The 72,089-nt window shown below is 46.1% G+C and overlaps 1 protein-coding gene across 1 annotated transcript; it reads right to left on the reverse strand.

Moving 5' to 3' along the window:
- Positions 1-17,409: 17,409 nt before the first annotated feature.
- Positions 17,410-46,553, reverse strand: LOC119374894 (uncharacterized). The gene is made up of 2 exons (XM_049411072.1): positions 46,258-46,553; positions 17,410-18,355 (listed from the first exon to the last, which is right to left on the reverse strand). The coding sequence occupies exons 1-2, from the start codon at positions 46,551-46,553 to the stop codon at positions 17,410-17,412; spliced, it is 1,242 nt and encodes a 413-aa protein (XP_049267029.1).
- Between the last annotated feature and the right edge of the window lie 25,536 nt (positions 46,554-72,089).

Below are 72,089 nucleotides of genomic sequence, written 5' to 3' on the forward strand. Positions count from 1 at the left end.
CCCTCAACGAGATCGCCCATGACGCAGCGCGCGCGCTTACCGACCGCGTCGCCACAGGGAAACCTCATCTCGCCGCGTTAGAGGCCAACCGCGATACAGCCATTACGTATAACGACATCACAAAACACTTTTACCTTGAACGCCGCAATTTTCCGCCTCCGCATCCGAAACTTAACAGGCCGCAGGCGCTAACCCTACGCTTACTGCAAACGCACACGTATCCAAACCTCGCCAAGCTTCACGTTTTCTATCCCGACGCGTACCCCAGGGACACGTGCCCCTCGTGCGGACACACGGCGACACTCGCACACATGCTCTGGGAGTGTAGAAAGGCTCATCCCGGCTCTACCTCAGATAAGTGGGAGACGTCCCTCAGAAGCTCGTTTCTCGCCCACCAGCAATGGGCTGCCAAGCAGGCTCATGAAGCGGCCGCCAGGCATCCTCTGTCGGTCCCAACGTGGGAGACGCCCGCACCGCGCTAAGCGCGTCCTGCAGGACGTAAATAAAGTTTTTACAAGCCAATCTAAACACACTTGCTGGACACCGGAGGAATATGGCGACGACCGCTACTTATGATATTCATATCACCGCTCCCTTGGGTGCACTTCGTTTCGGTAAAACGTACGTGTGTGCTCTAACGTGAGTGCCAATGTTACGACGGCCCATAAACTACCCATTAAGCGCCAGTGTAGTCGACGTAATAAATAATATGCACAAAACTGCACAAATTATGCAGACTTTGGACACCTCGTAACGCTTGGCTCGAGGCAAAAAATAGTAATAATTTTACGGCGTAAGATATTCACTGACTGCCCCGCATGACATCGACTACCATAATGCATGGAATCTGCGGGAATATTTCCTAACGTGCCTTATTTGGCCCTTTTGGCCAGTGCTATTGCTCAAGGACATAACGGTACCAACACCCGTGTGAATGTCAAAAATTAAAATAAGAAAATTTACGTGGAAAAACCACTGGATAACTACGAGGAACACCATCGGGCGGCGCTTCCGAATTTTTCGGTTTCTTCATTTCGCCCCATCTAAACTACATTCACGTGGACAACAATCAAACCCGCGTCCTCGCGCTTAGCTGAGTGACAGGCGCTGAGTTACTACAGGACGTAAACTTCTATCTTGTTGACGCTATTGTTTAGCCGTTAAAGCTAGCGCTAATACTGCTGTCACACTCACTATAGATACACCTCGCTTCACGTGTTGACATTTGAGAAGGTTTTTACATTTATTTGAAGACCTATTAGTTATCTTCGTATTTCCTCTATTACACTTTCGAAAAAAATATAATGATACAAAAACCTGCAAGAACAAAATACTGAAATCTCTTCGAAATACGAATAGACCATAATTATCGCGAGGCCTGTTCCAAAGTAAAATAAGATCGTTGCCTTCCACGAGCTTGTGTTCTCTTAATTACAGAACGCTGCCTTCCACGAGTTTGTGCTCTCTTAAGCATTCTAGCGTTCTGCTCCTTTGTGTTCGCTGCGCCCGCGCCCTAATGAACCATTACAAACGATCCTAGTGCATGTTAACTATTATAGAAAGCTTAGTTACTTTAAGCATTGTGGGAATTAGGTCTGGTCTCTCAACCCAGGATGCTATGAGGCTCATCAAGGCTCAGTACTCGACAGTAACTCCCGGGACGCGAGAGCCGTTCTCGGTCTCGACCTGGAGAAGGTTTTTGCTATCATACGCCACTCGTTCATTCTCGATGCAATACCGAACCTCGGCCTGGGAGCGCCCTTTCACTTCTTCATAAGATATTTCCTGGAGGGACGCAGCGCCCTGCTCAAGGCAGGCGAGATGGAAACGACACGGTGGAACTGAGTAATAGGGGCAACCCCCAAGGGTCCCGTCACTTCTCCGCTCCTCTTCAGCATCGCCATGTTCGAGCTATTGGAGGGTCTGGGCAAGATTCAAGACAACGAACTTACGGTTTACGCGTACGACATAATGACCTGGTGTGCAGGAGCAGCGACAGGCATGTTGAATCTGCCTTCCAGGAATCAACTGACTACACTGAGTCCTTTCACAGGACATGGGGCTCAAGTGTTCACCGAGTAAATCCGAGATTGTCATGTGTAGACCCTGCAGGCGAGGATGTAAGTCAAGAGACTGGAAACCCCAGGCAGAGAAAGACATCAACCATTCTCACAAAGAGGGGACATCATTCCTAAGGCCATGTCGATTCGCATCCTCGCTATGATCGTGTAGTCGTTGGGCACCAATCACCATACGATCCTCCGACTAGCGAAAAATACGAAAAGCACCATCGACCTCATCAGGAGGGTCGCCGACAGGCGCAGTGGTCTGGGGGAAAACAACCGGGTCAGGCTGACCCACGCGTTGCTACTATGTCAGTTTACGTACGTCGCTGCCACGCATATGTCTGGCAGTGATGTGAGCGGGATAAACTAAACGTCATGATCCGGAGGGGTATCAAGAGCAATCTCGGGCTCCCAAAGTACACACAAACAGAACGACTCCTCCAGCTGGGAATACGCAATACGCTCGAGCAAATTGCGGAAGCACAGGAGAGGGCACAGGTCATCAGACTCTCGGGCACAAATGCTGGGAGGCGACCCCTTACGGACATGGGTCTCCCGTCGACCATGGTTTACCACAATCACCGGGGCCTTTCAAAAAGCCTACGCGAGCAGATCACCGTTTGCCCCATTCCAGAAAATATGCGCCCGCAGCGAAACGTGGAAATAAGAAAGGCCAGGGCGGCGGCCATCCTCCGCAGGGCAGCAGAGATCCCTCGGGACAGCTGCTTTGTCGACGTGGCCCGGTACGGGAACAGCATGTTGCTGCTCCCGTACCGGGCCACGTCGACAAAGCCAGCTTGGTCAACAGCTTGGTCAACCGATACGCGGTCTCGGTTGACCAAGCTGGTTCGGTCATCAACGGGTGTAGGAAAAAACGTCCCCGGAATACACGTCCCCGGAATAAACGTCCCCTCTGGCATTGCTCTCTAGATAAAAAGTCTCCAAGTGAAAAATTAACCGAAAAACCAACCTTGTGCGAACTCACTTGACAAAACACTGCATTCTTTATTCGACACTTCTCAAACTTACGGCCACATTTTGCTCAAAAACAAGTGAAATTAAAATCGAATCGTATGTCCGATAGCCGTCAGGAAATCTTCAACTTTTGTCTTCCCGGCAGTATAGTCCTCACACAGGTTATGAACACGCTGCTGCATGGCCATGACCGCTGATTTGCTCCTCTTCTTTGGGGGTGCACCGACTCGAGACTGGGCCATCTTCATCGTCACTGTGACTTCTTCTGAGCGCAAGGCGTCAATGGCCCTCCACCCTGTTGGGCGGCTGTGGCCCACGAAGCTTCCCAGCCTTCTGTTCCAGGCCTCCACATGATTGTCCTGTGCCCTCCATCAAGAGTGGCCGCGTAGACGTTCCACATAGCAGGCGGGTAAGTGGGAGGTGTTCGCCGCAGACGAACTATGTTGTCAGCTCTCTGTACCCGCCTGTAAGTACCCGAAACATACGTTTCGTCAAAATACTCTAGTACTTCTCGGCCAGCTTCTGGCAAATGAAGAATTGCGACTGGAAGGCGCAACGTTCGATGGTCCCGTCTGGGGACGTTTTTTCCGACAACGCAAACGGGGACATTTTTTCCAGGGACATTTTTTTCCGGGGACGTTTACTCAGGGGACGTATCTTCCGGGGACATTTTTTCCGGGGACGTTTTTTCCGGGGACGTTTTTTCCGGAACCCGTCATCAACACCGCATCGATCGAATGTTCCTCGGCGAGCGCTGCTGAGCAAGTGGCCATCACCATCGCTCTCTTCGACGCGAAGCGTGCGAACGTATTCAGTGACTCCCAGGCCGTCGTCTAGCCCTTTGTCGTCGGCGACATCTCTAAGATACCACGCCGCATTCACAGTGACAAATACATTTCTAATCACATCTCAACGTGTTTCCCTGCTCACATGGCCCATTTTGAAGGTGACCCCCCCTCCGAACCTCAACGATTCTCCCCAGCCTTGGACATTGGAGAACGGAGATCAACCCACCACATACAATGAGCTTTCGCAGCACTCCTACTTAGGCAGGAGGGTGTTGTACCCCCTCCCCGCAGCAAATTACACAGAATCCAGGCAATGACACTTAGAGTCTTACAGACGGGTTCTAACCCAAATTTGGCTTTATTTCACAAAATTTATCCGGATACTTACGCTAGCAGCTCGTGCCCTCGTTGCGGTGAAGTAGCTGATTTAGAGCACATGCTCTGGCGATGCCCTTCTTTACTAGGCAGCGATCAAGCTAAAGAAGTCACGTGGTGCTCTGCCATCAGAACCCTCAATAACGGGGATCAGCTTAGGGATTTTCAGAGAGCCCACGATACGGCGGTAGGGTTTAGCCTGCCCGTCCCAACCTGGGAGGAGCCCACTGCTCGCTAGTTGCGTCTCTCAGGACTATTAATAATGTTTGGCCAACCAACCTGCCATAATTCTTCATCGTCTTGAGCTACAGCCTCAACAAAGTGCACCTACTGCCTTACAGATGTGCAAAGGGTACCTTTCACGTTGTTTCTCAATGTGCTGGAGCGCCACATTCCGTCTTTATGCACGCCCTGTTGTGTAGCACTGATTCAAAGGGATGACGAGCGAGCAAGTTATTCTTGTTCGGAGAAGCGCAGCATCGAGCTAGATGATACCTCCGCGAATTCAAAGTATTTGTCTAAGAAAAGTTATTCACAGTCAAGCACTCAATCCTTCTTTAAAAGACAACGGTCGCAATTTTGTGCCGTATGATATTACCGTATACTGTATCTACTATACTAAATACTACAATATAGTAAACTGTGTGTACTACAGTATAAATACTATGTATACTACATTATTACAAGGGTATGGAAAAGGGGAGTGAGGGTAGGAGGAGGGGAAGGCCTCCTGCTCTGCTGTTCGCTGTCTTTGCATGAGTAGTGCATAGTTGCTCTAAATATTTGCCTAAAAGAGCCGAGTTCACTATGAGCGTAAGTGAGAAAAACGCTGTTGTTTGCTAGTAACAATATGGTCTAGCCTGCTGCAACAATTTTGTTTTGTCAATGGGCTCGTGTCACCGAAATGGCCTAAACCACTATTGCAATTTTAAATGCGTACACTGAGCTTTCGTCAATATTCGTGAGTAAACAAAAACAATCTTGGCGCAGCTATGCACTAGTGGTGCCCTAGTGAGCTCTAGTGGTGCACTAGTGAGCTCATAGCCTTGCCCTTCCCACCTGTCCTCATTCTCACGCCCCGTGCCTATTCCCTCGCTATACTGCAGTACACATAGCTAGGTTATGCTTCACTCTCTTTCGTCCTCATTCCCCTCCTGCTCACCGTCACTTTCCTTCCCCACGCCCTTGCTATAGTCTCTTCTTTCTCTATACGTCTTGCTTGCTCCTTGCTTTCTCTCGCTCTCTCTATTAATTGTTCTCTCTTTCTTCCTATATGTTTCTTCTCTCTCACTCGTAGCAACGCAATCACACGGTTCCCATTAGTGGATTAAAATAAAAACTGTAATTAAAATGAAAGGCACACACATTTTAAAAAGACGTTTCGGCTCCCGCGCGGGAGCCTTGTTCACAGAGACAGCAAACGGCGCAGTGCGCTCTTCTTAAGTACGTCTTATCACGTGTCGCAGCCATCGAGCATACAAAGGGGGGAGTGTTCCGATGTTTCTGTTTAGTGAGTGTGCGGTAGTCCGAATAGCCAAAGATTCCAACTGTAAATGAAACGTCAGGTCGTATGTGCGGCATTACTGCCACGAGCTCAAAGAAAATAAACAGGAGCCTGTCGATGGCACCCCGACACGTAGATGGCTCCGTGCGGTCATGTCAGAAGTTTCTTTCACTGTTTTCTTCGCAAACTAAGCTTAAACAAGTAAATGATGTGTCAAAGTTAATCTGACGGGCTCTCATTCAGTCACGCCGGTGCGGTTATCCTTTAAATCCTTATTAACGGAGAATGCAGTAGCCTTCATATTAAGATCCTAATCCTCCACTGCATAAACTTTAATATGTTTCTCTAAGGAACGAAAGGTAAATAAAAAAAAGAAAGGAAAGGACATAAAAGCGCATGCACAACATGAATACCACAGCTGCGGTGCAACTGAAGTTACAAAAAAATCTTCCTATGTGCTTTTGTCCCAATAATCTGCAAGTCATAACAGTTGATGTGCTTATATTTGTGGTTCAAGATGCATATCTAAGACCTCGAAACTTTACGCAAAACTTGTAGCAGTGCCTCTGGAACGATGGAGCATAGTCCGAGGGATAGCTGGCAAATTATTCATGAATACTAATTTCTCGACAAATCGCCCTCAACTTAGTTGCATCTTATTACGTGTTGCAAAGGCACGCTTTCCCAGTGGTTTAAAACTGGGCGACAATTCTGTAAAACGTTTGCGAGCACGAAAAGCGTGAGAAGCAGGTTGATGTTATTTTTTCCTTGTGCTAGTGTTGTTTCCACATGGCCACGCTTATCAGTGCAGCGCGCAAGTGTTTTGTAAGCAATGAAATATTCAGTTTCGACGACGCTGATCCGCCGCTTAAAAAAAATACGTATACGCGTAAATTTTTAATGTGTAAAGTTTCGTAGTGATCCTCTTTAACTAAACCGTGCTCTCGCTCGCCCAAGTGAATATATTAGCTAAGTGCACATGGAAGGTTTATGTGGCCATGAGTGATGGGCGCGCCAAGTCTGCTTTAAAAAGAGCGCTAACAAGATGACGCGAGAGAAACGGCTGTACAGCAGTTTTTCGTTCGTCCTTTGCCCTTTTGTCCTGCCCGCAACAGCTTTCCAAGCAATTGACGAAGCAGCTAGACGCCCTGAATGCGCATGTGTCTAGTGTAACGCTGTTTAGTGTAAACTGGTTATGTGGTCGGCCTAAAATGTAATATAGCACGCTTGCATAAATTTACCGGGTCGCATTTCATACTAATTACGCCCATGTCTCGTAATATCGATGTGTGTAAGTGGTTGTATATTTCGGTAATTATGTATGTCAAAAGACGAAAAGAATAGCAAATTACAGTGCTCAGCACGGTGTAACTGTATAGCGTGAGTACTTGCCGCCTGAATGAAGGTAAATGTTTGTGTGGGAGGAGAATATTAAGGAGAGAGGGAGAGACTAGAGGGGCCACTTGCATGTGTACATCACTCCGACGATCATGCAAGGCGAGCCGCAATAGAAGTAAACAGAAGGCAGGGCTTCCAGAAGCACCAAGCTCTGAATTTCCTTGCATGCTCTTTGTGTCAGGTCCTTTCCCTGGAGTGAAACCAGCAGAGCACTTGGGCTTTCAACGATGGCGAGCCTGCAAACTGGGGTAAAGCTTCAAACTAGCGGTTCAACGCTTATTAGGCCGCAGGAGCAGTGTGTTAGACTCCAGCCTCACAATTCTAATTTGAAAAGCAGAGTTGAGGTAGAAGAAACTACATACCAGATGCAGGAATTCTCGTTCCGCGACAAGTAACCGCTCTTTTTAACCCACGGTCTTTGCCGTTGTCATGCTACTTCAAGGCGTTTCTGGTGATTGTCGCAAGTGTGAAGGTGACCTAACATATGACGCTTAGGCATAAAAAGAGGACGTGATACTCAGAGACATGCGCTATGCAAACGAGACAGTCCTTCACTATAAAATGGAGACTGAATGTAGTGATTGTTTCCATTTCAGATCATGACTTGTTTTGTTCAACCTAACACATTTATTTGCTTGATTACGCGTGAAGTGTATACTCTACATTTCACTGCGATATCAATTATATGAACACTCTTGGAGGATCTTTGCCGTTGCCGTCGCTGTCATGCCCCGGATATGTATATGTATGTATATATAATAAAAAAGGCAAAAAGAAAAATCCTTCTGAAGAAAAATAAGGCAGAAGAAAAAAATCACAGCATTTCCACGGGGTGAATGATAATGAGTGGGGCGAAGCTCCGGAGGAAAATTATCGGTATACCGTGAAACTCGTCCGTGAAATTCGCCCAGTACATCATATAAAGAGTGTGAAACACCGTGTATATATTAAACACCAAACTTTTATTGTACTGTTTGTTTACGTGGTCCCCTCATTATCACCGCTTTGTGATCGGGGAAATGAAGGGAAAATGTCCGCTCCCGAGCGAAAGAGAAAGCGCGCCAAGAGCGAGCCCCTTGTCTGCCTCCATCCGGCGACTCCGAACGAAAGAGAAAGCGAGACCGGCGGAGACCAACGCGACCGGCGGGGACGCCATCCAGCCCGAACACGCGGTTTTTCGCGAAGCGCCGAAGCAGAACAAACGTCCGCACTCAACGAGTACTCTCCACACACTCTTTTATTTACACGTCACATGGGTAAAACAGGAATGCCAGAGCGGCGCCCCATCGCATTCGTACAGTGCAATACTGAACCGAAACCGAAACACAACAATGAGCTCGTGCAGAGGGCACGGAGGCACGGCAAATTTCAGCGCAGTCGCATTTTCAGCGCAGCTTAAGAATCTAGGGTCTCTAGATTTACGTATCTGTGTATTTTCTATTAAAGGAACACACCACCTAGTCCTTACCTAGTGATGTTGCGCCTCAGGTATGCGTAATGTTTGCTTTTTGATCAACAGTGTACACAAGTATGAAGCTAGTCAGCCGTTCAAGATGGCTGGCCCTTGGGCAAGTGGTTCAACTTTGGCCGGCTGGCTGAATCGAGTGACGTGCCGACAAACAGAAAGACAGACAGAAAGACAGACCAAAATTTCTGCGTTTAAGCTTCCCAAGAAAAAGACTATCGTCTTTAAAAGAAATGTCTAAGAGCGTCTGATTCTCCATTGACGACACTTGCAGCGCGATGCACAAGCACAAAGACGTAACAACTGTGACAGTCGTTAGTTCACGCTTGTCCTGTGCGTACCTGTCCGTTCTTTTCAGGCGTCCTTCTTTGTGCTTCAGCGGCGCGCTGCAAGTATCGAGCTGCTTGTCGTTCTTCGTGTAACATTCCAATGTCATTGGAATGCTGTCGCATTCATTGTGTCGCCTTTGTGGCGAAATTGTGACTTTTTTATTTTGTATCATCTACATTTCTCGTCTCACGTGCATTTGCATTCAGTTGTACTAGCCTAACGTCTTATCTTTATATGTATTGTAGTTTTATTGTACTTTTTTTTGTTTTTGTTCATTCTTTTATGCACCCCACTCCCCCGTGTAGAGCTTTGTGCAACTGAGGGTAAAATAAATAAAATTAAATGAGAGTAGGTGGTGTTATAAGCAGTATTTGAGTGTTATTCATGGAAAGCCTCACTGCAATATGCCAAGAGAAGCCCCTGCTTCTAGACTTCGAAAAGACTTTCGATAAGGTTTCGTACTGGTGTTTTCTAAAAGCAGTCCCTCCAGATTTTCCAGTCTTTTATCTCAGAGGATGGAGTGTTTAAGCAATCCTTAGGAGTTTGTTCCTTCGAAGTGCTATACGTCGGAAGTTACCGCCATTCAGTATGTTGTTACTCGTGACACTGTTTTCCATAAGTAATATATTTATTCTATGTGATTATTATATACAAACACATTATATGTAGAAGCGAAGCGCGGGCAGGTTACCGAGAAAGCGCGCGCAGCGTGACGCGTTAATCGACATGCCGATGGTCTATGAGCTATCCCGTGTACGCTGCTATGCCGGGCCCCCATATCAGCAAAATTTTATGCTCTCCGAAGACAGGACGAAAACAGGAATACATACGCACACACGAAGCGCTCACACAAAACGCATTTACACTTCGTGTGTGCGTATGAATTCCTCTTTTCGTCCTGTCTTCTTCGCTCAGTTCAAAACCTTGGCGAATCTCTGAACCGACCAGCCGAATATCCCCAAAGCAAGGCCCAATGTCAGTGTAACTCATCATCAGTCACATGCGAGGTCTGCAGCGTTTAAAAACTTCAAGAGCAGTCGCTAAATCTCCTTCCCGAATCTCCAATGTCCACGCGGAAGCATCATGTCATTCACTCTTCGTGTGCATAGCGTGAGCCTTGATGTGCTTCAAAGATACATTGTCGAGCTTGATCAAGGTCAGTGCACTGCTGCAAATAATGTTTAACATCACCGTCTTACAAGGAGGACACAATGACGTCGCGGTATGTCTCATAAGGTAGAGCGATGCTGATGTACGCGCTGACCCAGTGTGGACGCGATGCGGAGTTAGCAGTTCCGCTTATAATAAGCGGATTCGGGCTTGTTTCTTCGCCGAGTCGCTTGTAGAAGTTTCCTGTCGCCTGTCGCGTTTTATGAGCTTCTTTGCATTTTCAAGCAAACATTGCTATTTTAGTCATCGTCACAATCGCCAATAGCTCGTTTGTCGATGCCTTTGGGTAGTTTAGTGTTGAAGTCAAACATACGTTGGAGGAATCAGCAAGTAACGTTCATCATGCATTGGGAATCGTACAGTCAACGAAATAGAGACTAGAGAATGCTAGAAAGTAAATATGTGCTTTCGTTCTTGGTTGCTCATATTTTCCCAGTACAATATAATTGAAGTGATTTTTTCGACTCCCCTTCATAATTGAATGACATTTTTATTATAATGACAAATATTTTCAAGAATGGGAAAATTCATTAAATTTTCGCTTCTTTTGGGCTTCATTTGTGATAATTATTTGCTTGATAGCTCGGAGTATCTGGCAACACTGACGCGATGTAGCAGAAAGGCTTCTGCTCTGGTTAGCCTTTTGGTTACACATGGAAGGTGTGGTGTCAAGTATAAAGAACTTGAAATACCTGGTGACAGCGTGTCTAGAAAGACTTCGAGTTTCTCGAAGACCGCTTCGTTGGCCTAAGTTCCAAGGCATTCCAAGCACGTCTGTCAGCCGCCTCATTAGCCGTTATACCCTCATGCCATCGAATCCATCGGAAAGTCGAACGGTGAACAGTTATTCGAAAACATGCAGTGAGCTCTGAGTGCATTTCTCCAAAACAAATGCATGCTGCAAATTTAAAGAGTGGGCTTGCTGTTCGAAAGTAGCGCCACTCGTTGCTCCCTACAAGACTTTATTTTTTAGGGCTGCTTGAATTGCCACGCTTTCACACGCTATCGGCGAAACGACGCAGTGTAGTCCCGCCGCCCAGGACACCTTATGGGCGGAATCACGAACACTGCAGCGCTCGCTGCCCGCTCTATATCAACCAACCCGTCGACGAAAACTTACAGATGGTAGGCGTAATTTTCTTCTAGTTATTCAAGCACCATAAAAACGTGCTTCTGCCATGGGCGTGGACCGCTTGGCGTGCATCGGAGGAATTGTCAGCTGGCAGTCTACATTATCATGTGACCAAGGTGGGCCTTGCCGATGTCGCTGTCTTCGTCTGGAAAATTTCCTGCCAAGATTGCGAATAGTGTTGAGGGCCATGGGAGCTCGCGATTCCTTGCGTCGCCGAAAAAGACTTAGGAGCCCTCGGCCTGGACTTGATTCACATAGGCGGCGAAGCAGCGCCAGCAGACGTTGACAGGAGAAAAGACGCAGCAATGGAAGCCATGATTCATGAAGCAGCTTTACACTCCCCGCTGACTATGGCGCTCCTAGGGCAATTCTTAGGCCTTCTAAAAGGATAGATACGTTCTTTGTGTGCAAAACGTTTCAGAAAAGAAGTCAGTTAGGACAGAGTGCACACTTACCAGTTTATTGCTCAGATGGCGCGAAAATATATACAGTCATGAGGGCGAGGAGATGACACACAGAGAAAGGGAAAGTGGTCGATGCTACATCGGTCAGACTGGGCTGTCGTGGAAGACGCGCCAAGCAGGTGTGAGCGTGGGAACGCAAGCATGGGCATGCGCGCCGCACCAACAAATCGTAAGTAACACGGTGTAAGAAAAAAAATCATAGCATATCCACGGGGTGAATGATGATGAGTGGGGGGAAGCACGGAGGTAATCATCGGTAAACCGTAAAACTCTTCCGTGAAATTCACCCAGTACTTCATATAAAGAGTGTGAAACACCGTGTATATATTAAACATCAAACTTTTATTGTACTGTTGGTTTACGTGGTCCCTTCATTATCACCGCTTTGGGATCGGTGAAATGCAGGGAAAGTGTCCGCTCGCGAGCGAAAGAGAAAGCGCGCCAAGAGCGAGCGCGACTCTGAGCGAAAGAGAAAGCACGCCAAGAGCGACCGCGTTCCCCGCTCACCCTGTGAGAATTAACGGCAAGGCTAGAGGGAAGACACGACGCGTATAGCGTTCCTCTTCGCGTTCGACGACGCGAGGCCGGTAGCATGCCCAACGAACGCCAACGAAACGCGATCGAGCAAGTGCTCCGGGCACTCTGGCTTCACGAACAATGCACGGCGTTTACTGCATATTAAGTGTCCCAAAACCAAACATCTTGCTCAAGGTGTGCTTTGCGTTTTTCGTACAAATAATTTCTTTATCATGTACATTAGGACGAAAAGTTGAAAGCTCACTGGAGCATATCGCCCGCAAAGTATGTGTTTTAGTGTGATTAAGTCAAGGAACACTACGATGTCTTGTAAATTATGATATCTAGTGAATTGCTCATCTAGTGAGCAATTCATTAAATTAGAGCTGGCTACATACTACTACTACTACAGAGGAGGGAACGACCCACACCCTTAGGAGCTTCGCCCCTAAAACACTTTTCTTACGGTCAGAATAAACCTTCAGAGACGCGTCACGGCCTCCGAGATTGTGTGCGAGAATCTTTGAGGCTCTTATGTGCCTCCGTGTGCCTTCGCGTTTAGATTACAGAGGGCATTAGCGCCAAGCTTTTTTTTTCTAACGCGTCGACGCGGGCTACTGTCGTTGTACTGTGTTTACACGTGCCTCCCTCGTGCATCGGACATCCTATGAATGGTGGACGAGGACCGAACGAAAGCGTGGACGGTCTTGGCGAAGGAGTCAGGCCTCACAACTTCAACATGCGTGACCGTTGAGGTCGCACCTGCGCGGGCACGGCCGTCGATATCCCAAAAACACACCCCGAACACCTCCGCGATAAGAAAATCATAACGCAGGACCGTAGGTCTGTAAATTTGTGGCTTTGATCCATCGCGTAAAGCGCTTCTTCTGTTACCTTTGCTGCAGTACTCCAGTGTCATGCAAAAAAGCATACTACCATTTGGAAGGGGCTACTGCTGTCGCGAGTCACAACGCACCTGGTTCATTAATTGTATACGTGCGTACGGGCTTTATATTTACGAGTGCTGGTATGATTGCCAACATCCAAAAACTTAACTGAGAATCATTGAGGGTTCTTCCTAATGTTGCTGCTGCCCTGAAAAACAGCTTTAAGCTTTCTTTTGTCGCATGCTAATTTTACATGCTTTCTGGTGATACGAATTTCGGATGATACGAATATTTTTGGTGGTCCCGTGATATCCGTATCACCGAAGTTTCACTGTATATACTTTCGCGCTATCTGAGCAATACACTGGTTGTAAGTGTGCGCTCTGTTGTATCTGACTTCTTTTCTGAAACGTTTTGCGCACAAAGAACGTATTTATCATTTTAGAATGCAGTACCAACCAGGCCAAGCAGCCATCCTGTTGCTCTTAGGCCTTGACGATGAAATATTTTGAGCCGTTGGTACTGAGGCTCACATAGAGAGGTCAGGGGCAAGTGGAAGAGCACGTGATTGACAATTATTGCCACATGCAACTTTGTCATTGATGACGAATGGTTTTCCCAGCTTGTACCTGCCATCCTTCGAAGGATGTTTAAACGCGAAGAAAGGGCTGAGATTATCGTGTATGCAGCACGTCGCCCATTCATCTTGGAGCCTAGTGCACCCCGAGGAATGGCATTTATTATGATTGCAGCTGAAAGGATATCTTGTTGCTTGTTTCTCGTCGTCGCGTACTGAGCAATAACATAAAACGAAGCTTTTGTGCAGATATCGCTAATAGAATTGATGTGAGATAGGTGTGTGCGGAGAGTATAACCATTCATTCATTTGCTTATGCTGATATCCAGACAGCCAGATGCGTCGGCGCATATCGACATTTCAACTACCTTGCTGACTTTCTTCAGGCATCCGGAAAGCCAGCCATAGACACGTTGAATAACATTGGAGACAGGACACTGCGCTGCGGCACTCCTTTGGTGATTTTCTTTGACCCACTCAGCACTATCGCGAACTTCACTTGCATGGAACGGCCACTAAGAAACGCCTGAACAAAGCGGAGAAGGTGGCCTGTTATTCCAATAGCCGCAAAACGACACATTGTCGCACACGTATTCATACGCTTTTGAAACGTCCAGAAACATCGTCAATGTTGAAAATCCGTATGCGCGCTGGTATTCTACGTGGCTTAACAAATCTGACATGTATTGTGCGCTCAATTGCTGCCGAAATATAGTCATACATGTTTGAAGAGCCTTGGAATTCGCAATCCACATGTCAGCGGAACACATGCAAGGAACACAGGCAAGAACACAGGTAAGAGCACAGGCAAACACAGGCATCATAGGTCATATATTTTTGTGCTTTAAAACCTCTGCAGTGGCAGTAGATTACCGTTGAATGTTTCGCGACTTCTTGCGTGCACAGCAGATTTCTTTTTACCAGCAAAGATGTTTAAGCTCGCTGTAATTTGTCTGTCGGAAATCAGCGAAACTGAACTCTTTCTTTTTATTTAACTTATGCCGTAGGGCATACTGGCGCCAATAAAAAAAAACAGTAATATTCATCATCATGAACCGGCACGCGCTCTCTACATCCTCTTCTTCATCTTCGTCCTCTTATGCTTCGCTCCCAGAAGACGTGCGCCGATTTCTCCGGCGTGGCTTGTAGTAACCCTAATGGGTCCGAGGACGAGCACAGACAAAGAGAAAGAAATGAATAAATCTAATGAAAGAGAACGAGATAAATTTTTGGGAAAAGAATTTTCACGGGGCAGGATTCGAAGTCTCGTAACCTTGATCCGAAGGCCTGTCCTAGCCACTCGGCAATCCAGGCACGCTTGCAGAGCAGAGCATAGCATTGTAGAGTATAGTGTAGTAAGGGGGTGGGAAAGGCAAGTGAGCGTGAGGAGGAGAGATGTGATGGGGAGGAGGAGGGAAATGAGGTGGGGAGATAGTAAAGCGTAGCACAGAAAGAATGGGAAAGAGAGACAAAGAAATGCAGAAAGAGAAAAGTAAAGAGAGAATCAAAGACAGAGAAAGAAAGAAATAGAGTGAGAAACAGAGAAATAGATAGAAAGAAGGAGGAAGCTAACGAGAAATAGACAGAGATAAATATATCAAAATAACCCTAGAAAAAACGACATAGAATAAACAGAGAGAAGAGATAAGAAGAAAGACGTAGGTGAAGAGAGACAGAGAGAATTTCCCAAACTAACTCGATTATTGATCAGCCGGCAATTGCCCATTACAAGGTATTACCCTTGGATTTCAAGCTAGGGTGAGCTCAACCAAGCTTTTTTCTAGAATTCATTGATTATTGATTGGCTATCGATTAGCTTTCGCATGATATCTGTTGCTAGACTAAACTTAAGTTGTCTCAGTCATGTTCATGTACAATTAGCTTGGCTTAACTAATGATGACTTAGACTATCTAGGCTATGCAAAGCCAGGACGAGCTTTTGCGAAAGCAACACGAACCAACTGCGAGCTTAAACAGCTCCTCTAGTAAAAGACGCTATACAGGGGTCACGCCGTGTCATTGTCCTTTTTGCCCAAGACGGCTACAGACTGGATTGAGCTTCCTGGGTCAATAACAAGCATCCATGACCCCTTACGTTTTAAAAATGCCTTAATAACTAATTAATCACAGTTGATGATGAGAGACCTGGTTCTCTCAGCAGATTCATTGCAGGAAACACTGACCCCGGTTTTGCGTAATCCACGTTGTCCACGTTGCGGACCATGTGGACGAGTGGGTGGTAGTTGAGCATCTTCCAGGGGTGTTCTGTCTTCAACTTCATCACTTTTCTTGCGTCCGCCGCGGTGGTGTAGCGGTTAAGGTGCTCGGCTGCTGACCCGAAGGTCGCGGGTTCGATCCCGGCCGCGGCGGTCGCATTTCGATGGAGGCAAAATGCTAGATGCCCGTGTTCTGTGCGATCTCGGTACACGTTAAAGAATACCCGATGGTCAAATTTTCCGGAGGCCCTTCGCTAAGGCGTCCCTCATAATCATATCGTGGTAATGGCGCATAAAACCCCAACAATTAATATTATTATCACTTTCCTTGCATGTCAACGTGTGTGTTCGCGGTTGCTGTGTTGGCTGCGACTCTGTATCACCTGTGGCACATACCCGCATAACATTAACTCTAGTTTACTGGTATGCGCCACACGTGACTGAGAGAAAGGGTTTCATGACGTAGGCGACTGGTATTTCGCGTTATTCGTGTCATGACCAGTGAATCGTGTTCAACATACACTGATCCCCTGCTATGCCAATTTTGGTATATTACAAGTTATGGAGACGACCAGGAGAGCGCCCAGACGTAGGCGGCTAGATAGATAGAGAGATACGTAGATAGAAACGGCCAAAGTGCCTGAGTTTCGCTAAGAAATGCTTCGCATTAGAGAAAAAAAAACCCAGGGCTGCGCTGGAACCGCAGCACAGTCATAGCGAAAGCTGGAAGAGCGGCGTTTCTAAAGCACCGTTGTAACCTCTCTTGGGGCTACTAATACAAGTACACTAGCAAGGTACCCACTATGCCACAAATCACAATTTTTGTGAAGTTCGAAAGCACCTACTAAGCCATTAATCGTCATTCTGCGGCGAAGCGAGGCACCAGCTACACGTTTGTAAGCATTATGTGCACTTTGTTGACGCGACGACTGATGACGATGAAGAATTATGGCTCAACCCTTTGTAATGGGTTGGAAGCTTGAAACGGCCCACCAGTTATGTAATTTGCATTAGGTGACGCCCGGTCGCTATGTCCCTCTCCCGCCATACTGTATAACATACGTTGACGTGGGAGAGAGAGGGCGGGGGCGAAGAACTTTACTGAGACCCCGAGGAAATGGATCATGCGATTATGGGCTTCCTTGGCAACTAATACAAGTGCACTTGCGAGGAACCCACTATGCTAAAAATAATTGCAATTTTTGAGAATTAGGAAAGCAGGCATTATGCCATTTTTCGTCACTCTACGGAGAGCCGTTTTACCTGCTAAATGCATATAACGCAATATGCGCACTTTGTTGATGCTGTGCCTGATGACGATGAAGAATTATGGCGGAGCCCTCTGTAATGGGTTGTAAGCATTCAACAACCTTCTCGTTGCGCAGTTCGCATTGTGTGACGCCTGGTTACAGGATTCGCGTTGTGCGACGCTTGGTGCTTATTTTACTCGTCTACCACGCTACATAGCATATGTTAATGTGGTTCCTTCCCGATATGAAGCCTGTATAGGACCTTTTTGCAAAGCAGTTTCAAGCACCGGCATGGCTCAGAGGCTTTCCTTTTGTGTCAATACTGACTCATGTGCAGGTACTGCTTCCTTCTCTCCGCTGTCTGTCACATCTACGGTGTTTGACGCTTGTTTAGAGTTCTCCGCTCCAGCACAGTCACTAGCTGCGTCCTTGTCAACAGCACAGGGCTCAGCGACGGCAGCATGTGGAAGGTCTCCCGTTGCATCGAGGACTTCCGTAGCGTCCATGATATGTTCTGGAAACGAATCTTCAGGTGGTCGCATGCGATGTCGTAATTTATTGGCATACGTCGCCACACATTCTTCAGCCGTGTGTCCAAACCGCCGACAATCTTCGCAGCGTGGTGTCCTGCAGTGTCGACGAATATGTCCTACTTTGTTGCAACGAAGGCATAAAGGTGGCCTGCCGGGAATCAGCACTAGGCTTTGTAGACCACAAACTGAGAGCAGATGTGGGATGTCGGAGACACAGACTCCGTCACCAAGTGCCAGTACAACGTCTCGGTTAAGGGTCCTCATCTGTTCCATTTCTGACACCCTCCAAGTTTCCGCTGAAATCGACTTGATCTTTCCGAAAGGCTGAAAGGCTTCGTGCACATAAATATCTTCCAGGCGTTCAGGGAGCCATAACAGCTTCATTTTAACTTCCGTGGGTTCAGGGTCTATAACGACGCATCTTCGTCCTCGAACAAATAATTCACCACAGGTTACTATCTTCACTTTAGATAGCGCAGTCCTGCAAGTCACCATCCAGACATGTGACATTTGAAATTGCCCGATCGAGGTTATATCAGCAAGGTCTATGATATTCCGGAGGGCATCTCGAAAGTCCTGCGCTCGGTATGGGCGGCCAGCAAGGTCTGCATGCAGGAAAACGGAGTCAGCGACGAGCTTACCAGTTGGAAGACGGGGCAGGACGATACGGTAGTCATTACTGCTGGTAGAAACCTGGGCAGTACCTCGGCTTGAAGCCGATTGATGGAAAGCCCCAGCAGTAATGCTGATGTAGAAACGCCACGTGAGAAGCTAACTAGTGCCGATGTGCGAGAATCCGTCGATGTTTCTATAAGTAAGCGCCCTGCATCGTCAAACCCTGAGACGAGTGAGGAAAGTGACTCGGCGGTTGGCCCAAGACAACCACGACGTCGGAGATCATCAAAGCATGCAGGAAAGTGCAGACGTTCAAGATCAAGGAGGCCTGGCGGCGGTAACGGGGAGCATTCGCGCGCCCCTTCCCCACCAGACCGGCGTATGCAGCTCTGATAAAAGTGTAGACACCATGGCGCTGCCTCAGAAAGTCACTTTTGCAACGATCAACGTATGTGGACTTCGATCCAAGCAGAAGCAGGTGCAGCTCCGCCGGTTGCTGTTCAGCCATCACCTTGACTTCGTCGCCGTTCAAGAAACGAAGATCGAGAGTGAAGTGGACACGGAGAGGGCCTTGCGGCCATATCTCTCCGTATTTGATGTAATTGTTTCGCACGCTGTAGGCCTATCGGCGGGCTGCCTTTTGTTTCTTAGGAAGAGTTTACCGTATTCTTCTGTTGCCTATAATGTTGACGCAGAGGGGCGGCTTATACAATGCGACTTTATGTTGTATGGGTTGCCGTGGCGCCTAATCAATGTATATGCCTTCAATGATGCACCGCGGCGCACTAATTTCTTTGAAAGCTTGGCCACTTTGCTAGATCCTGACCGTAACATTCTGCTCATGGGTGATTTCAACTGTGTTTGCAGTCCGTGTGATCGTACTGGGTTTAGCCGCAGCGATAAGAGTGCTCAAGTGCTATCTCTGATAGTTCAAAATGCGGGACTTGTTGACATAAGAGCACTGAATAGATTACCCTCATATACACATGCACAGGGTAGTACTCACACTAGAATTGATCGCATTTATGTTTCAGCGCCTCTTATTTCTCGCGACCTGTCATGCAAAACGGAGCCTATTTCGTTCTCAGATCACTGCATTGTTGTGGGGCAGATTGGTCATAACACTCGATCATATTTCAGACCGCAGTGGGCACTCTGGAAACTCAACTCTTCAATTGTGAGTGACCAGGAATTTACTGCTCGCGTGCACGTAGCCCTGAGGAGTTGCTTGTCGGCTGACATGCCTTTGTTTGCCTCTTGGGAATTTTTCAAACAAGAAGTTCGGACAGTAGCTATCGAAATCGGATCAGTGCGGGGTTTTTACAGAAGGTTAGAACAAAAGATGTTGCTAAAGAATCTTCAAAACTTATATGAATTTGAATGTGAGGCGCCTGGTTGTTACACAGACGAAATCGCTAATGCCAAATGCGCACTCCAGAGGTACGACACCTTACGCTACAGAGGTGCCCGTGTTCGATCACGCAATACTCGTACCTTGCATTCAGAGGAACCCACACGTCAAGCCTTACTCGATGAATACCGCAACGCAAAAAGCAAATTTATACCAGATTTATATTCGCAAGGGTCATTGGTAACTAATACAAGTGAAATCATGACAGAATTTGAAGCTTATTACACAGCATTGTTCAGCGATGCCTATGAAAAACAGAATGAAGATCTAGTAACGCAGTTTCTGTCATTTGTGACTCCTTTATCGGACGAAGAGTGTGAGTCTATTAGTGGGCCTATCACTTTGAAAGAAATAGAACTCGCCGTTGACCAGTTACCGATGTCGAAAACGCCAGGACCCGACGGGATGTCGGGCGAGTTTTACAAAACCTTTAAATCCTTACTGTGCCCGGTACTGCTGGACATTTTCACGCAGAGTTTGAATCTGGGGACCCTTCCTCAATCTTTTACAAGAAGCCACACCGTCCTAATTCCGAAATACTCAGATAGAGAAAAGCTTCGTCATGTTGACGGCTACAGACCGATTACACTGTGTAACGTTGACTATAAAATTTTTGCAAAAATACTATCAAACAGACTACAATTTTCAATGTCAATTCTTATTGGCGCCCACCAGACTTGCGGCCTGAAAGGTCGTTCAATACAAACCAACATACACATTGCCCGCACAGTATTGGAACATTCTTCCCACTCGTATGACCAACTGGCAATATTACAAGTGGATTTAGCGAAGGCGTTTGATCGGGTTCGTCATTCCTTTCTATTTTCTCTTCTAGAACATGCTAACATTGGTTCCACTATATTCAAAGGTATAAAACTATGCTACAGGGATTGTTCAACTAGTTTGATTGTTAATGGCCACCTGTCAAAACCTGTGTCGATTCACTCTTCTGTGAAGCAAGGCTGTCCGTTGTCGCCACTGCTTTTTGCCCTCTATTTGGAACCACTGTGCTTAAGCGTGATTCGATCTTGCAATGTTCGTGGTTTCAGTGTTTACGGAATTGAGGTGAAAGTATCAGCGTATGCGGATGACCTGGCGTTCTTTTGTACAGACATTTCCAGTATAAAAACAGTGGTGTCCACTATTCGGGAATTCGGAACCATTTCTGGTGCACGAATGAACTTTGCTAAAAGTTTAGGACTGTGGTTTGGCCCCTGGGCTTATAAATCAACGAATTTCGAGGGTATTGCATGGTCTTGTGTGCCACCGAAATACCTTGGCGTTCCATTGGATGCATATAAGTCAAGCGCACATTATTGGAAAGAACGTGTACCCAGCCTAAAGCGTTACGCCCAGACGTTTATTCCCCATAACCTCTCAATTTTTGGCAGAGCTAAAGCATGCAATCTATTCCTGGCAACAAAATTATTCTACGTACTACAAATACTACATTGTTCCAGGGTTTACATTCAGAAGTTTCACCGAACCTTTGCTACCTTTATTTGGTCATCAAGTTACGAGCCGATGAGGCGTGACAATGTTTTTAGACCAGTTTGCGCAGGTGGTCTTGGGTTGGTGCATCTCTTTATTAAACAATTGGTATCCCGTTTTTTCTACTTTCGGGACTGCGATCATCCGCTACTTCGAACATTTTTACAAGTGAATCTCGTCGATGTTTTACCAAGTTTAGTGGTATCTGCTAATTGTGCCTCGCCTCCCTATTTGCACGGATTCATGCGTGAAGTGTATGAATCAGTGCGGTTTTTGACAGTAAGATTCTCTAACGACTATTTATTCTCTAGTTCACGAAAAGATCTATATAATGCCGTATTAGATATGTTGTTTCCTGCACCTTTGTACCGCTCACTATATGCTGGATTGCCTGGACACGACGTGCTCGTGCGTGTGAAGAAAATGCCTATTTCACCAACATCCAAGACATTCTTCTACAAAGTGCATACACAGACGCTGCCTGTGAAGACCTGGTTAAGCAGCAAAGGCATCTTTGTATCTTCAGTTAACTGTCGCCTCTGTGAAGTTCCGGAAACTATAGAACATTGCTTCATCAGCTGTAAAGACGCCATACTCTTCTGGGACGTTCTACAAAGGGCTTTTAAAAAACAACTCGATTTAAATTCGTATAGCATACGTTATCTCATGCCACCCAAAAGCCATTCTATGCCTGTTGACATGCTATTACTAATGGGTATGCACAGTTTATGGAAAACTCGCATGTTAGACAGGCATGCGGAACCCATGGTATCATCGCGGTTGCATCTCATTCAAATGGTTCTTCAGCTAAAAGACTTTTACGAACAATTCGAGTTTCAACCGGACTGGTATCCACTCTTCATGAAATGTATAGCTTTAATACCATTTTAGGACTTCTGTGTAACGCTTGTACGCTGGTAGAGGCCGCCTTGAGTATTTTGTTCGCTATGTATGCTAATTACACACATTTGTAATAAATACCATGAAAGAAAAAAAAACGGCATGGCTCAGAGGTTGAATACTGGGCTCCCACGCAGAGGGCCCAGGTTCGAACCTCGTTCCATCCTGGAATTTTTTTCTTATTTCGTTTTTTTTCCTTATTTCGAGCAATAGTGGTTACGGACACCGGCGGCGGCGGCGGCGGCGACGGCGGACAACTACGGCGCCAAAAACGGCCGGTGAAATGATCTCATAACAGCTTTCGCTGTAAAAGAAAGCAGTAGATATATAGCTTGCTGGAGATGGTCGCATATGAGCCTCAGTATGCCTCAGCCATGGTAGCTGAGTCCGCCACCGGCCACGCCCAACTCTAGCCACAGCCAGCAGGGTCCGGGCCGCGCCCAGCCCCGAGCATCAACCACGGCACGCATTACGAACCATCACACGCGCACCTCGTCGTCGTCTCTTCGTTGCTGTGTCCCTCTGATGGCACTCCCATAAGCTGTATACAGAACGGTAAAAAGGGAGGAAAGCTAAGGGCACCAAAGTGTAGTGATGAATGTGAAAGTTGTGTACCCACAGGTATCGTGGGCGAGAAACGACTGCGGCATTCCGCAGGAAGCTCGCTCGATTTCGAATTCTAGTCGCCACGTGTCGACAGATGAGCGGCTGGGAATGACAAATGCGTGAGAGTGGAACACGGCCTGACGAACGCGATGCCCTGGCGAACGCACACTGGCGGACGCGACTCTTTGAGCGTAAATATCGCGACATTTTTCATCGGCTGAAGGCCAGATGTAGAAGGCAGAGGGAATGAAGAGGAATGGAATCTGGACAGAATGACGAATAGGGTTGCGATCGCAGCACTTCTGTGGTGGTGGTACATAGTGGTGTTGTTCCATAGCCTTTAAATGGCTCTAAACAGCTAGTAACAATTTCATTGTTTTTTTTTTTCTCTACCGTAACACAGAGGAACCTTTGCATGTCGCTCCTCCGGGCCTTGACAGTCATTTTACTGAAATCACACACACAAAGAAACACCGTTGGCGTGCAGTACGCCAAGCCCGCATCTGTGTTTTAATTCATCAATCATCTCTTATATATTACAAACTGCTCTAAATTCAAAACTGAAGGCACATCACAAGCAGTAATAAAAAAAAACTTTGACAAAGCCATTATTCACATGTCGTTGATTCTCAGCCGCGTGACAATTCTAATTTGTTAAGGCACGGCACAACTCGAGACCACTGAACAGAAAAAAAAGTGTAGGAACATAGAGGGAAATTCAGCCATAGTTATTTAAAAAAGGCAATGGCCATATAATTTTTTTAAAACTTTTTGACAGTGGCTTGTACACAGGAGTTTATTCCACAGGCAAGAATTACCTTGCTGACGAGCTTACATGTTTTGCTTTTTCATGGCGGCTAGGTTTCATCGTCCGAAACTCTTACACGCGTTATCGCTCGCCAGAAGCCGTGCCTGAATGTCCGGGAACCTTCTCGTATGTTTCCGTGTGTTCTGCTCACATTGCATATAGAAGTTCTTAGTTGAGTCCATTCTGGAACTTACGCGAGCGCTGGCGTTAAAGGTGAACTGTACTATAACGCATGTCGACGCACAACGTTGTGTTCGCCGCTATCGTCTTACTGTGAGTGTTACTTTTACTGCTCGACAGAGGTTTCCCCGCGGCAGTATTCAGTCTTTACGGATTTGACTGCTGCGGTCTTCATCGCTACAACCACGTGACATCTGTGAAGGTGCCTGTCTGTTCACCTACCGGATGCCTCCTACAAGCTGTGGACAAAGCCCACGCTGTGATGAAGACACCCGGGCCATCATGGATAACAGCGCTAGCCTCAGGCTACAGGGATTGCTTTTGCGCTACTAACACCTACACGGTGAGACAAGAGCCTCAATGTAGGACGAAGCGTAGTCGGCAACGGTAGTGATGGAGCTGCCCAGCTCACAGCCGAACTTCTGCGGGTCGTCTTTGAAGACCCGTAAGGTGGCTCGAAACAAAGCATTGTGTCGCCACCTTCGAAAATTGAGACCCGGAAGAGAAGCTACGTCACGCCTATTTCCACCTAGAAGACGCACCAAGGACCTTGCTAGGGACCTTAGTGTACACCACGAAACGGGGATTGTTTTCGTCCCCTGTTCCTAGACACATTCACAACCGCCGTCCCCAATGAAAGGGCGACAGTTTTGCTAGAGACACAGGTACAGCTGCCTAACGACAACGTGGCTATCTTCACTGAAGAGATCACCCATATTTTTCAAATCGCCGACGCCGCCACGTCTGAAGAAAACAGAACTGTGTTTCCTTATGCTAGGAGTGAAACGGGAACCTTTCGCTGGACGAATACATAGCCCGACCAAGACAATCGGCGAATTTTTCGCGAAGCCTCAACGATTGAGTACACACTTGAGATGGTAATATGCTTCGAACACCTTTAAAAAGATTCGCCGAAAAGGTAACAAGGGTGATTATTTTACGATGAAGGGCTACAAGTGAATAATTAACGCATTGAATTCACGCTAGACTCAGATGCTATGAAGAGTGACTGTGAACGCCTCAATAGTTTTGTTTAGACTGTAGATTGTTTGTTCGCCGCGCGAAAGTCAGGTTCCCTTTAATACTGCCGTGTTTATAATCGTCATTGCAATGCCACACACATTCGCCTAGCTACTGCTCAGCGCACAAACCCTGAACTTCCAACACTCCGAACTGCGAACTCCCTGCGCTTCCAAGAGGTCTTACTACCTGGCTGCGACTACACCCTCATTTACGACGTGCATACAGGTCAGCCTCGACCGTATGTCCCATAACAATCCCGACGGCAAGTTTTCGACGCTCTCTACTCCTTATCGCACCCAGGAGTACGAGCAACACAACGTCTCGTCACCTCCCGTTACCTGAGGCGGCGTATGAATGCCGACGTCCGTTGCTGGACGCGGTCGTGTATCCAGTGCCAGCGCGCCAAGGTCAAGAGACACCCCATGAGCTTGCCTGGTCATTTTCCACCACCAGGTGTCCGTTTTGGCCACGTTCACATCGACATTGTGGGTCCACTACCACCGTCCGCGAACCAGCGATACATACTCACGTGTATCGACCGATTTACACGCTAGCGGGAAGCAATGCCGCTAACCAGCATCACTGCAGAATCTGTTGCACAGGCTTTCGTGCACACCTGCCTTGCTCGTTACGGCGTGCCACTACGGCATTCTACTAGGCGCTCACAAAGAGGTAAAATTAAACAGGCAGTGCTCGTCAGCAGAGCTAGTTTGCGGCACGACATTTCGCGTACCCGGCGAGTTCTTTGCCTCAGAAGCCACATCTACTGAGGTACACTCTTACGCCGACCGCCTGCGAACTTCTGTGGCTACTGTTGTATCACCGCCGCTGCGTCATGAATGCAAGACCATTTATGCGAGCCCATCATGACTTCATACTAGCCACGTCTTCATCCGTCACGTTGCTACTCCTGCTTTAATACAAGCGCCTTACGGCAGTAGCATAACAGTCTTCAATCGCGATCCTAAGTACTTTAAAGTCTGGACGCGAAGAGACGACTTCTATAGAACGTTTGAATACAGTTCATATATACGCTGGCAACGCCATCAAAACACGATAAACCACTCGACGGCAATGCCATCATCGCTAGAAGGGGAGCCATGTAATGGACAGTGTGCTTTGGTTCCGCTAAAGGACGAAGACACCAAAAAGTTCGGACATCATGACATGATATCAGCTTAGTCACCCAGCTAATATAATTTAGAAGAACTCTTTCAAATGCGAAGCATTTCTTAGCTAATACAAAGCACTTTGAGCGTTTCTATCTATCTTTGAGCGTTTCTACCTAGTTTATATCTTACCAGGAATGGCGAGAACAGACATTGGTCATTTAAATGCGAGAGCGTAAAGAAAAAACCAACATAGACAGCGTTGGCGCGATGAATGCAAAGAACAAACAAATCAGGATTCCAACAAGAATTGAGCCGAAGTATTCTGCGTGGCATTCAGGTATTCTACCACAAAGCCCCGCCACATCTTGAGAATGCTTTGGAAAAATACCTCATGTAGGCATAGCGCAGCGTCAGTTGTGGTTGCAGTGCTGGCTATGGAACTTTAATGAAAAGCAATGAACATTACATATGTAATCCTATGAAACAGTTGCCCCGCCATGGTGGTCTATTGGTTATGGCGCTCGACAGCTGAAGCGAAGGTCGCGGGATCGAATATCGGCCGTGGCGGCTGCATTTTCGGTGGAGGCGAAAATGTTTGAGGCCCGTGTACTTAGATTTAGGTGCACGTTAAAGAACCCAAGGTGGTCGAAATTTCCGGAACCCTCAACTACGGCGTCTCTCATAATCATACCATGGTTTTCGGGCGTTAAGCCCCATATATCTTTATTTTTATCCTATGGCACAGTTGTCATGCCGGGTTAACTTCAATTGTGGTTCCACTGTTGGCTCCGCTTTCATAGTCTAATAAACATCATATTTGTGTTCCTATGATTCAGCAAGCTATATTCAAGTGTTGCTCGTCCCCTGAGGAATACGATAACGAAAGTTACGTAGGATATTCCCATCATCGCACAGTAAAGTGCACTTCGTTCTGATAATACTCCGGTCTGTGCTCTAAAGCGAGTGTGTGACGTTACGTCAGACTCTTTAAGTTACCCTTTAAACGCCAGCGTAATCGACGTTTCTGGTAAGGCTACGATGGGCACACAACCACTACGCTTAAAAAAACACATCGATCCACCTCGTAACGCTTGTCTCAAAGGCAAAAAATGCAGAGCAGATAACTGCGCTGACTGCTTCGCATGAAGCCAATTCCCACAAGGCGTGGCATCAGGGAAATTTTTTTCGTCAAGCCGTTTCTTCACACGGGAAGCACGTCTACAAAAATCTGAAATGTACAACAATCTATTTAGTTAGAGCAGTTTTTATGCATAACGATAGAGAGAGAGATAACAACTTTTCATGATGTTCCTGCAGACGTTAGCCTGGTTTATCGCCTGGCATGCTACTCGAGGTGTCGGCTGATGACAATTATATATACAATGACCCCATACACAAAGAAATAATACGTATAGTAACAAACACACATATATACACGAGAGTCATTCATAAAGTTTCGTTAAGGCAAGCAATCCTCAGAAACCCCAACAGTGATTGTGTATTGCGCATCGCACAAACGCTGCGTTGAAGCATATTTGCAGTAATTACACTTGCATCGTTGTTTTACAGAAGCGTGTTCAGTCAGAGTATAGCAACTAACCAACCGTGCTTCCAAACAATATGCATTGCGCACAATTTAGTGATTTGCACGTGCCTATAGAGGCAATATTCGGCACCATATTGGCAAGACTGGACAAAAAATTACCGTACCTAAAATTCGGAAGTTTCTGATAATATATATGGTTTCTACTGGAGCAACAGCAAGTTATGGCAAAAAAGCGCCAAGACCCTCAAGGCGTTTACTTTCCAGATTATGTTCCTTTCACCTACACGCCCTAGAGCGGGAATATCGCACATTCCTAAGTAATTCAAGAACAGAAGGCTAAAAATGATGAAGTTTGAAAACAAAAAGCCAGGAAGCAAACGTGGCAGCCATAGTCGTGGGATCTGTGAGGAGAAGATTTTTACTTTTTGTGCAAACTGAGCAAAATATGAAAAACGAAGAATGCTGCGAGGCATTTGAGTTCAGAGAATAGGAAACTAATCTCCCCACAAAACACCGAGTCTTTTGAAACGGCGCTCGAAGTTCTTGTGTCGCTGGCTTTATTTTTTGCGAAATCTCCCCTTTCGGAGAGTTAACTTTCCCGAGAACTTTTCAGCTGCGACGAAGCTCCGCTCAATGCCTCTTTCTTGGCTATACAGCGGGCACTCCGAACTCGAACACACGTCGACCGACTCTTCCAAATATAGCGCACAGTATACAGCAGAGCAGCGAGGGAGTACTTGAGTGCTCTGTGATTGCTCGGTCTCCCAAGCGGACACCAATTCGCTTTCCAGTGTTTGTCGCATTTGTCACAAAAACGCTTGCCCGAACGACTTTGGATCAGAAATACGAAGTGGAGGAAATCGAGCCCGCTTCATATCCGCAAACCAATGTTGTGGCATCTACGAATGAAGTGTAATGATATATGTCCCGTTCAACTATTTCTGAAGTGCAGCTGATTGAACGCGGAAGTGCTTTGTACGCATATGCCTGTGCTATCACGGACTGCAAGTGGCAGAGGTTTGTTAAATTAAGCCTATAAACTTATTTGCGTGTTTTGGAACTTGTTGCACGCTTTATACAATGGGACGGTCGCTATAACGGCGTTCTCTACATCCGCAGTTTGCATCACAGCCCCCCTTCCTTCACTCAGTGATAAATGGTTCAGACACGCGACACTCTGCGCGTAATGAGTGGGCCGTGTCTTGCGATGCGAAAATTGCTACAGACGCACTGTACCATTTTGGAATGTATATATGCGACGGCGCTCCTTCCCAACTTCCAGATTTAACCCGCGACGATTTAGACGACAGCGTGCAGGTCTGCGCCATGACGTGCCTTACGGTGCATGCCTCCAATTGCTACCATGTCACTGACTTCTTCTGATTGAAGATGTCATTGACGCTGTCGTTAGTCAGACTGAATAACAAGATTGAAGAGATTCCAAGGGGAAACTAGAAGCTGAAGACCGCAAGTGGAAACTGCAGTGACCAAAAGCAACGGGAGCAAGTACAGCAAGTGTAAGCAAGATCTGAAGTTGAGTTTGCTAGACAGCAAGAGTCCTCGGCAGCAGCAGCAGATGCAGCCACGGTTTACAAAACTTGGTTAGGTTCACAGGAAAGCTTCCCTTAACTTTTGTGACGTAGTTGTACGTACGCAAGGTACGTAAAGAAAACAGCGCTGATGGCAGTCACGTTGAAAAGCTTCAATAGACGCTTCAATAGCTTCAGTAGAGATGAAGAGCATCATTTTCTTCCGTAGCCTTTCGCGCTGTTTTTCTTGCAAACTTCTATCTACTCGCCTACCCACCTTCACATTCTATTGCGTGACCTACACTTACATCTCCCTTCCACGTATGCAAGGCAAAATCTATTCTTTGTCTTTGAAACATGAAACTGAAGCTTTATTCATTCCAACGTTCCATAATTTGGGATGCTGAGAGCGGGGGTCGAACAGCCTCTTCACGTGCTTGACAAGGACCACGACGACGTACAAAATGGCAGGGATAGGCAAGCGTACAGGGCAATAAAATCATAAAACAACGTACGGAGGAAAAAAATAACATATCTAGTTCAAATTGCATGGAATATAAACAGAAAATAGCGCAATAGCTTTTTTAAAAAAGAAAATACGCAAACCATCACCGCATTTAGAATTTCCAAAACCTGAGTGTCGTTTGTAATTACATAACAGAAATCTGGCAGCACAATATATATATATATATATATATATATATATATATATATATATATATATATATATATATATATATATATATATATATATATATAAAATATATATATATGTATATATATATATTTACACCAAAAGCAATTTATTTAAAATCGAGCAAAATAAATCGGCAAGACAATGTGCCAACTTTAATTCGATAATCACATAAAATTCAATGAAACCGTCAAAATGAAAACACAAATTATTCAACGACATATAAGCCAAAAACTATCTTTAGCAATATTTTCATATTGTTAGTTGACTGAGGTAAAACGGCAAGAGAAAGCGTAGCATTTCTTTGCCGTTTGAACATGTGTGAACATGTAATAATACCTGGTTCGCGCCATTGAATACATCTTTGCAGTGTTGCGCATTGAGAAATAATGGTGCAAGATATATATATATATATATATATATATATATATATATATATATATATATATATATATATATACACGCAGAATAAAAGGAGTCCCAGGATACCACCTTGGGGCACACCTGCTGAACTTCCTTGAAGTTGGAGGTGTGATTGTTGATCACCACCACCTGCTGTCGATATTTAAGTAAGATTCAAATAATGTTAGAAAGACGCCTCGGAAGCCGTAGTGCTTGCATTTCTGTTAAAGTGTAACATGATTTACGGAGTCGAAAGCCTTTGAGTAATTTATCAAGATACCAGTTGTGCCTAGTTCGCGTTCTAACGCATCTAATATGAATTGTTTCTGCTCTAGGAGTGCATGCTCGGTTGTGCGACCTTTCGTGAAACCGAATATCGAAGACGTGATGATATGGTGCTTATCTAAAATAGAAACCACACGTTTCTGAGTAAGTTTTTCAATACATTTTGATATATCACTGCTATTATATGTATAGGCCTGTAATTGTCTACCCTATTGAAAATTTATCCACCATGTGGGATGGTGGATTCCACCATCCACCATTATGGTGGATTATGGTGCTGTAAGATGGTGGCACATGGTGTATGCTGGATGCTGGCGTATGATGGATGCTGGGAATAGCGGAGCGTAAAACGGCTCTACAGCGTCGGGACCATCGTGATTAGCTGTTACACATAAGTAATTGTATAGAAGGCGATGTCAAAAGCATTAGTACAAAAAAAGAAAAAAGCCGTATAAAAAAAAAAAAAACTGCCGCCACCGAGAATTGAACGTGCGACCTTTGGATCTCTTGCCGAGTACTCTACCACTACGCCACGCTGACAGTTGCTTTGAGTTCTGCAAAATGACTACTCAACATACGAATACACCGTTTGGCTTCAGCTTTGTATGTCTCATACTGAACACAGACGCGATCTTCACATCCTACTAAACTTTGCATAGTTATTAAACGCGAAAAAACTGCTGCCGGTAACGAATGGCACGTCGATAATGGCAACAGCGCTAACTTTCTTGCAGAATTCACAGCGTAACACCAAAAAAAGTGTCAAGGGGACCGAGGAGCGGGTATAGTGAACCGAATGTTACAGCTAAGTTTAATTGCCGTTTCTCGCTTTTTCTAAAGGGCGACATGTGCAGAGGCTTTATGTCGACTCAAATCTCATTCGATAAATACGCGCGTACAGTTGATTGAGTATTGTGATGCTTTTTTTCGCGCAACCTACAGCGCAGCCGTGCCAGCGCACTGATCTGACGCTGTATCATTAGCTACAACTGCAGAACAGCTCGATCAAACGCAAGTGCAGTGCGCGGGAAAAATATGTCATCATATTGGTTCAGTAAGGCGTTCGAATTGACAAGTCTATGTTCTCGCATACGTGTCAGAGAAGCGCCGGCAAGTGCGACCGGTGGCGGTTGGTGAGCGGAGTCGTTTGCTGGAAGCGCGTCGCATCTATGCTGATCGCTTCTTGTGCGGACACCGTACACAAGAAAAAATGCTTCATTTAGGTTAGCCGATGCCACACCTGTGCTGTAAAGTCATTCGTACTCATCGGAATCGTGTTTCCTGAAACCCAGAAGTGCCGATATAACACGTAGACGGACTCGGTCGGTAAGCTATGCCTAACCTTTGGTGGCAATCATGGTGGTAGAATATGATGGTGGAAATGATACTTGGTCGGGCTTATCTCGACGCAGGCCGAAGGTAAAAGTTTGTGCATTTTAGCGTCGCACGCATTTTCACTGTTACCTTAAAGTGCCGCTGAGGTAAGTGAGTGTGCAAGAATTGCCAGAGTTGCGTTTCTAGCGTGACGGTATCAAGCGGCGGCTCTTTTCTGGTCTACCCGCTGGAAGGGCTCATTTACTTCTCGGCAACTGCGCGCCGATGTAACACAGATACTGTCGCTGTTCACACCGACACTTCTAGACTTGTAAGCATCACAATGGAGCAGCACATCGCGGATGTAAACCTGATAAGTACGTGCGTAAAATATAAACATTCACGGCTGCTGTGCTCCACAAATCTTGAGGCGGTTACGCCGCATGAATAAAAAAAAGCGTGCTGAAAAGCTTAATGATCGGCGTTGGCTTCTTTGAACTGTAAACATATTTTTCTACACATTGAACAGCGAAACATTAGAAGTGACAGTGATTTCACATCATGCCACCGTCATCCAGCTTTTTCACCAAGCCATCCACCAAAACACGTTTTGCTCGCCACCATCAGCCAGCATTTTCCACTAAACACCAAAAAAAGCTCGCCACCACCACCACCATCTGCCACCATTTTTCCACTCTCGCCACCATCAGCCAGCATTTTCCACTTAACACCAAAAGAAGCTCGCCACCACCACCACCATCTGCCAACATTTTTTCCACTCTCGCCATCATCAGCCATTATGACCACCACAGTTTCCACCACATCCACTATTGTTTCCACCTTGTCCACCAAGAATTCCAGCATCCACCAACCCACGATTTTCAATAGGGTAGTGAATTCTTATCTCCTGTCTTCTACAACACTATTACTTTCGCCACTTGTAATTCCTGTGGAAGGATTCCAGTTGAAAAAAATGAGGTTGAAGATATATTCCAATAAACCAGCAATGAGATGTAGGACGTGTTTATTGGGTCTAATCTGGATGTCGCATGCGTCACAACATGTGCTGTCTTTTATAGATGAGAAAGCGTGAGCACTTTCGCTGGCTGCTGTCGGTGCCCAAAACGCACTCTCTGGGGTACTGTCCAATACATATACAGTACAAGCTGGATTGTGCGCTTGCTTTGTTAAGGACACAAAATAATCATCGAACACGTTCGCTAAATCAGCACTGCGAATAGTGTCACAATCTACCACAAGCTCAGTGGGTCTGAAGTTGTTATCGTCACGGCCAAGAAATTCATTTAGTATTGACCAAGCTAGCTCCGATTTGTTCATTACATCACTGTTGTACGTGCTGTTTAGGTACTTTCGCTTTTCATGACGCAGCATTCTGTCAACTATGTTTCTTTGCTCTTTGAAACGTCTTAGCGTGTCTTCATCTTTATTTGAAAAAAAAAAGTTCGAATAATTTATTTTTGCATTTTATTTCCTTGATGGAAGATTTAGTCGCCCAAGGTTTCTTAGCTCTGCGCTTAGCCATCAGTTCTTTGTACGGAAAGCATTTCTTTTAAACTCTGTTCTCTCTTCGCCCTTGAGTTATAGAGCCCGTGTCGTGTAAAATGTAGTTTCAGCCTCGACGTCATGGTCTGTGAGCGATAAATCCCGAGGGATGTAGAGAAAAAAGAAGTGCAGTGTTTGAGCTGGAATCAGGCCCACGCATTTTGCTTGACAGTTAAGTATCCCACGCCTTCGTGTCCAATGCATCAACTTTACGAATTGTTACACGACATGATAATTTCTTTCACGGTAATGGCGCTCGCCAACCTGAGTATACGCGATAAGCAAACCTTCAGTTCAAAACATTGCAAGAAAGCAAAGAATACATCACTTATTTGATTTACCTGCTTACTTGAAGACCGTTAAGAGTTTTTTTATGCCTGCCCATCCAGGAACACACAGCTTCTATACTGTAGAGGAAACTCTGAGTGATTTACGGCATCTTTCCGCGACAAAACTTTACTGCGCGCTTTGCAGCAAAGCGCAAAGTTAGGGGATGTTTTATTAGCATTGCCTGTCGCTAACTTCCAGACGCCCCCATGGTACGTTCGTTCAAATCCCAGCGGCAAGCAGGCGCTTAGCGCACCCCAGGAGGACAAAAAACACGACAATATATTGGCAAGGTGCCCCAGAGACGAGATTTTTTACGACGACCATAGGAAAAAAGTTCTTCCGCGTCATGGAAGGCGTCATGGCACTTTACCGTACGCAGGAAGCCATGCGCCACGCCACTTTTGGTTGGTGCGAGCTCTCAGAACACTTAATGATTTTGCTGTTCCAGCTTGGAATCCGGACGCGCCCGGAAGTCATGCGGAAACGTTCTCGTACTCTGGGGAGTGCTAAAAATGCGAAGGCCCCGGCAATGCTGCCTTAGGCGTAGCAGAGCTTTGATGCACGTGGTTCCCGCGGCACTACGACCGTTCCTGTTCGTAAATATGTGCGGCAGAAACAGCGAAAATAATGAGAGGTACCTCTTCACCTTTTTCTGAAGTACAATTGTTTCGCTGTCAGGTGTCTTCAAAGTTATTTAAGCGTGTTGTCGACACGTTCCCATTGGAGGAAACGATATCCATGCAACATGCGTGCTGCTCATGATGCTCGACATTGGTATTCCAAGTTTGAAGTGAACGACAGCGCATAAAAGAAGCACGAAGAAAAAACGAACGGCGACACCAGCGCTGGTGTCGTCTTGCGTTCTCTCTTCGTCCGCGTTTTACGAGCTGTTGTACACATAAAACTACGCCCCACCAACTAGCCCAACGTCGTACCCTTTTGTTGTATAATGGGACAAATCCAGAAGGCTATCTGATTCCTGAATATTGTCTCCCATTGAATGGTCGCCTAGTAATATGTCCGCGATCACAATTCAAGCGCACGTTTTTTGTCGGAATGCGACCGCATTCAATGTACGTTATTACTGTCTCACATCACGTGGCGCAGCGCAGAGAGGCGAGTTCAAGCGACAACGCAGGCCCAGCAGAGTTGGAGTCATGCATAACCCAGTGAGCAGAGATACGACACATTTGTCGTATCTTTGCTGTAAGATGTGACGTGGGAGTGCGCAGCAAGACAACAAGAGGCAAACTCTACAATGGTATGCATTTACACTAGGGAGCCGTGGGAGATCATCCTCGCTGGGCCAGGGCAGGAGGCCCAAAGAGTATTGATGCACAACTATCGGTAAGTTGACTATCGATAGTGTAAAGAAACTATCGATAGTGCCACTATCGATCAACTATCGATAGTATTATCGATAGTGCCATCGACAGTATTATTACAAATAATACTATCGAGGGTGCCATCACTGATTATGCTGCTGCTGGCCGTTGATAGTGTCGAAACATTTGCGATACCTAACTATCAGCAATATTGAGTTCTCTTAATCTATCAGCAATTGTTTGGCGAAAGAAATAAAAATATTTCCGCCGGGAAAATACCGGGATATGTACATCGATAAAGTGACATTCAAAAGTGACCAGTTACAACTTACGGTTAACAAACTTAGTTCTTCATATTTTAACAGTGAATCTGTTCAGCAGATCGATCCTTGCGAGTCGATCGCAGAGACCTATCATCTTAACGGGTATGTGCCACTGTGCGGCTACCTGGGAATGAGTACAGAGAGACGGAAAGAAACAGAGAGACGGAAAGAAATACAAAAGAAAAGAGGAACAGAAAAATTCTTGCAAAAAAAATTCTTCACGAGCCGGATTTGAACCCGCGTACCCTCGCTCCGAAGGCCAGCGTCCTGACCACTCGGCTATCCAGGCACGCTAGCAGAGCAGAGCATTGGACTGTGTAATATAACGTAGCAACGGGGTGGGAAAGGGAAGTGAGTGTGAGGTGGAGAGATGTGATGGTGATGAGGGGGAAAGGAGGAGGGGAGAGAGTAATGCGTGGCACAGAAAGAATGAGAAAGAAATAAAAAGAGGGAAAGAAATTCAGAAGAAGAGGGACGGAGAGAACATCAACGTAAGAGAGAGAAATAAGCAGAGTGAGAAAAAAGATAGAAAGAAAGGGCAAGCAAACCTTGCGTCGTCTAGCGACAAGATACGCACCACCAGGCCAAGATGCGCATGCGCAGTATCTAAGCCACGCCCACCGACCGAGACATCGCGCGCAACCTCCGGTCTATAGTGCATAGTCTGGCTGCGTATTCCCGAGGAGGAAGCAGCACATATCGAAGCTAAACATATCAGTCGACGGGGAGTAGCGGCGGCGGGTGCCTGCTTCGCTGTGCCAAGCTTTCTTTCGAAGTCACAAAATGCAATATAAACATGAAGCAGCGCAGTTGCACCACATGTAACGGCTTCATTTCCGATAAAGCTGTAGAGTTCAACCTAATTATCATGTGTCAGACAAGCATTCTGATGACGGAACAAGAGCATGCCAACTTTCTTGCCGTAGCATGCTACTCCTGCTCCACCATTATACCACGCACTCGGGAACCAAATTTATGCTGCAATTAGTGTGCGCGTTTGATATTAGATGCGAAGCATCTTTTGGCGGAGTTCAATCCGGTGCTGGTGGTGGTGTGTGGCGTGACCACCCTTACTGCGCATGCGCAAACCGTCTCCACACACCTCCTCTCCTACGCTCCCCCTCTCGCGCTCGCGCGCCTGATTCTTTCCTGCGCAACGCCGCGAGGAGCGCCAGCGCACTCTCGCGCCTATCGACCACATTCCCCGCTCGCCCTGTGAAAATTAACGGCCAGGCTAGAGGGAAGACACGACGCGCGTAGCGTTCCTCTTCGCGTTCCACGACGTGAGGTCGGCAGCATGCCCAACGAACGTCAACGGAACTCGATCGTGCAAGTGCTCCGGCTTCGCATCACCTCATGTTCCCCTTTAGCGGGAGATGGTGTAATTTTCTTATGCTATGGATAGTACTATAGACGAATTCTACCGGACATACTTCACGAAAATGCGGTGGCGCTGTCGTCGGACGTTTAGTTTCGCGCGGTAGGCAAAAGCCGCTGTGCCAGCCGCAGTTGCTCCCGTGTTTTTGCTGGGGCGTGCGCTGTTTGCCGTCGTGCTACGAAGAAGAAACGGTGTACCGACGAGATGCGTTGCGGTTACTTACGCAGGGAGGCACAAACGAGGCGGAATACGGTTTTGTCCACTTTCTTTTTACGAAGACCGTCGCAAGAAATTGGTAGAAGCTGTTAAACATGAGAACCCGTCTGCGACGCCGACTCATCGGTAGCGTGACAAAAATGGAGCGGTTTGCGCGGGTCGTTTTATCTAAAGATAACGAGTAGCTTTGTCAAATGTGCGCCATTGTAATGTCCCGCACAACTTTCTTTCGCGTAACCCTTGTGTGGAGCCACTGGAACCATGTTCACCTCAGAGCACAAATACGTAAGCGGTGTGGATAGCTTTGCAATCTCGTATGCGGAGAATTCATCGCGATTGAAAAATGTGGAAGTCAGAAGGGTAAGAATTAGCATTCGCGTGAACTAAAGCTGTAGCGCAGCAGCGTATGAAAGCACGACTTCGGCTATGCTTTTCCAAGTTGCATGCGCGGATGCGATGACACATGCAACACAGGTGCATTGGACAAGGCTCTTATGGCTGCGATACGCATTAAGACATTTCCAAGTCTGTCAGACTGCACAGGCAAACTGCAAGCGTGAAATGTTCCGAGTCTGTTTACGGGCTGTAGGCCTTCGCGTCCGCGACTTCAGCGTACGGCCAGAGCCGCGGGCCCGTACGCTGAAGTGATATGTAGCAGTTTCCTCCATGGCATGTAGCAACTGTTTATTACGTTCTCGCAGCTGTGTCGCCAATTAAGTCACCGAGATCGCCCTTCACGTTTGAATGAGTAACTGACCCGGCAACTTGTTTATGTGCGAGGATTTACCGTAACGATTATGGACCTGTTCGTAATTTTGCTCTGCGCATTCTCACACCGCAGCAAAGAGCGGCTTGCGGGGCTAGGAGGTCCGTTCTTAAATTAGTTAACAAATTGAAGTGTACACGTGTGACCACAGCAACGTCGATGGCATTTCGCGAATCAGTAACATTCGTGGCGTCAAGATACCTAATGTTATGGCGAGGTTAGCAGAGGTAGAGTTGCACGTCGACATAGCATTTATACGTTCATTTCAGAGTTTTTGTTGGCGCCACGAGAACTTCGTCTGTCGCGGCCGCCCGGCCGCCTCTTGTAAACACGCGCCCCGACACACGGTGCTTGGCTGTTGGCTGCTGCTGTGCTTGTTGTCATGTCGTCATAGAGGGCGGTAGCGAGCTTTGGGCTCGGAGGAGCCTACGCTTCGCGACGTCGCTATAAGCGCCTCAGTATGTCGACGGCGCCTACCGCTGTTTACAAACATGAAGTAGGTCTATTGAACTTATTATCAATAGCGATATCGATAGTTTTAACACGAAAGTGCTTTATCCGGTGTTCATAAAGACGTTCATGACGTATTGCTGTCACGGAAATACGTCAGCGAAATGCTCAAAATCAGATCAAACCCAAGGCATCCGAAGCTACATTAAAATGCACGAAATGGGCAATTACTTTAGAGAGAAGATGCGCCTTTTATGATGCACAAACGGAAAAATAATTACACAGCCCCACCTAAGCTTAACCACGCGCGAGATCTTCGGACTGAAAGCCTCATTCTACTTATAAATGAATGATTGACTGAATGTTTGTTTGATATTTAATACAACTTCAAGAAAGGTACAGGAGCAAAAAAGATTGAGAAACACTCGTTGAAGTGACTCCGTAGTGACTAGTATATTCGCACTTTTCATGATAAGGGTATATGAAGGCAGTCAACCCTCCGAGACCAAAAAAAATGCCGGTAAATCCGACTCGCAGCTGGACAACATGAAAGTACGAAAATCAAGGGCCCCAATGTAGAAGAGTAAGCGCCACACTCGGCCCCGATGATTATGGAAGCGGTAAAAAAACGGACTGCCGAGTTCCCGGGAAGCTCGCTCGATTTGGAATCCTAGCCGCCACGTGTCGACAGATAACCCGCTGGGAATGACAAATGTGTGAAAGCGGAACCCGGACTGGCGAACGCGATGGGCCATGGCGGCCCCGCTGAGTGTAAATCTGGCTGCATTTTTCATCGGATGAAGGCCAGAGATGGAGGGTGTAGGAAATAGAGAGGAAGAGTAAAAAATAAATCTAACATAGAGTGACGTATACGCACCCTTCGCTGGTGCTGTTCGGTATATTTCTGCAGTGTCATGGCTATGGGGGATGGTGGAATAAGTGGCACAACAGCAGTAAAAAAGATGAGCTTAGGATATACATCAATATTTGGTTTCAAGTGTCATGGTTCTACGCTTGTAAAAGCGAGGCACATTATTACAAACGCCACATCTTGCAAATCACGTCCTCGTACATGCACGAGAGTGTGGCTCGTTGTTCTCAATGGCGGTGGCTCCTGATGTCCGGCAACATTTCCCTAGGCGTTCCGCTGGCTTACGTTTTTAGGTATCAATTACTTCATCTTCGTTGCTCCTTTGGTGAGTTCTTTGCTCAGGTGACAGCATCGCGAGGTATATAAACGAAATATTTCTTAAGGAAAACCCTATTAGCTCTATTGACAAGTTTTCGCAAAACATTAAACGTTAGAGCAAGGATTTCCTCGTTGGCATAGGCTGAATTCAATATGACGTTTCATTTGGTAAACCTATTCTTTACTCTAATTCGTTGACACTGAAGATCACGCTTCTTGCCATATACTTATACAAATAGATACTTCAAGGTATGTATCTTATTTTAATGGCACACCAACCCTCCCTCTGTGTCACTGTCTTAGTTTGCGCTAAAAGGTTCTCAAGATGGAGACCAAACCGTCATAAGCATTCCCATACTCTTGCTGAATACTCTTCCAACAGTAATTGCTTCAAATATTCATTTCTCGCTCTAACAATTAAAAATTGGAACTCACTGAAACCTACACTAACCACCGAGTCATCCATAAACATGTTTACATATGCAATTGTAAGCAAATTGCTTACCTCACAAAGAGCACTAACGACATTACAACATGAATAAACCCACTAACCGATGAGCCTTTACCATCTACTAACACATAGTTTTTCTACGCTATTTCTATGAACGCAATATTTTAAGGGACATGTTCTTCGATTAATATGTTTCTCATAAAATTGTTTGAACAATGTGTTCAATAGTAATGTGTACTTGCTGATTCAACGCCATGTTTGCAAATGTATATCTTATCCCTTTGCAGTTGTTTTTAGCGATTACCTCGCCCATGATATTGTTACTAAAATCGTTTTATTGTGTGTTCTTCTATCGCAATGTATAATGTACCATTTTCTATGTCATTTTGACTTTTATTGGGATTTTAACCATATATGATTGTGTGTAAACATATATTATTTTAGCGTTAGCTACACTTGCCTAGCCGGAGCCGATTTCGCGTTTGTCATCATGAGCCGTGTTGCGCATGCGCGAGGATGAGTGCGGAGCCTGCATCTCACACGCTCTCCGCCACCGCCGCGCGCGGCTTTCCGCCTCACCGCTGCTGGTGGCAGAGAGCGGGAGAAGTGGCGTCGTAGCCGGCCAGACAGACTGGCGCCGGTGCGCGCGACTTGCCGCTGCTGCTCTGCGCATTCCAGAGGGGTGACGTCGTAGCCATGGCGCGCGCAGCTATTCGCCTTCGCTGTGCAGTCGCCGTCTGACAATGCGCTGGTGCCGCTTGATAGCGCCTCTGACTGGCGTTTGCTGGTGGGTAACGCCATGGAGAAGAACGAGTGCGCAACGGCGTAGAAGAGCCGAGAAGCTTATGTCATCGGATTCCGAAGGAGTTGTCTCGCAATTAGCGGTTCAGCGTACGAAGTATGAACAGAGGAAGGCTAAACGTGCTGCGGAGACACTTGAGGAAAGGGAGAAACGTCTAGCAAAGCGGCGTCGCCAGGATGCTGAGCGACGTGCTCGACCACCTCTCTAGCAGCAACAAGACGCCGTCAAGGCTCGCCGATCGACTGCCTATACTGTGAAACTTAGCGAAAGCGCCAGTGCGACTCGGATCTTCGAGACGGACTTCGTAAACAATCCGTTTGGATACGTGTGCGACGTGTGTGAAAGACTATGGCACATGAAACACTTGACGCCGCTAAATAGTGCCATGCGTGAAACGTTGAGTGTAGTGCCGGCGCCTGAGTGGGGTGAAACCGTGGCGCGGGTTTGTACAACGTGCAAGAACTTTCTTTTTTTTATTGGCGCCAGTATGCCCTACGGCATAAGTTAAATAAAAAGAAAGAGTTCAGTTTCGCGCAAGAACTTTCTCGTTATGCAGAACATTCCGCTCTTTAGCGTTACCAATGGATATCGTTACCCGGCCATGCCGCCAGGTCTACCGGTTCTGAACGATATGGCCGAATGTGTGTCATTGAAGCAGCAGTAAGCATGGCAATCAAGCTAATCCTAAACAATCTGGAAAGCTCAGAATAATCAGCTGACCTTTGCTAACGCTACGTATATCCTGGCATAGCCGAGCTAAGCCACTGCAAATTTCTTTTCACGTGCCTTCTCTGCTATAATCTCTGAGGAGATTGGCAGTGCTGTTAAATAAATAAATAAATAAATAAATAAATAAATAAATAAATAAATAAATAAATAAATAAATAAATAAATAAATACAGAACTCACTCAAGCGGTTTTGTCCTCCAAACCGAATAAACGCCTTTCATGAAGCTCCTGCTGTCGGTGTAAGTGTAATTTTGTACCAGTAACGAGAAGCAGCCTCCACGTTCCGGCAGGTGTATCTTTCATTCTTCTGCAGGAAAGGTAGAGTTGGTCTAGTTGGTTTGGGGCTCATTTTCAAACAGCGCAAAACAAAAACACACAGAAGAAGATTGAACAACACGAGCGCTGGTGTTGCATTCGTCTTCTTGACAGAGGCTACAAACGGTGAAAATCATTGGAACATTGGGCGCTCCATTTAAATACTCATTTGAAAACTTTTACGGCAAGTGAACGAACACTTGCATATTTGCACCCGTTTTCATGGATCAGTAAATGAAAACGGGTGCCCGTGCGTAAAATAATGAATTACAAGAAAGAGAGAAAGAGCAGAGGAAGGCAGGGAGGTTAACCAGAAGTTTGCATCCGGTATGCTACCCTGCACTGGGGAATAGGGAGTTGAAAGCGAGAGAGAGAAAATAAATAATAAGAAAAAAAAACAATCACAACGACACACACACAAGAGCGTTCCGCTCAGAGGCGCTCTGACAGGCCAGTGGATAACAGGAAGGCAAGTAGTGCTTGTAAAGCCTTCTTCTGCGAAGTTATGTCCGGACGATGGCATAAAAGTCTTTCTTCTGATAGAGGCTGGTCGTCTAACTTGTCGAGAGCATGGCAAAGAGATTTTCTCTGTGTTCTATACTTCGGACAGTCACACAGAACATGCCGAATCGTTTCTTCGTCACCGCAGTGCTCACAGGCGGTGGTGTCTGCCATCCCTATGCGAAATACATACGCATGGGTAAACGCGACGCCCAGCCATAATCTACAGAGAACGGTATCGTCACCTCGGCGAAGTCTTGATGGCAGTCAAAGGCTTAACGTGGGATCAAAGGAGTGTAGTCGTGCATGCATGAAATGTGGCTCATTTCAATTTGACATGGTGCATTGGCGAGCGAGCATGCGGAGCATCTGAGCAGCGTCTGTCCTAGAAAGAGGTATCGACAGGTCGCGGTCCTCTGTATGGGCTGAACGGGCAGCTTGATCAGTCCGTTCATTGCCGATAATCCCACAGTGACTTGGTAGCCATTGAAATGTAATGCAGTGTCCTTTCTCGGTGAGGTGGTGGAACATCTCGGCAGTCTCAAATACCAACTGTTCGTGCGGACCGCGGCGTAAAGTCGACAGTAGAGACTGCAGTGCCGCCTTGGAGTCGCAGAAAATCGTCCACCTTTTTCTCATTTGGTCGTTAATGAAAAGCAGCGCGGCGCGAAGCGCTGTGAGCTCTGCTGCCCTCGATGTTGTTGGGTGAGCCGTCCTGAACTTGATAGTTGTGGCGATCGTTGGAATCACGACCGCCGCTGTTGAAGTGCTCGGTAGGACGGAGCCGTCGGTGTAGATGTGAGTCGAGTCGTGATACTTCTCGTACAATAGAAGTAAAGCGAGCTGTTTAACAGCTGGTGCTGACAGATCTTGTTTTTTCTTGACGCCTGGTATTGTCAGGTTGATGACTGGTTGTTTCCGGCACCATGGAGGAACCGAAGGTCTCGCCGCCGGTGTGAAGCCAGTTGGTAGAGATTCGCCGTGTGTCGTTACTGTTCGGCAAAAGGAGGTGCGTGGTCTGTCCGCTGGTAGAGAGGCTAGGTGGTGGTGTGGTGTCCGGGCAAGATGCCTTATGTGGGTCCTCAGTGCTTCAACCTCAATATGAGTCTTTATGAGGCGGTCCTTGGCGATGGCTATGGTCGCCGCTGTTGAAGCACTTTGAGGCAGGCCTAAACAAATCCGGAGGGTCTGGGCCTGGTTTGTGTTAGTTAATGCAGGCAAACTGTATCGCAGGAAACCGAAACCAGCACCCTGTACAGTTGTAACATAGCACTGGGCGACATTCCCCAAGTCTTTCCAGCGAAAAACTTAAAGAGGTGAGAAATGCCTGCGAACCGCTTTTTCAGGTACGAGACGTGAGGACTCCATGATAGTTCTCTGTCTGTTATGACGCCCAGGAACTTGTGTGATCGACAATACGTTATACTTTGACCATTGATTGATACACTGTAGTTAGACTTTGGTTTGCGCGTAAATGCCAGAAGAGCACTCTTTCCGGTAGAAATTTCCAGGCCTCGATCGCGGAGGTACAGAGCAACTTGAGTGGCTGCTCTCTGGATTCTCGCTCGCAGCTGCAGGCGAGTTACCGCAGATGTCCAGACGAAGATATCATCTGCGTAAGTTGACAAACAACCAGTGCTTGGCAGGTGTGCATGGAGAGCAATCAGCGTAAGATTGAACAGCACAGGGCTGAGCACACCGCCCTGGGGAACACCACGATAACTGTAGTGTAGGGAAGTGTCCCCGTCCTCCGTGATCACAAAAAAGGATCGCATGCAGAGGTAGCTGCGTATCCATTTGAACATTCGACCGCCCACTCCGACGTCTTCTAGTGCGGCAAGGACGGCTTCATGAGTAACGTTGTCATAGGCCCCTTTGACGTCGAGGAACAAAGAAGCGCAAAGACGCTTGCGGCCTTTCTCGTGCTCCACGAAGGTGATTAGGTCGATGACGCCATCAACTGATGATCGACCACGGCGAAAGCCGGCCATGGTATCTGGGTAGATGTTATTGTAGGAGATTCGTCAGGTCCTGGTGCTGACGAACGTTTGCACGAAGCGAGCGCTGCCTTCAGTTCTTGGATGGAGAAGGGGAGGTCCATGCGGGGGTCACGTGGTGGTGGACAGCTGTTCGAAAGTTATAAACTGTCGGGTGCTGTAAGTTGTCCAGATAATCTGGCGCAGAATTCTTCTGCTACGTCAATATCTGGTCGCTTTTGGTAAATGCCCAAAGCCTTGAATGGAGACCTCTGAACGGGGGATGACCGCAAACCTCGTACCGTCCTCCATAGCTGCGATAATGGCTTACGAGGGTCGAGGGACTCGCAGAAAGCAGTCCAGCGTTGGAATTCGACCTTATCCAACCGACGCTGGATCTTTTTCTGCATACGTCTAGCAGTCCGTAAATCGTCAATGGCCTTCGTGCGTCGGTACCTCCTTTCAGCACGTCGCCGGATTGCGCGAAGTCGCTCCAACTCTAGATCGAAGTCCGTGAATTTCGAAGAGCAGGTGAAAGTACGCACAGAGTCCTGTACAGTGCTCTTGATTGCCTCTTCCAAGTCTAGTATGTGGTCTTGACATTGGTCTATCATTCGAGACTCAAATTTCGTCCAGTCCACTCTTCGTATCGTGTCGTGTATCTTGGAAGGTGACAATCCTCTAATCCTGACGTATGTGGGAATATGGTCACTCCCACGCGTTTCTATGTCCGTGAACCACCCCGTAATGCCTCACTAAGCTTCGTGAAACAAAAGCCAAGTCGAGGCAGCTGCGGTATGTGGAGCCACGTAAAAATGTAGGACTGCCATCATTCAACAACAAAAGTTCATTATCGGAGCCGAAAGACACCAAATTTCTGCCTTTCACGTCGGTCTTCGGGCATCCCCATAGAGTATGATGGGCGTTAAAATCCCCGATGATAACACATGGATCAGGGGCTGATGATAGGATGTGTCGTAATCTTTTATGATCAAACCGACTTGATGGTGATAGGTATGCGCCCACAACTGTAATGGTAAGTCTCTTCTTTTTCACTCTTAAACATACATATTGATTATCATCATGAGGTGGTACAGGCTGAAGGATGTAAGTGAGATCGCGGCGAATGAACACGAGAACCTTGCTTCTTTCAGTAATGGCAGACGACATAAAAAGTTCGTATCCAGAAAGTCTTATTGCACTGGATAAATTCGGCTCGCAGATGACGATTACGGGAAACTTATTGGCGTACACGAATCGCCGAAAATCAGCAATGCGCGATCTCAGTCCTCTGGCATTCCACTCAAATATTGCTGCATTCCGGACCTCATCCCTGAAAGACATCGGTGACTGAGCCATGGTCTATTCAAGGGCTGCCAGCACCGGACTGAGAGCGTCCAGTACTTGAAGGGCACTTCTAGCTGACGTCGTCTTCATGTTGCCTAACAACATGCGAATGGCGTTCATCAATGATCGCAGAATCGCTACCACTTGGTGATCTGTGTGCCATGCCGTTGTAGCATCTTGCACTTGTGGTTGAGGCTCCTTCTGCTGTGGCTTCTCTACTGGTTGCGTTTCCTTAAGTGGTGGCCATTCATTTGTTGAGAGAGATCTACAAGTAGCCTCTCTTTCAGCGGCGTTGGTGTTTGCCGCGCTGGGAGCCGGAGGAATGGACTTTCTCACTGAATGCGACATTGTCCTTCGTGACGACCTTCGACGGCGACGTCGTCTTCGCCTCACTTTTTCCGCTGCCTCTTTGTGAGTTGAACTGTCTCTCACCATCTGTTTTCAGAACAGAAATCTCCTTCTTTATCTGAGGACAGTCCTTGGAGGAAGCACTGTGAGCACTATGACAGTTCGGGCACTTCAGCGTAGTTGCACTACAGTTGTCTTCTGAATGAGGTTGGGCGCATCGGGGGCACACTGCGGAATTTCTGCAAACGCCCTTCACGTGGCCAATCTTCTGGCAGTTGAAACATTGCATAGGCCTCGGTATAAATGGACGGACCTGGTGACGAAAATGGCCAACCTTCACGTAAGACGGTAGGCAGTCACCCTTGAACGTTACTCGCACACAACGTGTGTTACCTAGGTGACCTACATGGACAATGACGTTGTTTTCATTCGCCGGTTTTATAAGCACTGGGAGGTCTTCATTGGCGATTTCAGTGTCGATGTCATAGATGACACCTGCTACGGTGGCACCATCCGCTGGAATGATTGGCCGGACTTTGATGTTCCCCAGCTGCGTTACATGCTGCAGCGTGCTCAGCGCACTCGGGTTCATCACATCGATTGCCAAAATGTTTTTCCTCGTGTTTAACCTGATATCCTTGATCTCGTTTGGCACTGTGTTTTCAAGGTACAAAGACAATGCTTGCCTGTTGAGGACACGCAGATTGTCGATAGCGTTCTGTGGCACAAACAGGATGGAGTGGGGCCAACGCTGGGGCGCAGTTTTCACAGTGGTTGTGCTTGACGCCGACGATGCGTTGATGATTCTTCGTTTGGCCTTGCGGTACAACAGAGGTTGAAAGCCGTCTTCGGAGGACTCATCGCCTGATGCGGAGTACAGCTCGGTGTCCTCGCTCTCGCTTGCTGTGTTACCACGCTTCCTCGAGGCGATCCCCGCGGTTGAACCGGAACCGGACGGAACCTCTTGGGGTTGCACGTCCATCACCGTGATGTAGGGGGCGGCAGACCCCACAATTGCAGTGTAGAATCCAGAAAACGGCAGAGACGGGCAAGATGTGTTTCACAAGAGAAGCACTTCGTTGCATGGAGTTTCGAACTTGCCAAGGAACCGCGCGACAACAAGGTTGCCTAAAAACAAAGCCATTGCATGAAAGCGCTACGATACTGATAAACGCGGACATATTGCTGAAAACCGGTGATCACATTCTTCGTTTTTTTTAGATGGCAAGAGAGTTTAATACTCCGGAAGTTTTTTGCAACACTCACCAAATTCCAGTGCCAGAGCCGGAGGAGAATCGAGAATGCAAAGAACATTTAATAAGGTATAGATCGCGGTGTTGATAGTCGGGATTCTCCTCTGTGTACTTTGGCAGACGCACTACAGTAGAACAGCAGAAAGTTGGGCGAGTTTGTACTGATCCATGAATGTACTTGGAAGCGCAGAACACACAAAATACACAAAAACTGGGCAAGGCGAGCGCTCCTGTAGTGATCCATGAAGGTACTTGGCAGCGCAGAACACACAAAATACGCAAGAAGAACTGGGCAAGGCGAGCGCTCCTGTACTGATCAATGAAGGTACTTGGCAGCGCAGAACACACAAAATACACAAGAAGAACTGGGCAAGGCGAGCGTTCCTGTACTGATCCATCAAGCTACTTGGTAGCGCAGAATATACAAAATACACAAGAAGAACTGGGCAAGACGAGCGCTCCTGTACTGATCCATGAAGGTACTGGGCAGCGCAGAACACACAAAATACACAAGAAGAACTGGGCAAGACGAGCGCTCCTGTACTGATCCATGAAGGTACTTGGAAGCGCAGAATACACAAAATACACAAGAAGAACTGGGCAAGGCGAGCGCGCCTGTACTGATCCATGAAGGTACTTGGCAGCGCAGAACCCACAAAATACACAAGAAGAACTGGGCAAGGCGAGCGCTCCTGTACTGATCCATCAATGTACTTGGAAGCGCAGAACACACAAAATACACAAAAAGAACTGGGCAATGCGAGCGCTCCTGTACTGATCCATGAAGGTACTTGGCAGCGCAGAACACACAAAATACACACGAAGAACTGGGCAAGGCGAGCGCTCCTGTACTGATCCATGAAGGTACTTGGCAGCGCAGAACACACAAAATACACAAGAAGAACTGTGCAAGGCGAGCGCTCCTGTACTAATCCATGAAGGTACTTGGCAGCGCAGAACACACAAAATACACAAGAAGAACTGGGCAAGACGAGTACTACAGTAGAATTGTTGTCTACCAGTTTCTCTCTGGTGTAGGCATTCGAGAGCAATGAACGTCTAGTAACAATCTACGAGCCAACAACAGCTTCACCGAGAGCTATGCAAAAGTATGAAACAGAATACATTGGGCGTACTAGGCGGTTGTCTGCCCGCAGGGTCAAATTGTTGTAGCTCGTCAGCTGTGTAATTACATCATTCTAAAGTAAGTTGCAGCTACAGCTATTCTGTGTCAAGACTAGTGTTTTTACCACGTTCTTGATTGGTATTTGCTTCTTTTTCTTTACTTCGTTCTTTGATTTGGTGATGCACAATTTAGATTTTCATTGATAATTCCCTTCGCGCTACTCTATCAACAGGTACGAACACAAGGCGGTAAAATAATATAAGGAACCTGAAAGTGGATTATTAAAGAAAACCGACGAGCCACCGCATTAAAAGTGTCTCGTACGATGTTACTTCATAAATGTCGCACCTTAACATCTAAAAAAATGCCAAACACTCTGTAGGAACAAATCAACTGATTTATTTCCCAAAGTCGATCACGAGCTCAAGTACAGTGAGGACGCCAAGAATTTATACAAATAAAAACTGTCCCAATTTACCGCTAATATTTAACGCCCCATGGACGTTCAAAACACACCTCACACAGACGTACCAGGAATATGGCGTAAAAGCCCGATGCATTTCATTCATTCATTCATTCAATCAATCAATCAATCAATCAATCAATCAATCAATCAATCAATCAATCAATCAATCAATCAATCAATCAATCAATCAATCAATCAATCAGACAAGTCTTTATTTCAGTATGTACATACAATCTAGGGATGGCGAGAAAAAAGCAGCGAATTTTGCGCCACTTGACGGGCCTCGCCATCCTTACATGTCAGCAGTAGGCACAAAGCAGAGAACAAGCACTGGCAGAAAGTTCGTACAAGTCTCTATGCATTTGCAAAAATAAAATAAAATTGATAAAGAGACCTATGTATCATAATTGGCAACAGTACTGTGACTGTAAAATAACATAGATTCATACAATATGAAGAAAGCGAAACACTTGATAATGCGGTGCCACAGATTGCCGAATAATGCTCTTGCGAATGGCAGAAAGAGACATAGTATTTAGGCAGTCATAAAATGAGGTAATAAGGAACTTTGGCACAAAACTCAACAGTGAAAAACGATAGTTTGTTCTACACTTTGGTTATACGTATGTACTTTGTACTCTGGTGTCGTATGATGAGTGGCGAAACGTAAGTGGAACAATTTCAGAAAAAAAGCAAGTATTTTTTCTTGTTATTGTTTTACAAAAACATGCAAATCTGTAGTCAAATGATTTGTTTACATGTACAACATTACATTGTAAGAAGACATGCTTAGTGGGCAAATCATAGCACCCATTAACAATGGCGCCGAACATTTTATTTTGCAGGGTTCGTAGTTTTAGTATGTTTCACAACGTTGTTTTAACTACTTTACCTACACGTAAAGCGGTGCAGCACTATTTCTCAAAGATTTTAATTGCCGTCCATTGTTAAGCATTACGGAGGTTGACTGCTCCTACAAAATGCTGTCATTGCTACTGAGCAACGTGTAATGGACCAACAGATCTAAAAAAATCCACTCCTCTTCTAGTCTGTGGAATCGTCTAAGTACTATCAGCAGAGACGCTAGAAGTAATTTATGAATATTTTAAATACCATCATGACTGGCCTGTAATGCCAGGTGCTGAAGATTTAGGCGAAATCAGGCCGAGAGGCCATTGTAATTCTGAAGGCGATCTCGCTTCAAAACCTTGTGAGGGGATATGATTATTCAGATGTAGTCATGGGCAGGCATTATCGGACGTGCGGTCTTCCTCATTAGCGGTGACCATTTCGTGTTTTAAGGCGAAGGATTTGTATGTGTAATGCAGAGGGTGTAAAGTGGACGTGGGCTTGAAATCGCACAAAAAAAGAGACGAAGTTAGTGCCTGATCAGTGCGTGCACTTCTTATTTGTAAAAGCGTAGAAAAAGATAAAAAAGAATATAATGAAGGCTAAGCACTATTACCAGCTTTGACGGTGATGTGCATAAGCGCATGACATAGCGTTTCTCCATTCAGGCGTTCATATCAATGTGTCGGAACGGAACGAAAACCGAAAACGAAAAACTAAAAACGATATTTTTGACCGGAACGCAAACGTAACCGAAACTTTATATATTATTTGGTCCCGGAGTGAAACCGAAATTTTTTCAATCGTTTTTCGGTTGACGAGAAAACTTCGCAATCCGGAACAACTGAGCTCGTGCAGTGTGAGCCTATCTCAGGGTACAGTATTAGCGCGTACCTCAGGCAGGAATTCCAAAGCAAACATAAGTTGAAATTTGGCGAAAAACGGAAACAGTGGCAACCAGAGATGTTTATATTAACGCAAGTGGACTTTTGCGCGCCTGTCACTCAGGCCAAAGTGGATAGGGCATTGTCGGCGCTGAAGTTTGTTACAGCGAAAGCTGTTATGAGTTCACAACAGCTGATTTTGCCGCCATAGTTGTCCGCCGCCACTGGTGTCCATGACCGCTATCGCATGAAATAAGAAAAAAAGTGAATGAGAAACAAATTTCTAGGATCGGATGTGATTTTAACCCCCGCCCTATGCGTGGCAGCCGGGTCTTCCGCATCTCGGGCAAGGAATAGTGTTAACATATGTTATATAGCGTGGCACAATAGTAAAGTAACAACCAGTCATCACACAATGCTAAGAGCGCAAAGTGTGTGGTTTATGCTTCCCACCAGCGTTGCGGCGTTGCCACTCCAGAATTGAAATGACTCCGAAATCATTCCAAATTTTCGCTACCCCGGAATGGAATGGGAATGGAATTACCTATTTTTCCGAAGATAGAGCACGTTTTCGTCTACGTGCTGTTTTTCAGACTTCAAACATTAGTAAGTCAGAGCCTCGAACTTAAAAATAAAGCAGTATTTTGAAGATGGCTTGGCTGATTACAAGCACGGTACACTTATAAGCAACGCGCCTACTACAAACCAAGGCATACGTTAGTGTACAAACAAATGCATTATCCCAGCAAGTACTGAAGGAAGAAACAAACTACCCCTGGGCGTTGGTTCGCACTGATACCCCCACACGACAGTGGCGAATACTCTATGCACAGCCTGATCTTTATCTCACGAGAAGTTTAGTACCTGACACTCGTAAATAACCTTTGCGACAAGGACGATACTGTATACCTGCGCACAGGCGAACACAGAAAGTTTTCCTCACCCCATCCATGCTTGCGAGGCGCGCTTGACAAGCGTGAGTGCTGACGAGCAGTGCGGTCCAGTGTTCCGTATTTGATGCAAAGGCACAAGGTGCCCGAGAGGTGCACTGTTCCAACTAATACCACCAGATCAATACGGTTCTGTTCCCCATTAACCATATCTTAGCTTCCTCCATATTCACGACCGCTCCAGACGCGTGGCAAAACCGCTTAGTCTTCTTGAATACTACTTTCTTTCTCGCCATGTTCAGCACAAAAAAGGAACACGAAACACAAGGAAGTGCACGACACAAGCGCTTGTGTCGTGCACTTCCTTGCAGGGGCGTAGTCAGAAATTTTTTTCGGGGGGGGGTGGAGGTTCAACCATACTTTATGTATGTTCGTGCGTGCGTTTGTATGTGCGCGTGTATATATACGCAAGCAAAACTGAAAAATTTCGGGGGGGGGGGGTTGAACCCCCCAACACCCCCCCCCCCTGGCTACGCCCCTGCTTCCTTGTGTTTTCGTGTTCCTTTTTTGCGCTGAACATGGCGAGTACGTTCCAACTAGCCCAATTTGCCATCTTACTACTTTTTTTTCAGCATAAAAATACACTATGTCGTCATTTTAGCATTAACAAATTTAGGCTTAAGCTTTATTAAAACATCACCACTGCTTCAAACATGCTGACCATTAAAATATTATAGGTAGCGAAAGAACTGCCCCTATGTGAATTAGTAGGGTGGTTGTACTGCACGAGATATGTCACCAAGCTACTATCTCTCGACCTTAGTAACCTCTTTTGTGTATTTTTGCCGTTCTTAATGCATCTGATATGGGGCGTTCATTCTTAACTCGATAAAACTATCAAGATGCCTCTCCTACGTTGAGGAATTACACGAATGGAACTGAACTTCCCGGCCATTCCCGGAGTGGGAATGGGCTAAGTTCTTTCATTCCGAGGAATTGAAAGGAATGGAATCGCGGCAAGTCCTAATTCTTCGGAATGGAATTGGAATGGAATGCAGGCTGGAGCGCTTTGCCGTGTGGGGGAAGCAGTGCTGCGAAGTGGGAGTTTTTTTCATTCCGAGGAATTGAATGGAATCGCGGCAAGTCCTAATTCTTCGGAATGGAATTAGAATGGAATGGAGGCGCCCACTCCGCAACACTGTTTCCCACACACTGTAAAGCGCTCAGCCATAATTCTTCATCATCATCAGCGAAAACACAAAGTGCACATGCCTTACTGATGTGTAGCGGGTACCACGATTCTCCGAAAAATGACGAAGAATTGCATAGTGGGAACTTCGCTACTTCAGAAAAATTACGATGGCTTATGACGTAGTGGGTACCTTGCATGTGTACTTGGTCGATTCCACGAAAGATCGAAAAAGGGTGTATATTTCATGTTTCCGATTTTCCTGATAATTTTGTATGTTGTGCACATATGATTGCACAGCACGAAATCGCAGTTCGTTTTCAAATAAAAATTTTTTTCAACACAGGAAAATTCGACAAGTGTCGCCGGTTGACGACGACCATTTTACGAAGAATGCGTTTTCGTAAATTCGCAATCATGCTGGCAGCCACTGAAGCTATATATTACAAATATCTTTCTTTTTGGCGGAAGTAGAAGTAAAGAGGAAATAGCTCGTATCATTTCATGGAATTCTGAATAAATTATGTATTTTTAAAAATTCACGAAAACGCTGCATTTTTGAAAATCAGTCAAATTTGGGACGCTATGGCTACTTCTGTGAACATCTTAGCTTGTTCATATTTGCAGTATGAATAGGCCTATATGTGAATAATGAACCTCTGCATTTGTATTTCTCTAATAATATTCAAAGTAGTAAATTTTCATGCTCGAAACACCAAAAAGAGAAAAGTGCTCCTCCATTCAAAAATCTATAATAAAAAAAAACCCAATCTCAATTTTGTTCAAAGTCCCCCAAAATGTTCTCAAAGGACTGCAGAATGATATTATGAAAAAACATGTTGCATCATTTTTATTAGAACAAAAGCAGAAAATGTCAAACATTGTGTTTCTAGAGCGTGGTGGCCACTGCGTAAAGGACATCTCTAGTAACAAGAAAATACAGTAACACGTCTTTTTTCTTCTCTGAGCTTCGCTAAACAGCAGTAATGATCTATTGTTGGAAAGTGGGAACTGTTTTGTAAAGAAAAAAAATGATCGTTCCAATTAAATGCATTTGCGACACCACTTACATTCCTCGTCGACGGGCAGCACGGACATTTTCATTCCTCTGGATAATTTTTTTTTAGTAAATGCGCTTATATAAAAGTAACGAAGCTAAACGCGAAATATGTGTAGCTGAGTCGATCATGCATTGTAAGAATGTGAGAAATCGCAAATGGCTGCAGTGGTGAACGGCGAGTACCGCAGTGCAACCTAAGCACAGCAGCCACACATTGTTTGCCAGGCTTTGTCGCTATGCACGAGAAAAAGCTGGGGTGTCGATTGCATTGATTACACGATACATTTTTCACCGCTCGTCGCTCTCCCGCCCGGTCTCTGGATCCGCACAGTGCGGATCGTGTGGCCCGCGCTACAAGCACTCGTGTAAACGGAGTAGCATGCGTTAGGCGGACAGGTGCAAAGGGCGGCGCGATGGACGCCCGCCTGAGCAGACGACAGCAACGGGTACGGCTGTGCCAGTCAGCCAAACACCACCTGAGATAGAAGTTAAGCATCCAAATTGTGCTTCACTTTGATGCGGTCACTGTCCTACGCTCTGAAGGTGGCTATGGGTAGGCGTTATAGCCATGGCCGAGATTTTGTACGGACTGCCTCATGGTGCACAAAAAGAAAATTCTGCTGCAGCAGAATTTTCGTTACGTAGAAGATATCGGATCGAGACTCTTTTGCGGAGGGTCATGAAGCAGGATGCGCGCTCAATTCAAGAGGGAAACCAGATCTGCCAGCACTCCTTCAAGAGAAAGAAGGATATGCAAAACAAACCAGATGCAATGCAAACAAAACGTGTTTTGTCTGTGGCCAGAACTGCTGCCACCAATCTTCACGTAATCGATTCTTTTTAAACTCTGCATTGATCACATAAGGTTTGACAACGTACACATTTGGGCCAACAAAAACCACACCTCTTGGCGACCGCTCTCCAGAAATTCATTTCCATTCATGAAGAGACCTTGGCTTTTATACCAATCTCTCAATTCTGGCACAGCACATCATCATAAGAGACGCATGGAGGGAATGCGTTCTTTAGCATTCAAGATATGAATTATACTCAACTGAAATAGATGAAAGAAAAGGAGGCTACAACTGAAAGTGCATACTGTGGACTGAGGGATGTCTAACACTGGCGTGAAGTCGCAAACCACGCGAATGCATTTAATTGGAACGGTCGTTTTCTTTACAAAACAGTTCCCAATTTCCGACCATAGATCATTACTGTTGTTTAGCGAAGCTCAGAAAAGAAAAAAGACGTGTTACTGTATTTTCTTGTTACTAGAGATGTCCTTTGCGCAGTAGCCACCACGCTCTGGAAACACAATGTTTGACATTTTCTGCTTTTGTTGTAATAAAAATGATGCAACATGTTTTTTCATAATATCATTCTGCAGTCCTTTGAGAACATTTTGGGGGACTTTGAACAAAATTGAGATTGGGTTTTTTTTTTATTATAGATTTTTGAATGGAGGAGCACTTTTCTCTTTTTGGTGTTTCAAGCATGAAAATTTACTACTTTGAATATTATTAGAGAAATACAAATGCAGAGGTTCATTATTCACATAAAGGCCTATTCATACTGCAAATATGAACAAGCTAAGATGTTCACAGACGTAGTCATAGCGTCCCAAATTTGACTGATTTTCAAAAACGCAGCGTTTTTCGTGAATTTTTAAAAATACATAATTTACTCAGAATTACATGAAATGATAAGAGCTATTTCCTCTTTACTTCTACTTCCGCCAAAAAGAAAGATATTTGTAATATATAGCTTGAGTAGCTGCCAGCATGGTTCCGAAGTTACGAAAACGCATTCTTCGTAAAATGGTCGTCGTCAACCGGCGACACTTGTCGAATTTTCCTGTGTTGAAAAAAATTTTTATTTGAAAACGAACTGCGATTTCGTGCTGTGCAGTCATATGTGCACAACATACAAAATTATCAGGAAAATCGGAAACATCAAATATACACACTTTTTCGATCTTTCGTGGAATCGACCACTTGTATTAGTTGCCCCAAGAGACTCTACATCGGGCTCTACGAAGTCCGCTCTTCCAGCTTTCGCTGTGACTGTGCTGCGTATTCCGCGCTGACCTGGCGATCCTTTTATAAGAAAAGCGCGGCCGCGGACATCAGAGAGTACACACAATGACGTGCTGCTTCTGTGATCGTGCTCACTCGCTTGACACAAAGCATGGATCCCACTAAAAATCGTATTTGTCTTTTGAGAAAATAAATACTATGACTTTGAAATTAATACTGCTTTGCGCAAGTTGGTAGGAATTCGTGGTACAATTGCTACCGCTCCTCTGAAGAACGTGTTTTACCCTTGTCTCCCTTTGATAAGAGAAGAGCAAGTAACTACAATACAAATCCAATGTTTTTTTTATGATTACCTTAACTTCAAATTTTTGCATAAAAAACCGTTACGAACCAGTACGGAACATTTTCTTTTCGTTCCGGAACAGAAACGGAACGGAACTTTTTGCAGTGGAACCAAACTAAAACCGAAACGAAAAACACTTCGTTCCGACACCCTGGTTGACATACATTGGCGATTAAACCACTTGCAAACGTGTAAGTGTGTCATTGAAAATTTATCACGGAGTATTCACTTGTCGCAAAATGTTTCAAAGAGTGTGGTTATATTATTCCCTTACATGACCCAGTGAATGTCACACTTACTTGAAACTTTCAGAATACGCCGCAAAAGAACTCAGTGAAATATCCCGGAATAATTGACGTTAACTACTGTCTTTGGCTTACGCACATTGAATGTATAACTAAAAAAGGAGTGTGTTCGCTTTTTCGCATAGACAGGCTAGTTGTGGTATATAAAAGACACATATATGACGTATTTTATACAAAAGACACTACTCATAATATACACAATATGTGCACGGTGCATATTACATTTATGGTGTGTTTCATAAATGGTGTGTTTCTCGGTTTTTAAATTGCGTCCTCTAGTACTTTGGGAAAGGAAGGATCTATGGTTATGCCTTGGGTTATCAAAATTTGTCGCTAACAATGTCCTATACATAGAGGCAAGATTGCCCTCTCTTTTGTGTAGATTTTGTAAATTAACTGCGCGAATATCCTTAAAGGGGTATGAATCTCGTCCAGAACTAAAAAAATTGTCTTCATGTATTAGCGTGCGTTATTTTTCCAGTCCTATAATTGGCCTCGGTTTTACACACAATAGGTGGGCTACATACAGGCACTTGTTGGCCCAATGTTAGATTCAGTAAAGTTCCCACTATTGGCAATGAGAGAAACTGCCTTCAAATTAACTGGCCTATACAAAGACGTGCCATGGGAAAAGGTTGGCTTGCAATACGCTAACCGGTCCACTACAAACCAACTTAGCGGGGTTAACACAGCGCATCTCATATCTACAGATGCTTCACAATCAGAAGAAAAATCAGGCACTGGTGTTTTTATTTCTGTGAATTTAAACTGCGAATCTTCAGTAATACTTCCCGATTTCTTTTTTTAACACGAAAGTGTTTTCTGTCGGGGTCCACCAAGCCTTCCGGGCTACCGCCAAACACATTACGGAGGCTACATAAACACGCCTTTCCATCTTTCACACTTTCATCTCACGGTGCTTTTGAATGGATGGATGGATGCTGTGAGCGTCCCCTTTATAGCGCGGCGGTGACATCTGTGCCAACAGGCTCGAAAAAAAAAAAACGCGCCGTTGCTATTCCCATCTCATTCGGCGCGTTTCCAATACAAGTTTAATTTCGTCAACACTTTAACACACCGTAAGGTGGCGGCTTTAGCCCAGTGCTGGGCAGTACCGAAGATACCTGTATCTTAGATAATATCTTAGATACTCCTTGGGTATCTTGTGTCTGTATCGCGATACGTCTCGCAAAACGTGTATTTGTATCTGTGTTTCCGATACATTGAAGAATGTATCGTGTATATTAAGATACAAGATACTGATATCGCAGCAACACCATGCGAAACAAACTTTGGCTGAACTCCACTTCTCAAGCTGATACTGCTGCCACTGAGTCATCAGAGCCAAACTAAAGGCAGCCACATTATTTTACCTTTCTGCCGGAGTTTTCTGGCGAGGATGAGCATTGAGCTTTGAGCGTCTCTGTTGGTCAAGCTGAGTCACATGGTGGCGCTCGCTCCGTCTCGATAGGACAAGCGCGCGAACATCGCCGTCGCCAACAAGACCGCATCGCTATCCTCGTGTACGCCCAGCCGACATTTTTTCTCGTTTTTTTTTTCTTCTTTTTAGCTGTGTCCGTGCCATGACACTTGGCACTTGGCCACTTCAATGCTTGCGGCGTCTATCGCACACATTCTGGTGCCGCTGTAGTGTCGTTATCGAAGTTGCTTACGCGTGGTGCATCGTTACGAAGTCTGAAGAGTGCAAGAAGAGAGCGTTGCTTTGCGTCTCGCGGATTTCACACATCGGTGATTCGATGGACCTCGTGGATGCAAGTTTGACCTACATACAGGGATATTGGCTTATATGCAACTAAGATTCTAGCAGCTATAGCACCACCGGTACCGATGCTGGATCTAACAGAACAAGCATTAACCTAACAGACGCTATCTTGGCGTACGTCTCTCCTCTTTTATTCAAACAGTTTTCAAGACCACAACTTGATTATTAGCACAAGTTCTTTCTTAGATGCCCTTTTTCATTGTATACATTACCTATCACTCTATATGTTTTTTTTTCTGGTCCGCTCACTGCAATATCTCTTTAACGTGCTGCCAAGGTAAGCTTTCTGCTTTATTATTACTTTGACTGTCTGCGCCCTTTATGATACTGTTTACATACTTACCCTTCACTTGAATTTATTCTTATGTAAAGGCAATGTTAAGAGCAGATGTATAATAAACTGGGAACGCCTGGAGCCTACAGTAACAAACATTCTGCTTACTACTAAGTAAAATAGCGAAGTTGAGTTCGCATTATAATAAAGTAGGTTATTAGGAGCCATATTAAATTTGTTACCAAAGGTATCTGTGAAAAATACTTATGCAAAATGCTCCGTTTTACTTACTAGCGTCCCAACGAGCCCTCTTACGCTATTTTCCATAGGCACTGAATTTAATTCTTAGGGATTACCCGCCGCGGTGATCTAGTGGGTACGGTGATTGACTGCTAGCTGATCCGAAGGTTGCGGCGGCCGCATTTCGATGGAGGGAAAATGCTAGAGGCCCGTTTGTTTATATTTAGGTTTTAGAACCCCAGGTGGTCGAACTTTCCGGAGCCCTCAATTACAGCGTCTCTCATTATTGCTTCTTATGCTGCTTATTGAAGTTCTTGTGATTAGATGGCAACCTTTTAGCTGGTCGGCAAAGCAGAGCAGTGACTCCCATCAATTACAAAAGCGACAAGCAAAAACCGCTGTCCCCGAAGTCTATAAGCAGCTGTCATGTTAAGCAGCTAAAGCAACGCCAAATAAGTTGTTTCGGAATGAAAGTAATATACATTGAGGTAGAGGCGAAATACATTTGAGATACTAACAGACATTTCATTCAAATGAAACCAAATTGGTCGCATTTAATAAATTGTCAGACGAATGTTTTTGTGCATAAGAGTTTAGTGCTACATCATATAGACATATAATAAGAAATTTGCGAATGTATCGAAGTATCTGAAGATACACTTGCAATGTATCATATCGGATAGAATCAACGCTGTAGTATCTTGCATCTGTATCTCATATACTTCTTACCTGAGTGTCTTGTATCGTATCACGATACACTTTCAAAGCATCTTTGCCCAGTTTAGCCCAAGCATCGCTCATAGCATCCATCCATAACAAAAAATAGCTCTCCGACGCTCGCCTGGCTGTCGCAACATGTTCCCCGCTCGCCCTGTGAGAAGTAACGGCCAGGCTAGAGGGAAGACACGGCGAGCGTAACGTTTCTCTTCATATTTCGTGTCTCTATGAAGGAGCGCATATCCAGTACCAGTGTTTATTAATGTGCTTGTTGATGCCATCTTTGCGCGGGATTCACCATATGCAGTGTCCACGTATATGTTAAGAACTTCGGCTGCCGCAAAGGTTAAATCATGATCATAGGCGTTAGTCGTCGGTTCGGAGATGTGCCCCTAGGCGTCAACATGAGTGTGACGGGTCCCCATCAAGCTGTATCCATTGTGCACGATCTCATATACCAATGCACCATAAACAATAATGATAAAAAAATCAGCAACTATTACCCCACTGAAGATTGATGGGCTAAGGATCTTAGTGCTATAGTAAACTCCTGAAATTCCGCCAAGAATACAAAAGATGGCTGATCCCTCCGTCATAGGAATCGGTATAACACGAAAGTGAAACGTGTCGTCACAGAAGTAGTTTATATTCAGCACTGGCTGCCAACATGGTTTTCGCATTTTTGTTTACTTTTCATTACTTTTTATTCCCGCTCACTTTACCATATTCGATTAATCTCGGTTCCCGGCGACAAAGAAGTATAAATCAAATGGCGGTCAGGTTGGCGAAAGCCGCGTTTAGCGGCCCGCTCCCCTCGATTTTTCCGGCCAGAATAATTCGATTATTTCGGCGTTAGCACTCATGATTGCTGACAGAGTCAGAAACCGGGCAATAATTCAAGGCTATAGACACATATTAATTGCTCATTTATGCGAATACCGCCACCTCCTATTACCTTGGTGTAGAAATGCTCGCTCTATTCGAAAAGAGCAACATCTCTTTTACGCAAATTACGCTATCGCATCATAAAATTAAACTTTTTACAAGAATTGAACTGGTCTGGCTCCTTCCCCTCTGTGTTCGTTTTGCAATAAGGACGAATGTTCCAGGATTTTCGCTACGCAGACGGTAGGTGTTGCAAATTTTGTGGTGCGTAAGTTTTGTCCGATCGATTTTCGTGTGCTCCCAATGAACTGTTCTACGGTATAATATGGTTACAAATGAATAATTCGCCCAACCATACACCCGAGCTAAAATTATGCAGAATGTGTTCTTGCTATAACATCAACAGATGACGTCAAAGTAACGTTTCTAACATATTTACTTTTGACCTGTGACGAAGCTGCAAGAGCCAGTGATGTACTTTAAAAATTTAGACTCAATGACAACAAGCTGGCGTACGATGACATAGATAGGAGCACATTTTATTTTTTCGAGCTAAATAGAGTGCCATGTTTATTTGGTCCGAAAGGAGACAATAGAACATGAATGATGAAGTGTGCAATAAATGAACTTCCGCGGTGGCCTAGTGGTTATGGCGCTCGACTGCTTACGCGAAGGTCGCCGGATCGAATACCGGCACCGGCGGCCCCGTTTCGATGAAAGCAAAATGCTTGAGGCCGGTGTTCTTATATTTAGGTGCACGTTAAAGAACACCAGATGGTCATAATTCCAGCAGGCCGCCGCTACGTCGTCGCTCATAATCACATCGCCGTTTTTGGACGTAAAACTCCAAGAATGCACCCAGATGGTTAATACACGTGTATACTTTTACAGCAGCGTTGTTATGCTCGAAGTTGGTCGCGTGTCGTAGATCGAATACTATTGTCATCACGAACCGACACGTGCTCTCTTCTTCAATGCCCTCTTCTGCTTCGCTCCCAGAGCACGTGCGCCCATTTCTCAAAGTGGTTACGTAAGAAAACAGTGAAGAGAAAAATTGCCGATCCGCAACTGTCTCTCTTGACGGCGTGGACTGCAATAACTCTGATGGGCGGGAGAAGGAGTACGCAAAGACAGAAATAAAAAGAGACAGAGAAAGAAATACAAGAAAAAGATATAGAAAGAAGCATATTGAAAAAATTTTCTTGGCGAGATCGAGCATAGCCATGCCAATCCAGGACAAGCTAGGTGGCCAACAGCTCGGCTGTGACCTAGCCATGCACGAGCACGACTGCGAGCTGTGCTATTTTTCTTTTTGCGTAGAGCGCGTAAATTTGTTTTAAAATGACAGGATGTGCAACCACGGACACAAGTAAGAAGTCACGACACCACAGACGTGTTTGAGGTGCCATGACCTCTTTCTGGTGTCCGTGGTTGCACGCCCTGTCGTTTTAGGATGAATACTTACCAACTAGCTGAGCTCTTTGTTATTCTACGTAATTTTGTTGTGGCTCCATTCAATTCGAGCAAGGGGAATTTCTACTGAGCATAGATGCGTACCATAGGTTCCGAATGGATTATTACAGGAGTGTATTGTGTAGGAACCCCACATACCGCGACAAAATTGACAAATATAATTTGTGGAACGACGAAAACAAACTACGTGCTATGGTAAGCTTTGTAAAGACAATAGGAAATTTCGAAATTTCTACATAGCATCCTTTTTGGTATTTACATCAGTTCGCTGGATAAATCGCAAAAACTTCTTGAGTTTCAATGGCGTTCTAATTGACTTCTTTTATACAGCGTACAAAGGTTATTAAAAGAAGGGATCCGGACGCCGACCGAAATGATTTCAAAAAACAAATTTATTGACGTTACAGCTCCCCCACGGGAGCCATGTCCATGATTAAGACATCGGCACAACTGATCGCCTTCTTATGAGTGGCGCATGACGTGGCTAAGGTACCTCGCGTAGACCGGTGGGAGATCAGCTTCGTTGGGATTAAGAGTGTGTGGCGTGGGTTGGATTAATAATGACTCGAGATAAAGGCGTGCAGCGCGATTTTCTTTCCCTGGTGATCACACGGGCGCTTTCCCAGCTGATGGCATGTGACGCACAGTGCTCGGCCGCGACATTGGGCCCTACGTCTTTTTTCCTTGGCGTCATTGTTGTGCTGTTGAAGTCTTGTCTTAATGTTGCCGGTTTCTCTCACGCAGACGCAAGGACAGTCCGCACGCGGAAATACGTACACAACACCAGGAAACTTTTCATTTTAAACAAAATCCTTTACCCGTACGAGTTCGTGCAGGAGCTTTCGGGATGGAACGTGCGCAGCCTGCACGTCGTAACAGCGCAGAACTCGTGCAAGGGGCCCGCTTACACCCGGAACGTACGGTATCGCAGCCCGTCTTTGTGTGGATCCTGGTTAAGCGGGTTCTGTACGATCCAACTGGCGCCCTATTAAATCAATTTGGTAGTCAGGGTACCCACAAGCCACCAGCTCCTGCCGCACCAGTGCATTGTCTAACGCATGGTATTCCCGCGTTGTTCATACCTTTTCCGCCCGACGAAGAAGTGAGGCGACAGCGGACCTCTTTTCCGAAGCAGGGTGCACCGATCTGAAGTTTAGGTAGTGACCAGTGTGGGAGAGAGACGTTTACTTAGAGAAAGGCGGAGAGGTCGGCCTGAGCGATAGCATGCTCTAGCCTGAGCCATCACGTTTCACCAGAGCGTCAAAGAACGGCAGCTGGCACTCACATTCCGCTCCTACAGTAAACTTTATTGCTGCATGCGTACTGTTCAGGTGTACGTCAAAGGCTCAAGCGTAGCTGACACAACTAGAACGCATAAAAAGGCAAAGTAGGAGAACAATCACAAATCAAAAGTTGGTTCAGCAAATATTTCTCATTTTAAGGCCATTAGTTCTTCTTAGTCAATTTCATCATTTTTTATCTCCAATGCCGATAAGACAGGGGCCACAAAAAAGAAGAAAATTTCCATCAGAAAAGAGAGTCGATGACCAAGATAAGTGAATCAGACGAATGTCTATATAGATGTGAACCGTATAATATGGCAGCAGAGTTCTCCCAGATGAAGTGCAAGCTCTATGTGCAACAAAAGTTTACTTTTTGTTCCTTTTATATACGCCAAAAAGAAACAAGAAATAGATGGCCTGCTGGCTGCCAGAGTGTCTAAATGGAAGAGCCACGGCCCACAGAAACCAGCAATTCATTCCAGAGATTCTGTAGCGCCCATAAATATTCACTGGACCATGGCAGCGCGCCTGACTCAAGAGAGCAGCAGATCTTTGCAGACTGGCAAGTATTAAGTTGGCTGATTCATGGCGGCTCGCGCCCAAATATCGAACACTCACGCCAGCCGCGCTCCCAAATTCCCGCTTCTTTTCGTCCTCAAAGGCTTCCGGCATCCACTTGCCAGAAAAGACTCGGTGATCTTTCTTTTGTTTGCCCAGAGTCGAGCAACTCAAACAGTGGAGTAGCGGCTTTCTAAATGAAATAAGGCGAAAATCAATGAGCTCTTTCAGAATGCTCTGGTCGCACTAAAGGGAGGGGACGTTTCCGTAGATGATACCAGTTCCTTCTTCCAAACACGTCCTACATTCCAAATGACTTTACTTTGCGATGTACTCCACGGCGACCGCTGCGCTCTGATTCCACAGTGTCGCCTTTTCTTCATGTGGGAGTCCCGCCAAGCAGCCAAAATATTACGTCGTTTGCTGTGCAGTATAAGCGCTCTTCACTGTAGGCCTACGTCAGGCGTATTAACGCAATGATATACACTCTTTTTCCGAAACAGCCACGGTGCAGCAGACGGCAGTAGTGTAGCAATTTTATTGCCAATTAGTTCGAACGACAGGACTGTAAGCCGGTCCGCAGATGGTCATCGTAGAAAGAGTGAATGGTGCCGCCAGGGATTGAAGTTAAGGGTAAACGGCCTATGTGTAGTCTGTTTTGTTTACATTGCATCCACGCCTGGGCTACTTAGATACTAGTTTTAAAATCTGAGAGCCGCAGTCCTGGCTTCTTTTCTGGAACCACGAATATTTATGTTTGAGAAAAGGTGGCACGTTTCCCCAACATTGGCAGTCAATATAAGTCAGAAAGAGAGTTATAGTCGCGCGAACCCAGCCACACAGACGTAGGAAGAAGCGCTATGTTTTTAATATTTCTAGTGCCGTCTGTGTGGTTTTTGCACTACCGTGTGCAAGGCGAAAAGCTTAGATCTCTCTGTTTCAGGGGCGCGTCGAGGTGCACAGAGAAGCCTGAGCTGACATGGAAAGCACGTATAGGTACTAAGGCATGCATATGTATAAACAAAACGTAAATAATTATCTGCAGAATGATTACAAGTCACACTTCTTTCTTGAAGAGTTACTGCGCGCAGAACAGTTGCACGACATTTCCAAACAATATTTACAAAATCACGCATTTACTGCTGCACGTACGGTTGTGTTGTGAAGTGAGCCAGTTTGAGTGACCAGGGCAAATTAATCACGGTGCTTTTTGTGCCCGCCATGACGTTCGGTAAGAAGTAAGCGTGGAATCATGCGCGCGTGGTGTTGCTTCTCGGGGGCCAGAATAAAATGGCCTCAGCGACAGCCACAATAACGTCTTGAATTGATGCGAAAAAATATGGATGATTTTTAATAGAGATAGACTCTATGTCACACATCCATTCTAAACACCATGATAGATAGCTGTAATCTCCCTTCCCTTGCGGTGGTTAAGAAATTTCTTTAGCGTCTGCCTTTTTCAAAAGTTCAACGTCCCAATCACGAAAAATCCTTCCCATGCATTACCTGGCCTCGATCACGTTTACGAAGTACACCTTCATGAGGAAAACACAGTAACCTCTTAGCATTATTTTCGTACATTCCTTGTATCGCTACCCGGACAGATGTGCTGAAAGGATTGGAAAGTCATTTTTATTTGATTATTATTGAATGAGTATCTACCGCAGTTCTTGTACCGTCACCGCATTCACCTTGAAACATCCTTTTACAGCGAACGCTGTTACGAGATCAAGAGGGCCGTTTTTGGCGCCGTAGTTGTCCGCCGCCGCCGCCGCCGCCGCCGCCGCCGCCGCCGCAGCCGGTGTCCGTAATCACTATCGCTCGAAATAAGAAAAAAAAATGAAATGAGAAAGAATTTCCGAAATGGAACGAGGTTCGAACCTGGGCCCACTGCATGGGAGCCCAGTGTTCTACCTCAGAGCCATGCCGGTGCTTGAAACTGCCTTGCAGAACGACCCTACACAGGTTTCATGTCGAGAAGAAACCACATTAACCACAAATCAAGTGTTGAAAAATAAGAAGCCGCGTGCAAGCAATCAATGACGTCGTCAATTCGTGGTAGGGGATAGACATCCTTCTTTGTCACTGCGTTTAGACGCCTGTAATCCACGCAGAATCGCCAGGAACCATCTTTTTTCCGGACAAGGATCACCGGGGCTGCCCACGGGCTGGACGACTCTTGAACGACACCTTTGTTCATCATGTCCTTTACTTGTTCGGCAATAACTTTGCGCTCAGAGGATGACACTCGGTAGGGCTTCTGGCGGATGGGGTGTGCTGAGCCGGTGTCTATTCTATGGCGAGTGCGGGATGACGGTAGCTGAAGTGGCGCATCTCCATGTTCAAAGTCGAATGCAGCAATATGCCGGGAAAGGACCTGTACCAGCGCTTGCCGTTCCGTTGTACTGAGAGCCTTACTGATCATACCGAGCATTAGATCGTGATGACGATTATCGCAAGGAGAGGAAGCTGTGGCGGGGTCCGCAGTTAGTGCTGCTATTGAGCTGCATGAGGCTTCATCGAAGAAAGCGATCTTCATACCGCGAGGAAGCGCAACCGGCGTGGCAGAACAGTTCAGCGCCCACAATGTTGCGACTCCTTTCGCCATGCACACGACAGAACAGGGCACAAGTATATTCTTTTTAGCACAGTTTATGCTGAGAGGCCCAACTACAAGGTCAACACAAGCAGCATCAACGGCACTTGAAGAGACACGAACGGGTGTCAGGCACCAAGATGGTGCTATCACTTCATCGATCACACTGAGTGTGTTCCTGTCTTCGCCACGTGAACTTTGTTCAGAAAGTGCCGGTATAAATAACTGGTTTAACGATATTTCACCACTGCCACAGTCGACGGAAGCGCCGCATTGCTCAAGAAAATCGATACCAAGAATCACATCGTGCGAACAACGAGGAAGAACCAGGAATTCCGACGCAAACACTTTTCCAGCCAACAAAACACTCACAGCACAAACACCGAGGGGATGAAGCCACTCGCCGCCTACTCCACGAAAGGTAATGGCGTCGGTCCAAGAAAACATAACTTTGTGGCCTAGCCGATTTTTGAAGGCGAGGCTCATCACAGACACAGTCGCCCCAGTATCAACTAAAGCCGTCGTCGGTATTCCGTCAATCAACACATTCACTTTGTTTTTTAACATCACAACAGGCAGAGGTATATCTTGCAAAGACCGTCCGGCGACCTCACCTCCATCGGCCGCGGATGCTAGTTTCCCGGCGGCGGAGGGGACGTACGACGCCGAGGGGACGGCGAGCGACGGGGTCGGTTAGATGGTGGTGTCAAACTCCGCTCAGAGGCTGGGGAATCGCTGCGTCTGGTCTCGTGCGAAAAACGGTCCCTCGGAAACAAGTCGGCCGTCCGCAGGTCATATGATGTACCGGTTCCTGGTGGCGAGAACATGGGTGGTGTTCTTCGTGATGGGCGGCGTTGACGACAATACCGAGCTATGTGTCCTGTGGAACCGCAGTTGTAGCACACGGGAGGGTCGCGGCTCATGCTGTGCTCGTCGAAACGAATCCTAGGCCGCTGCGGACGACGAGCAAGTTCGTTATCGTGCGGGTAACGGGTCTCTGCAGCTCGCTGGAATCCGTCATATCGGTCGTAAGCCGCATCATGGTAATAGGGTCGGTGCTGTCCTTGTGTCAGCGGGACGTAGTCAGGCACAGGGTCTCGAGGATAAAAACGCGGCTGTTCTCGTTGTGCTCGAGCCTGATAGGAAGGGCCTCTATCGTAGAGACGTGGCTGTTGTCGAGGCGTGAGATCGTACTCCTCAATGCCCTTCGCCGCTTGATGCGAGGAGAAGGACGCCACGTGTGGCTCGAACTCTAGTGGCAGGTGGGAGTGATGACTACTTGGTTGTGCCACTTGCGCGTACAGGCTGAGTTCCTCACGGACTATTTGCCGGATCGTTGATGCGAGATCGAGCGGCTGGTTGCTCTCTATGCTTGCAACTGTCGTCACATTGGCTAGCCTGCCAAACTTCGGCGTGATGCGCCTCGTCTTGAGTTGTTCGAAAGTGCGACAGTGCCGAATGACATCGGCGACGGAAGTCAGGGTGTCTTTCGCGATGAGGAAACTGTAAACGTCCTCGGCGATTCCTTTTAGAATGTGTCCAACTTTGTCTTCTTCACTCATTCCAGAGTCCACCATCCTACACAGTTTTATGACTTCCTCAATGTAAGTCGTGCAGGTTTCGCCTGGCACTTGTGCGCGTTGCATGAGCGTCTGTTCTGCTCTCTTCTTTTTCGTCGTGGAGTCACCGAAACGCTCTTTGATTTCAGAAACAAATCTGTCCCACGTCGTTAACTTTTCCTCGTGGTTCTCATACCATACTAACGCGGTGTCTGTTAGGAAGAACACGACGTTCGAAAGCTGGGAAGCGACATCCCACTTGTTGGCGGCACTCACCCGCTTGTAATGGATGAGCCAAGCCTCGACGTCTTCATCCGGCCTTCCGGCGAAGGGACGGGCATCTCGTAGCTGTGGAGCAGAACTGCTCGGCGTAGAAGTTGAGGGGGGCTGTGGTCCGTCGGTGTTGTGGAACATGTCCAGCCCAGATGAGTTCGGTGGGAGTCCAGCAAGGCGACGGCTCCGTCGAAGAATTTGCGGTTCAGCCTCCGTTTTCGGGTGTCGAGTACCCAGCACCTCCACCACAACTGTTACAACGAGTTGTGATGAGAGGGTTTTATTTACAGGAGATGGATGATGGTGGTAGCGCGCTGCGGCCTTGCAAAAACCCTTCGTTCTCCTCTTCTTCTCTCTTTCTCTTCTCTGTCTTTCGCATGACCGTTACAATATGTAATGTAGAGTGCTAGAAGAGTAAAATAACAACCAAGCGTCACTCAACTTAAATTCTGTAACCAGGCGTCACACAATGCGAATTGCGCAGCGAGTGGGTTGCTGAATGCTTCCAACCCATTACAAAGTTCTGTGCCATAATTCTTCATCGTCATCAGCCAGAGCATCAACAAAGTACACATAATGCCTTACAGGCGTTTAGCAGGTACCATAGCTCTCCGCAGAATGACAAAAAATTGCATAAGGGCTGCTTCCCTACTTCAAAAAAATTATTATGATTTATAGTGTAGTGGATTCCTCGCAAGTGCACTTCTATTGCTTCCCAAGGAAGCCCATAAGGCTCCCATGATCCATTTCCCCAAGGTCTCAATAAAGGTTTTCCCCCTCTCTCTCTCTCTTTCTCACGTTAGCGTACGTTATAAAGCGCGGTGGGAGAGTTAAATAACGACCGGGCGTCACGCAATGCGAATTGCGTACCTAGTGGGCCCCATTACAAAAGGCTCAGTCATAATTCTTCATCGTCATCAGCCGTCACATAAAGAAACTGCACATAATGCCTTACAGATGGTACCTCGCTTTCCGCAGAATGACAAATAATGTCGTGGTGGGTGCTTCCCACCTTCGCAAAAATTATGCTAGTGTACTTGTATTAGTAGCCGCAAGGGAGTTTATAACGGGCTATAGAAATGCCGCTCTTCGAGCTTTTGCTGTGACTGTGCTGCGCTTTCCGCGCAGGCCTGGCATCTTTTAACGTAAAGAAGCACTACCTAGGTTTATAGGTGCTCCGGAAATACAAGCGTTCAATTACGCAAACGAAGCAGGAACATCAGTACAGTACAAACGCCATTAGTGTTTATAAATGAGTACGTGTCTGCATGTATCTTTTTGAAAAACTCACAGGGTTCTCTATGCTATCGCCTGTGAGGACTATAATGCGAAACCCAAAGTCTTTTTCTTCTCAATGGACTGGTTCGTTCACGCCCCCTTCCGAAAGCTTTGAGCCCCTATCGTGGTTTTACACTACCTCCAAGATCGGAGGCAATGCAAGCTTCCTGCCCCTCACATGGTTTTCCACTGCCTCCGTGATCGGCCAACCGATAAAGGAGACAGTGCAAAGCGCCGATGCAATCCGTTGACGTCATGATGACATCAGGAATCTTGGCGATCTGTGACGTTAGGATGACGCATATGGTATCGCGTGATTATGATTTCCTGCATCACTCATATTGTCGCCGCCGTCGACGACGGTCAATATTCGTGCTCGATGAGGCACTTAAGTATTTCGCCTTTGGCAATTGGAACCTCATGTAGTAGTAGCGTGTTCATGTATATTTGTTATTCTTTCTTTTTTCTTTTTGCTGAGTGGATTATAGGTAGGGCTCCGTTTTTTCGTATAAATCCGAAAAAAAATCCGATAAGCACTTGCCGGTAAAGTTTTTTTACAATTCTGGTATATCCGATAAACTCCGATGTTAACGGCCAATATGATCCCCTTCCGTTCTTCATCGAAAGGGCATGTTCTCGGCGGTGATTGATACCCCGGGCGGTTTGGCCGATTTAAACTTTACCTTACGTGAACAGTGTCTCGTAGACCGCGCCCATCGCACATTTAACGAAGGGTTTCTCGCTCACGGAGCGAGATAGGTGAAAGGTAGGTAGAGCCCACGGGAGTGCGAGACCGCATCTTGATATACGGCCTCCTGGCGGCACCCGCCACGGTGGTCTAGTGGTTGTTCGTGGTTATGGTGCTCGACTACTGACCCGAACGTTGCGGAGCCGAATCCCGGCCGCGGCGGCCGCATATTCGATGGAGGCGAAAATGCTCGAAGCCCGTGTACTTAGATTTAGGTGTACGCTAAAGAACCCCAGGTGGTCGCAACTTCCGGAGCCCTTAACTACGGCGTCCCTCATAATCATATCCCGGTTCGGGACGTTAAACCCCAAGAATTATATTAATATGTCCCCTGGCGGCACTGGGACGCGCCAGACGACATCGAATATATAAGGACCTCGTAATGCGGTATTGCGCATACTATAACAAGCCTTATGGTTCTATTACGCAGGGTTCCCCATAAGGGGGGAGGGGTGCATCGCGTCCCTCCCCCCCCCCCTTCCCCCGTTGGTCGAGTCCAAAGGACATGATCACAATGGAGAAAAAAATGATAATGAAGCGATGACTTCTTTCGCCCAATGGCCTTCTTTTCGTCCCTGGCTTTCGAGAATGAAAGGTGGGAAGTAAATAGGTCTCGGAATTCAACATCACGGGTCCTTCGGCCGCTATTATTATCAAAAACCTGCATGGCCGTAACTCTGCTCTTTAAACAATGACGGGGCAGGCCCAACTAAGTATACTTTAAGTAGACTTTAAGCCCACTCCCACCTCACCCGCCCTTCATGTGAATAAAGTGTGCAGCCACCCCCTCTGCCTCATCGTGCGCGCGCCTATGGTAATACGCACAAGCGTAGACGCTTTGTATTCGAGTATTTGTGCTCGCGTGTATGTATGTTTGCGTGTTAGAGCTTTCCAGACAACTAAAATACGCTTCATGCGTTTTGATGTTTTCGTGTTCAGATATCATTTCATCTAACATCAAAATAATGCAAACATAAACTCCGAATATCCCGTAATTGGTGATTTATGAGGAATAAACTACGATAAACGCCCGATTTCGGCAAAAAAAAAGAACTCCGATAAGCACCCTCCGAATTTCAAGAAACTTAAACTCTGAAAACACGGAGCCCTAATTATAGGTAACTTCACTCATGATAATTGCACGCCTCATTCCTGGATTTTGCGTATAACCGGTGTGGAGAGCTAACGAAGCTTGGGTTGCCCGAGCGTCACATTTCTCTGCTCTTAATGAATGCCGGCTGCTTAACAAAGAACTTTTATGCAACTGGCATTGCTTGTCGTACCGATTCTAGATTGTACCTCATGTGCTAAGGCTCCATTGGACCTGCTGAACGCTTACTTATCTTCTGCGACGTCCTTCATTAATCTTGTTTTGCCGCACTACAGCTCATATCGTGTTTAGTCTAACCGTCGCTTAGCTTAGCTTTCATGCTCTACGAAAAATCATAATTCTTTAACACAAGTGAGTTTTCTTTTGTAACTGATAGAGAGAAGTTCAGAAATTAAGTATTTAGGCAATATATCCATGCAGGCAATTAATAGAGGACGCAGTCAGAATCACACACACGAACCAAAAGTAACCAATGCTTTCACTGTGCTTAGGAATTAGCGCACCAAGCCAGTAGGCTTTCAAGGAAAGCTGAAAGGCAAAAATGAAATGTTCAACTGCTAACTTTAAAGAGCCTTTGGGACATATCTTGAGGAGCTCTGCAACACAAATTATTAATGATAAAGATTAGCATTAGGTAACTATAGCAAGCCAAATTTTATTGAAATGATGCACCAAGAAATCACACTGTCATGCAAATGAAAACGTCATTTCCATTGTCATTTGACGTAATGAGCAGCCAGCTCTCCACTTGGCAATGTGGTCATCATTGGGTCATAAACAACGCAAAAAGCGGGCGCAACATAAATCGTCTGACCTTGAACGCCGACATCGCCAGCACATTTAGAGGCAACGTGCCACGTCATGTGAGAACACCGCCTGCCACGCGGTGCCGTGCGAAGCGGTCGTCGTTCATTAGGTAACTCAAAAACTTGTTTTAGGGATCCTTCATTGTATGAATGATATAACATAGAGAGGAGGGTCTTAGAACAAAAGCTTGTACCAGTGCGATACAAGCCTATTTCACCACGCATAACGTACTTTATGCTGCACTATTCTACATGCCGCGCTAGTTGTACTCAGCGACTACTTGCTTCCGTAGTGTGCGGGTACTTGAAATTGTTGCAAAAACCAGGGTCGCTAGGTCTGTCGGCTTTCCTCCAATTTGGCTATTTTCTGGGCCGCTGGTGCCAAAATGAACGTCTTGGCTGATTTGATACTTTGTAGCTGCTTTCCTATTCCATCGATTTGAATCTAATTATCCGTTCGAGTGACGTCCACGGCCACTGGCGCTCGAGTGTGCGCTGTCACAACAACGCGTTGCAGGCGTGTTTCCGGGTCT

This window comes from Rhipicephalus sanguineus, chromosome 11 (assembly GCF_013339695.2).
Source record: "Rhipicephalus sanguineus isolate Rsan-2018 chromosome 11, BIME_Rsan_1.4, whole genome shotgun sequence".
Taxonomy (NCBI): domain Eukaryota; kingdom Metazoa; phylum Arthropoda; class Arachnida; order Ixodida; family Ixodidae; genus Rhipicephalus; species Rhipicephalus sanguineus.

What these genes read in the sequence shown, in the direction of transcription:
- LOC119374894 (XM_049411072.1), bottom strand. Translation starts at nt 46,553, where the DNA reads ATGGACGTGCAACCCCAAGAGGTTCCGTCCGGTTCCGGTTCAACCGCG. An exon ending in AATCTGCGTGTCCTCAACAG is followed by an intron (nt 18,356 to 46,257) that starts GCAAGCATTGTC and finishes ATCGGCTTCAAG; the next exon opens with CCGAGGTACTGCCCAGGTTT.